Source organism: Coptis chinensis, chromosome 3, assembly GCF_015680905.1.
Source record: "Coptis chinensis isolate HL-2020 chromosome 3, ASM1568090v1, whole genome shotgun sequence".
NCBI classification, from domain to species: Eukaryota; Viridiplantae; Streptophyta; class Magnoliopsida; order Ranunculales; family Ranunculaceae; genus Coptis; species Coptis chinensis.
Window position 1 is genome coordinate 15,520,002 of NC_141458.1, and position 70,149 is coordinate 15,590,150.

General features: G+C 35.3%; 8 protein-coding genes and 1 long non-coding RNA gene across 27 annotated transcripts; 4 read left to right on the top strand and 5 right to left on the bottom strand.

Moving 5' to 3' along the window:
• Nucleotides 1-8,910: 8,910 nt before the first annotated feature.
• Nucleotides 8,911-10,283, bottom strand: LOC147508180 (putative receptor-like serine/threonine-protein kinase At5g57670). The gene is made up of 4 exons (XM_086600742.1): nt 9,935-10,283; nt 9,452-9,706; nt 9,212-9,369; nt 8,911-9,132 (listed from the first exon to the last, which is right to left on the bottom strand). The coding sequence occupies exons 1-4, from the start codon at nt 10,131-10,133 to the stop codon at nt 8,911-8,913; spliced, it is 834 nt and encodes a 277-aa protein (XP_086456868.1). The 5' UTR covers nt 10,134-10,283.
• Nucleotides 10,284-10,353: 70 nt separating this feature from the next.
• On the bottom strand, nt 10,354-15,717 carry LOC147508181 (short-chain dehydrogenase TIC 32, chloroplastic-like). 12 transcript variants are annotated; one of them, XM_086600751.1, is made up of 8 exons: nt 15,240-15,717; nt 14,001-14,059; nt 13,551-13,625; nt 13,188-13,444; nt 12,906-13,006; nt 12,654-12,762; nt 10,462-10,583; nt 10,354-10,385 (listed from the first exon to the last, which is right to left on the bottom strand). In XM_086600751.1, the coding sequence occupies exons 1-3, from the start codon at nt 15,404-15,406 to the stop codon at nt 13,612-13,614; spliced, it is 240 nt and encodes a 79-aa protein (XP_086456877.1). In that variant the 5' UTR covers nt 15,407-15,717; the 3' UTR covers nt 10,354-10,385; nt 10,462-10,583; nt 12,654-12,762; nt 12,906-13,006; nt 13,188-13,444; nt 13,551-13,611. The 12 variants fall into 12 exon arrangements, 8 of the variants coding, with proteins under 8 accessions (XP_086456877.1, XP_086456875.1, XP_086456874.1 ...); XM_086600749.1 differs by lacking the exon at nt 15,240-15,717 and adding an exon at nt 14,138-14,595 and having other exon boundaries at nt 12,906-13,030; XM_086600748.1 differs by lacking the exon at nt 15,240-15,717 and adding an exon at nt 14,138-14,593 and having other exon boundaries at nt 10,462-10,580; nt 12,654-12,697.
• A 2,865-nt stretch (nt 15,718-18,582) lies between these two features.
• On the top strand, nt 18,583-24,379 carry LOC147508182 (glycerophosphodiester phosphodiesterase GDPDL6-like). The gene is made up of 8 exons (XM_086600752.1): nt 18,583-18,998; nt 19,253-19,362; nt 19,465-19,966; nt 20,071-20,109; nt 20,192-20,470; nt 20,876-21,012; nt 21,300-21,786; nt 22,580-24,379. The coding sequence occupies exons 1-8, from the start codon at nt 18,890-18,892 to the stop codon at nt 22,882-22,884; spliced, it is 1,968 nt and encodes a 655-aa protein (XP_086456878.1). The 5' UTR covers nt 18,583-18,889; the 3' UTR covers nt 22,885-24,379.
• LOC147508183 (uncharacterized) lies at nt 19,391-24,369 on the bottom strand. 2 transcript variants are annotated; one of them, XR_015217952.1, is made up of 3 exons: nt 23,608-24,369; nt 20,168-20,401; nt 20,045-20,070 (listed from the first exon to the last, which is right to left on the bottom strand). XR_015217952.1 is itself a non-coding variant. In XM_086600753.1 (2 exons), exon 1 carries the CDS (start codon nt 24,367-24,369, stop codon nt 23,623-23,625), a length of 747 nt encoding a protein of 248 aa, XP_086456879.1. In that variant the 3' UTR covers nt 19,391-20,401; nt 23,608-23,622. The 2 variants fall into 2 exon arrangements, 1 of the variants encoding a protein (XP_086456879.1); XM_086600753.1 differs by having other exon boundaries at nt 19,391-20,401.
• A 5,458-nt stretch (nt 24,380-29,837) lies between the features above and the next one.
• LOC147508184 (uncharacterized) lies at nt 29,838-31,064 on the top strand. Its single transcript, XR_015216322.1, has 4 exons — nt 29,838-30,119; nt 30,226-30,334; nt 30,722-30,813; nt 30,946-31,064. It is a non-coding gene; the product is annotated as an uncharacterized LOC147508184 (long non-coding RNA).
• A 3,465-nt stretch (nt 31,065-34,529) lies between these two features.
• On the top strand, nt 34,530-42,383 carry LOC147508185 (uncharacterized). 6 transcript variants are annotated; one of them, XM_086600755.1, is made up of 5 exons: nt 34,584-37,962; nt 39,229-39,322; nt 39,841-39,938; nt 40,480-40,558; nt 41,812-42,383. In XM_086600755.1, the coding sequence occupies exon 1, from the start codon at nt 34,671-34,673 to the stop codon at nt 37,185-37,187; it is 2,517 nt and encodes an 838-aa protein (XP_086456881.1). In that variant the 5' UTR covers nt 34,584-34,670; the 3' UTR covers nt 37,188-37,962; nt 39,229-39,322; nt 39,841-39,938; nt 40,480-40,558; nt 41,812-42,383. The 6 variants fall into 6 exon arrangements, 5 of the variants coding, with proteins under 5 accessions (XP_086456885.1, XP_086456881.1, XP_086456882.1 ...); XM_086600759.1 differs by lacking the exon at nt 39,841-39,938 and having other exon boundaries at nt 34,530-37,962; XM_086600756.1 differs by lacking the exon at nt 39,229-39,322.
• A 266-nt stretch (nt 42,384-42,649) lies between these two features.
• Nucleotides 42,650-47,339, bottom strand: LOC147508186 (uncharacterized). 2 transcript variants are annotated; one of them, XM_086600761.1, is made up of 4 exons: nt 46,915-47,339; nt 44,021-44,101; nt 43,313-43,636; nt 42,650-43,197 (listed from the first exon to the last, which is right to left on the bottom strand). In XM_086600761.1, exons 1-3 carry the CDS (start codon nt 47,071-47,073, stop codon nt 43,328-43,330), a joined length of 549 nt encoding a protein of 182 aa, XP_086456887.1. In that variant the 5' UTR covers nt 47,074-47,339; the 3' UTR covers nt 42,650-43,197; nt 43,313-43,327. The 2 variants fall into 2 exon arrangements, with proteins under 2 accessions (XP_086456887.1, XP_086456886.1); XM_086600760.1 differs by lacking the exon at nt 42,650-43,197 and having other exon boundaries at nt 43,297-43,636.
• A 248-nt stretch (nt 47,340-47,587) lies between these two features.
• Nucleotides 47,588-49,504, top strand: LOC147508187 (putative H/ACA ribonucleoprotein complex subunit 1-like protein 1). Its single transcript, XM_086600764.1, has 5 exons — nt 47,588-47,831; nt 48,095-48,243; nt 48,331-48,446; nt 48,624; nt 49,196-49,504. The coding sequence occupies exons 1-5, from the start codon at nt 47,657-47,659 to the stop codon at nt 49,367-49,369; spliced, it is 615 nt and encodes a 204-aa protein (XP_086456890.1). The 5' UTR covers nt 47,588-47,656; the 3' UTR covers nt 49,370-49,504.
• A 667-nt stretch (nt 49,505-50,171) lies between these two features.
• Nucleotides 50,172-56,068, bottom strand: LOC147508188 (glutamate dehydrogenase 1, mitochondrial-like). The gene is given in 13 exon segments (XM_086600763.1): nt 50,172-50,465; nt 50,467-50,583; nt 50,742-50,828; nt 50,936-51,011; nt 51,099-51,349; nt 51,591-51,707; nt 51,815-51,889; nt 52,069-52,290; nt 52,528-52,641; nt 53,060-53,182; nt 53,298-53,352; nt 55,653-55,726; nt 55,830-56,068. Coding segments are annotated over 10 exon segments (1,236 nt in total). The 5' UTR covers nt 53,168-53,182; nt 53,298-53,352; nt 55,653-55,726; nt 55,830-56,068; the 3' UTR covers nt 50,172-50,396.
• Between the last annotated feature and the right edge of the window lie 14,081 nt (nt 56,069-70,149).

The following is a 70,149-nucleotide window of genomic DNA, read 5'->3' on the forward strand; positions in this document are numbered from 1 at the left end:
GTATATTGTTTATGAAAAAAAAAACTAGATTAACTTAGATGGGTGTTTATTTTTTGTATTCCTTCTTGTGGGCGTTTTGTTACCTTTGATATTTTTCTGGTTTATTAATGTATAGATCTTATGGGCATTGGTGATGGGTTTGTTAGCGGGAATGGTTGCGGAAAGGTAAAGTGGATTTTGTTTTGGTTAATTTTGACTTTGACTAAAAACTTTCACTATTGAGTTATATCCCGGTTGTGGATAATGTGTTCCTTAAGTTTTCATTGTGGGATTGTGTATGACATTAGTGTAATCCAATGGTTAATTTGTAAAGAACATGTTATGGCTTTTGCTATGTCTTATGGCTTTTGTAATCAATAGTTTTTCTTTGTAACTTGACAAATGATAATAAGAAACTCCATTTTTCATTTTTTTTGGATGCTTGTAACCAGACTCTCTAAGACTAGAGGTTAGGCATCCACGCCCTATTACGTAAAATATACATCTCGAACTCTCAAAGTACCAAATTATGGAAATCATTTATAAAATTTGATATCACCCCTCCACGGCTGCTTTCGTTGTCGTTTGGTACTCCTTCTTTCGGCTATCCACCAATTCTTCAAACAAACCAAAGCTTCTAAGGTACTTGGAAGTAATTGTGACTGCATTTCGGACATAATTTTTCCACCTGCACTAAAAGCAGACTCGGAAGGAACTATAGACACAGGAACACATAATAGATCACGCGCAATTACCGAAAGAACTGGAAAAGTCCCGGCGTAAGTCCTCCAATAATCCAATACATTAAATTTCTCGTCATTGTAAACAGGAATAGGATCAGAGTCTAAATATTTCTCCAACTCATTCATTTCCCTTTGATTGGTAGTGGGCAATTGCAATTGTCCTCTTGACATAAACTTTGCTAATTTTGATGTAGATGTAGATGATGATGAGGCTATGTTGGCAGGTTCTCTGCCCAATTTCCTCTGGTATGATGCAAAAAGTGTATCCAACTTGTTCTGATATTCTTTCAATTTTGTTTCATAAGTAGAAGAATCATTAGCATACAAGAGATGCTTTAGCACTTCCATCTTATATCGCGGGTTCATAACAGATGCAAGTGCTAAAGGTAGAAAATCCATATTGTTCCAATATTTGTCATACTTTAAAAGCATTTTTTCACAAACTGGACTTTCAGGGTTATCATTGAGAAGATTTTTAAGAAGCCCAATTGTCAAACAGAAATCACTAGCAGTGACATATGATGAGCCGGAAAAAAGCTTTGTAGCATCATCAAATACACCAAAAAAATCTTCCAAGTTTTGAGCTGCTTCCCATACTTCTTCATTAGGCAAAAACCCAATATTCACCTCTTGCAACATGTGATTTATTGGTTTCTTATGCTTCATAATATGCTTCATCATTTCATATGTTGCATCCCAATGATGAGGCACATCTATTGGTATTTTATTTTTTTTCAAACCCATCCATCTCACAAAATTGACAATATCTTTGATATTTTCCAGGTGAATATCTCAACATTTTGACAAAGCTTCTAAATCCAGCAAGTAAAACAGAAAAATGCTTAAGCCCATCTTTAACAATGAGATTTAAAATGTAGGCACTACAACGCACATGGAACAAATTACCGTATATCTCTTCACTAAATAACTTAGGGATAAGTTCATCAACTACAGCACCATTATTGCTAGCATTATCCAAAGTTATAGTGCTAATTTTGCCAACAATCTCATACTCAATAAGTTTTTCCATCAAAGCTTTAGCAATATATATTCCATTATGTGGTTCTGGATGCTCAAAATAAGCAATAATTCTTTTGTTAATTTTCCAATAATTGTCAATCCAAAGATCAAGTAAGAGAAATCTTTCGGGAGCACTTTTCAACAATGAAATAATATCCAATTTTTGGACTTGTACATTTTTGAATATCTCTACCAAAGCGTTTGTCTAGAAATATTTTCGAAATTTGGAAAGTAACCACCCTTAATAAATTCCAAATAATATTTATCTTCAACCATTAAGAAAGGAAGTTCTCTCATTACAAAAAACTTGATTGTGTGATAGCGTTCTTGTGTTGAATTATATGACCAGGTTACAACTTCACCCGTACTACTTCTAGACAAATTAGTTTGGTTAGCATTGGGTGCAATATTTTGTAAACATCTTTCCACTTGCATTCTAAGAGCAGTAGTTCCATTTGATGCAGAATAAGCTAATGGTTTTTGACAATAGCAACAAACTGCTTTTAATTCCATAACTCCAAGTTTATTATTAACTTCCATCTTAGTAAAATGTTCCCAAACACCTGACCTTACCCTTTTAGCCTTAGTATTATGACTATTATCAGTTGATGGGGGAGCACCCATATTATTTGAATCACTTTCATATCCCAACTCTGTGGGATCATTATCATCATCCATTTTTTTTTCTAAAAAATATAAATAAATAAAAAGCACTACAACCAAATTATATATAATACTTAATAACAAGAGAGTGGGGTTTGTGGAGAGAGTAATAAGTACCTAATTATATAATGAAAAATTAAATTGTGAAAGAAGTATTACCCGAATTAGCTTTGGAGAAGTTCTTGAAGTATATTTAAATCACTTGTTAATCTCAATCTTCATTCTTTATCCTTGAATTAGCACTTGCTTGTAGTTGTAGAGAGAATATGATAACTAAGTTTATGATTAGAATTGGAGAGTTTGAGGTGTAGAGAATTGTATTTATAGATTTTGTTATTCACAAAAGTCATTTTCACCCTCAAAATAGAGTTGTTAGGATCCCAACAATCATAAATTAGGGACAAATATGTAACCTTGTATTAATTGATTTTGTTATTCACAAAAGTCATTTTCACCCTCAAAATAGAGTTGTTAGGAGCCCAACAATCATAAATTAGGGACAAATATGTAACCTTGTATTAATAGATTTTGTTATTTACAAAAATCATTTTCACCCTCAAAATAGAGTTGTTAGGAGCCCAACAATCATAAATTAGGGACAAATATGTAACCTTGTATTAATATATTTTGTTATTCACAAAAGTCATTTTCACCCTCAAAATAGAATTGTTAGGAGCCCATCAATCATAAAATAGGGACAAATATGTAAAATCTCAAACAAAAGTAAATATTCCCTTATAGATACAAGTCTCCACGTGGGTATCAGCACTTGTAAAGTTGTAAATAGTAATCAGCCCAAAAGTCAAAAGTTCAAAATAGTCAAATAGATAATAAATGAAAATAGAGTTGTTGGGAATTATGGGTCTGGTTCAGGTTCGGGTTTTGGTCGGGCATTTTTACCCTCTCTAACCGAGTTTTGGGTTCAGGTTTTGGTTGGGCATTTTTACCCTCTCTAACTGGGTTTCGGGTTCGAGTTCGGTTCGGATATGGTTTCGGGCGTTTTAACCCTTTTAACGGGTTTAGGGCCAAATTATCGGGTCGGTCCGGGTTTAGATAGTGTGACCAAACCCGACCCTATATATTTCTGTCTGGGTTCGGGTTCGGGTTTTGTCGGGTTCGGGCAGGGTTTGGTGTGGGGTTTTTTTCGAGTTTCGGGCGAGTTTTGGGCATAATGGACATCCCTAGGTGTAACAGCCAACTACATAGCAGAAACAATGGCAATCATCCATATATACAATTCAAAAAGCAGTGGAGTTGGGATGGATGAGAATCTGGATAGAAATTCCAGTGGTGGCTGAGGCGTTCCAAGGAAACAAGCTAGGTGCATTGGGGGTCTCGGGCAGCATGGTTATCACTTAAGTTGAGAGCCACTTGGATCAATGTCACTAGAACATGGAGAGAAGTCAATAGAGGGGCAAACAAGTGTGCTAGAATGGTGCCAATATGGGAAATGGAGTGAGTGTGTGATGGGATGCAAGACCAAGATTTCTGGCCAAAATCATATCGAAAATCAGCATATGTAGCACCTATTCTAGTTGTTTTGCTAAATGATGCATAAGGCTAGTCAGTCTAAACTATTTTTTTTTCCTGTAATTCATTTTCATTCTTGTTAGGGTTAGTTAGGAATGAAGAGAAAGATAAGGGTTTTCATAAAGGCACCACTTATTTTACCAAGGGTGTCTACACCCAAAACAAAACCAAACGAATCCTAAGACCAAATAGGCACCACTTAAAAATTAAATAGACACCATTTAAATTTTTTATGTTTATATATATAGTTTGGTTTTATCTTATGTTCCATTGAATCAACGTGCCTTCTCAATGTTGACAAATTAAAAATTTTAATCATTTTCCATAAAGTTAAACGAATGGGTATATTCAAATGTGCAATTGAATTATTTCATTAAATTATTTGCTTTGATTTCAACTATAATAATGTGGAGAAAAAAATTATGGATTTGATTTGTAAATTATTATGCGACTTATTTGTTTTCATGTTAATTGGGGTTCCTCCAAACTTTGATAAGTTTTATAATTCAACCATTTAAAAAAAAATAAAATCAATGAGTATTTTCAATTAGTAATTAATTTTATAAACCTTTCTAGTTTGATTTTGAATATTAGAAAATTTCATAAAAGAAAAATTGTGTTTTGATTATAAATAAACTATTTTATAAGATTATTTTTTCCAGTCCTAATTCTAGAACCCGTTTGTTTTGTAGTTAGTGCGTGGTGCCCATCGTAAAATCAGTGGTTCTTATATAAAAACCCAAAGATAATTATTGGATGATTTATTCTTCTCTTTTAGACGTATATACACAAGTCATGCAATATATAAATGGAAATAAATCACAATAACAAAATACAACATTAGATACACATATTATTCCACTAGAAAGTAAACTCGTGCATACATATCGACTCTTTTGAAAACTTGATTAACAATCATGGCTATATACAAAAAAATTCTAACAAATCGTGACTTCTGTTTTTCGTCGTTATCCCGTTTTAATTTCCTTATAAATTGTTTTAATCAAGTCTTAAAAACCCATTTTAATTTCTCAACAAATTATTTTAATTAATTTTTAAAAATCCATTTTTTAATTAGGAGAGGGATCTCGCTTTAATTAGAAATATTATATTTTTCTTTTTCAGTAAGGGAGGAAAGTAAGGGAGGAATTCACAATGTTATCAGACCCGACCTGGCCTGCGGGTTGACCTGTTAAACTGGTGACCCTGTCCCCACACTGGGTTGGGTCATTAAGTGGATCATTTGGGTCAATAAGTCGTCGAAGTATAGGCTCACCAACGTGCCAATTCATTCACTGTTATTCGAACCGAGGACCTCCAAAATCATTAATAGACAACATTCCACTAGGCTACAATATTAACTATTGCTATAGAAATTAAATAAATACGTTTTATATATATTTATGGCGGACCAAGCAATGACCCACTGGTTGAACCACTAACCCAGTGACCCAGTCCTTTCATCGGGTTGATTTCCGAGCTAGGTCTGATAACATTGGGAATTCACATTATAATAGAAGAATAATTCTCGTTTTAATTAGAAGTGCTAGAATTTCATTTTTCAATAAGAGATGATGATGTGGAATTTTAATAGAGTTCGAAAATTACCCTTTGTGTATCCTTAACAAAGGATACCCTTCTCCTCCCCCGCGCGCAAGTTGCAAGATCCAACGACTATGAGATGATTTTTTTTTTCCACATGATGAATGGAGGGGTATCCCTAATTATAATTACAACTAGTACTAGGGTGGGGATATAGTGATATACTTAAAGTTACTAGCCATTTGGCCCGGCCTATGGCCGGACTTGCTACATAGATAGCTAATGACTCAAAAGCCTAAAGTTCACTTAAATAAATAATATATATATATATATTGATAGCTAATGATTCATTGCACACTTTGTTTGAAGAGTTTATGTTTTTATATTTTTTTTTAAGAGATTGCAAGCTATCAAGCCATGATCTAGTACGTGTAATGCATTTACATTTTTCTCGGCTGATGCATCGCCATAACAAAAAAGACAAATCGATGTCAATTTCAAATCTAGATAAATATCATGATATAGGTGACAATAAATGTTTGTTTGTACACTATATTGCACAATTTGCAATATTGAAGTATCGAGACAAATAATAGTTATCACAAAAAAAATGTAATTTCTTTAGATTTTCAAGTCAATCTGATCATTCAGGTTACCTGTTTTGGAGATTGACATTTGCTTCGTCAATTTCTTGTACTTAGGACTACTTCAGGAAACTGTTATACATGATAGCTGAATTCTATAGTCTTTCGAAGTAGATACAACTTTAAGAGCTTGTCTTTGAGGCAGTTATTTTCGAGACCAGGTTGGGCTATGATAAGTCACATTTGCACCACACAAATATTTGCCATCTGAATGTAATTGTAGTTGTGATATTATTCTCTAGTCACTTGGAAGGGTATGTTGTTATGAATACCGTCTCATTTATCTATAGTCGTGTTAGAAAATTAGAGTCAGAAGCCGTTTGAGTTTTTAGCCTCTGAATGCAATGTGTTTCTCATTTATCTATGAAATTGTCCGAATTTAGAGTTAAGGACCGGTTTGGTTTTTTTTAGCTTTTGAATGCTGAAATTTGAATGTGCCCTCTCCTACCTCCGAAAGCCTTTGAATGCAAAGCTCTGAATGTTGTAAACATGTTTGTTTTGTTTATGAAAAAAAATGGTCGGGCAGATGGTGATTATTTGAAGTGTAAATTTTCACAAGTTGTGAACTTGTGATGCGTTTGGCATATTTCCAATGTTTCTAAAATCTTTATATCAACAGCCTATTGTATATCAATCATCTTTATGGGTTTTGAGTGCGGTTAATTTAGGAAAATGTATAACATTTTTGCATCCTCAAAACATGTACATCGTCAAGTCTCATTAAACTAAAGCATATTGACTTAACAATACAGGAAGCTTCAATAATTCTCAATCAATATGAGGAGGCCTACTGCCTGCAAGTCGACTTGCAACCCTTTGTCATCAATATAATAACGAATCCACTTCTTCTGCCACATAATTTTTCAGAACGAAGACCATTAGTTTCGAAAGTAATGAACTCTAATCCTCACTTAAATGCATGTTACGTAATACTTATGTCATTACGTATCTGCTTTTATCTGAACTCTGAAGTGAAACACATTAAGCTATTGAGAATAACATATCCGACAGTCTCTGGTGCTTGCATCACCTTGTTGTGGCATATAATTAAGTCTTAATCCATAGTTGAACTTAGAGTACGTTACCAAACAACCTTTATCATGAGTTGTTCCGTCTAGAAACACGCATGAGTACATGCAGTCAAAATTCCTAGATGGAAAAGAAAGTACTATCTACTATCTTATAGAATACCCTAATCGCTGCTAATCAACGCACTTAAGGGCTGCGGTAGTGCATCAGTAAACAAATCAAGGTTGCTCATATGAAATATAAAAACAGAAACATGTATCAACTTTAGTGACTTCACAGCACTAATATCCGATCAAATTCAATGAAAAAGACCATCTTATGGTACATCTCTACCATGGGATGTGCTGCAAAGGTGTGAGTGTGACAGGCAGGCCAAAAAATGGGTAAAACTACAGGTTTTCTTATTACAACTATATTGAGCATATCCCCATTAATACGTGAAAAAAATCTAGAAGACAAACCAAAACTGTAATGTAGGTAGGAAGTTGAAGACATCGATGGAATTCAATGTGATATTGACTGCATTTGCATGTATGTGATGAAAGATTGAAATCAAGGAGAGACCCTTTCTTAATGATGACAACTCCGAATCTTGTTCATCGTTCTCCATCGGTTTCTGCTTGTCGAAGATGTTGTTTGTTGGAGCCCAAGCAGCGCCGTAATTTGGAACCCCATATTTCTGGCTACATGCTGAATCTTCCCCATTCTTTTTCTTTGCCATACTCTGATCCCTTTCAAACTGATATCCTCCACTTTTGTATGTTTCTGAACAGGCAAGTTACAAATTAGAATTGATCCCGTTGAAAATAAATAGTTACCTAAGAATTGATATACTTTTTAAGTTTTAAACTTATAAGAAGTGGCAATACTTGCAAATACATATACATGCATATTCACCTATAAATATACTTTTGTCAGAATAAACATAATGTTAATGAAGTCAAAGGAATAACCATCTCCATCTTTTTGTAGTGTATCATTTGTCACATAATACCTATAACTATTAACATAGATATTCTTCTTCACATTTCAGGAACCTAAGAACCACTCTAAATCATTGCCTCATAGATAAAAGGTATAATCATGCCTCCTATCTTCTTTGAAGAACAAAATATAGACTTAATTACCCCACACTAAGTAACATCTAGTACTCGATCTGGTTTAAAGACAACGCTGGAAATGGTTTCAATAACTGAGCCTAAAGGCTACAACTAAAGTATCATTACTGATTTTTCACTTACCAAATGTGTATCAGCAATCAGCAAGCATGTATCTCCAATCAAAACAGATTGAACATACCTCACCACCAACAGCAAGTGCAAAACCATCAGTGCTAAAAGTCATTGCTAACTGTTGTCCAACATCTTCCAACTGGGTCAACATCTTCTCAGAAGACTTTAGGTCCACTTGATGTTTTTCAGAGGACTCTGGGACGCCCCACTCAAACCATCTACATGAAAATCACATAATAAAAGTGTTGAAAAACCTTGGTCAAAGTAAAGAATCATTGTATGAAAAAAAAATCATTCACCTCATTCATTGATGGGCGCCATAATGAGGATTGCCTTATACAGTATGAAGCTGTTAGGACCAGTCACGATCTCATCCGTCATTATTAGTTACTTTCAAGTTTTGAATCTGCTAAGCCTCAATGTTTACAGACTCAATAAGAGGTTTTGCCTAAATAAACATTGTATACTTCAAGTTTAGTTACTAATGAAGTTAGCTGAAACATATTTAAGAGTTAGTTGTTGGCGTGTTCATACCCAAAACATAAGACTTTGCTTTGACATGTCTATAGGCCTTCTCCCAGTTATTATCTCTAGTAGAAGAACACCAAATGCGAAAACATCTTTTTTCTCATCCACAATACCATGCATGAAATACTCCGGTGCCAAGTAACCAAATGTACCCTCAATAGGAATTACAGAGTGGTGAGTCCATTGCTTAGGAAGCCATTTTGCAAGTCCAAAATCTGTAATCTGCACAGGGCATAACAGTGTAAAGATGAAGTAGTAGTTTATAATAGATCATGAAGCAGTTTCTTTTTGGCTATTTCACCTGTGGTTCGAAATCTGGCCCAAGAAGCACATTGGACGCCTTTATATCCCGATGAATTATCCTGCGTTTGCAACATTTATGAAGATAATGCAAACCCCTGGCAATTCCAATGACAATCTTGTATCTAACTGGCCATTCCAGCATATTGCAGTCTTTGCCTAAAAGGGGCCAAATAAGGATCAATATTACAAAATAGAGGAATATCTTAAATTAAGGGAAAAATAGTCGAGAGATCCTCACCATGTAATGCTGATGACAAGTTTCCATTTGGAGAAAATTCGAAAATCAAATGAAGCCCATTCTCAAGGCAGCAGCCAATTAAGCATGCTGTATTAGGATGGCAAACATGGCCTAATACACCCACTTCCATTAGAAATTCCTTCTGCTTATTTTCATCAGTGTTGTCCTTTTCCAGTCTCTTAACCGCTATTGTTCTCCCATCACATAAATCACCTCTGTATACCACTGCATATCCTCCTTGTCCCACGATATTATCTGCAAAAGCAATTGCTGGACATAAGAATGAAAAAGAACTTAAATAAGAGTTGTGTCTTTGACATATCTCTCTTTCACTAAGAATCATATATTGTTCATGATAACTGGTACCAACAGAAATATAGAAAAATAATTATCATTATTTGGATAAACCCATAGTAGTGGTGAAATTTTGAAAGATTTAGACTGGTTAAGACCAAAAGCAAAAATTGCACGATGATTGTTCACCTTGGTGAAAGTGATTTGTAGCATTTGAGATCTCCTCATAGCTGAAGCAACTCCAAGAAGGTTGCCTGTTTTCTTTGTCAGAGAAACTCTGACTTCTGTCCCTTACTCTTCCATCAAATGTGGAACGGAAAGGAAATAAAAGCCTCATTGGTGATAAATGCTTCCATATATTGGAGCGACCTTGTTCTTTTAACTGCATCTTAGGGGATTCTGCAATGCTAGATTCTTCATGACTTAAGTAGCCTTCCTCTATGCCGTGTGGTCCATCTAGAACAGCTCTAGGTGAAGGCTTGTCATTGCTGCTCTGGGTAGGGGAACGTTGTTGATTCTTCTTCTTCCTGAATGATTGCTCCCCTTATATTTAAATCAAAGAACTTGTACAGTGGTATATCGTTTCCAACCCGAAAGCATCCTTGTTCGGGCCGTATTGAACTTATTTGACAAGATGATGCTGTCATGAAGGTTAAACGTTAGTAAGCAGCTAAAATATCATAAGAATTTCTCAAAACAATATTAATTAGTCTAACCTTCTAAGGGTGAACATTCCGAGTCCAAATGTTGTTGGGATTGCCTACTAATTCCAACTGTAACCACTGAACAATAATCTGGTGCATGCTCAAAGCAATACTTCATGATTCCAAGTGAACTTCTATTTCAAAATATAATATAGATAATGTTATCTCAGAATTCAACTGTAGTAAAACCGATTCACATAAATATCCTAAGTTCAGGATTACATATTCAACAAAGTATTTCATATAAACTGTCCTAACTTCACTTATGAGTTTTGCAAATAAGTATTGTATTTGCCTGATTTTGCAATGCTGAAAACTTGCTGAGTGGACAGAGTAAATGTTCAACACCTATTCCACTGAACCAATTCTCGTTTAGGTATAAGCTCTCTAGATACTTATTCTTGAATGACCCAGCTGCGACGTATATGACTCCTTTGTTTTTAGGCAAGTCGTGGATAGGTTCACCTCTCTGAGGCTTTGATTCTGTTCTAAAACCCATCTGAATTCCTTTGCCCACTTGGACTTCAATCTGATTCCTGTCATATCTAGAGATCTAACAGTCGTATTCCACCCCAATGCACAGGCGACCCTGCAGCAACCCGAAAAGATCTAGTTTGTAAATGTGTAGTGCACTGTTGCTTGGTTCAAATTCCACAACTTTGGAGCTTTTTTCTCCATTCCCTCCACTCCAAACATGAATTTCCATGGTCCGGTTCCTTGCAAGTACTGTGGAGATGAGAGGGCCTACTGTGATCGAGTTTGAATCAAGAACTATTAACATCTTCAAAGTGGAGTTTACTTCAATCATTTTTTAGAGTTCCTCTGCCCCTCTCGAACCAATTGAGTCCTCCCATATCTGCAACTCTTCCAAACTCTCGTTTATCTTTAGAGCGGAAGCAAGGAGCCCAACTCCAAAAGACCCAATACGTGATTCAGAAAACATCATCTCTTTGATTCCATCATGTTTTTTCAGCATTTCTGAAAGCTCTGATAAAGCTTCCGAACTGAACTTGTTTCTCTGGAACACGACTTGCTTGACATTCATATTCTTCTCAAGCAGGGTGCAAAGATTGTGTAGTTGCTGCAAGTCCCATGAAACCTTTTGAAACTCAAAATTTTTTAAAGTTGTTCGAGCATTCTTTGCTTCTCCAATTGCTTTTAGAAGCTGTGAAAAGAACTGGAGGCTGTCTTTGTCTATGGAAATGTTTATGTTTAAAGAATTCGCTGTCTCTGTATAGCAGCAGGAAGTGGGTTGAGAAAGATAGAAGCTGATGATGTGCAGGTTTACACTTTCTGACTTGATTGCTTGAAGACCCCATTGGAGTTCCATGAGCTTCTGGTTATTAACTGCCATTAGTTTGTTAACACTGCAAGAGTTGGAACTTGGAAAGGTTACTGAGTTTCTAACTAACAGTGGAAGCTTATTTCATATTGTGGAATCAAGGTGGTATAGCAACACTGGAATTTTCTACGAATGCCCTTTGGTCTAATTATTGTGTATATTTCTGATGGCAAATTGTACCCATAGGCCATAACACAATGACAACATGTTCCTTTATGTACACAGAGATGCTTTGTTTGTTCTTCTGAAACTTCATGTGTACGCCTTTCTTAAAGTTTCTTTCTGTAAGTTATTCTTCTAGTACTGTTGAAAAAATAAGATACATATAAAAGGTCGGGTTGAAATTATAGGGGGGCGTTTCTTCATCAGTGAAGTGTTCCTTCTTCTGTCTATTATATATTGTATTAACCATTTGGACTTGGGATTCTTGGTAGATTTTCACTTTGTAGGATTTTGGTGTGTTGGTCATACTCATGCAGTCAAGCTGTGGATGACTTGGTGAAAAAGTGGGAAAACCAGCAAACCAAGAAACTGTCTCTCAATATTCCTAACTCACTTTTTAGCTTATATGCTAAACCAAACCATATGAAAGTTTTCCAATAGAGAAGGTTTGCCATAAGGTTTTCCATTTGCTGGACCACTTCTGAGACATTTTCTAAAAGTGGAACCTGATTTCGCCCAATCTATACAACTAAAACGGCAACCGAAGTTAACACATCATAAATGCAAAGTGAGATTAAAACGATTCCCCAATTCACCCAAACAGTAATACAAACCCTAGTTACGACATCGGGTTAAATTAATATAACTAAAAAAAGGAGACATCTGTAAATCTGGAATAGAGAGAGGAAAAAATTGTTACCTTTGAATCACTTGTTGGTTTTTTGGTGGTGGTGTCGTCCTTCTCTGTAGCGTAATCAGGTGGAGAGTAAATAAGTGCAGCTGCCATAGCCGCTAGAAGAAAAACGAACCTTGATAATATTGAAAGCGTTGTTACTAATAATTCTCCTCTCATAAATTTTACTTCCAAACTATATTGCACAGAAGAATATGGGAGAGAGAATTGGAATCGAAATTCAATTTTCAGCAACAATTCTAAACAAATATATTGTACCTTGATGTCACTTCCACGGAAGAGTATGTACTCATACACCTTGTCACTTGAAGGAACCTGTTGGCCATCCTTCTTTCGTCCTTCAGTTCCAAATGATTTTACTGTCAAAAGAAAAAAGAATCTTCCTGTCAAGATAAAAGAAAATTAAACCAACACGACTACATGTCAAAGCTTATAATAGCAAATTTGAGAGAGAGAGTAATAATTTAAATCAAGATTTGTAGTCATGTTGGTTTTAACCACTGGAAAGAAAAAATAATATGAGAAAGAAAGTGTTTGTACCTTAGCAGATAATCATATAGGAGTTGCGCTACATTAAGAATTAGCACATCGAAAAACCTATGGTCCCCAGACTTGGTGATGAATTGTGAACAAAGAAACCATTAACAACACCTTCAACGACAAAACCTAGCTCGTCTTCCAATAAAAAAACGGAGTTGATCCTGTAGACTCAGCTCCATTTCTAGGCGGTGTAAATACAGTGAGCAAGAACTCGTCAATGTGGCATGCAAACCATGAACAGTCAGTTTCTCCCTCCCCTACAATATCACCAATCATAAGTTCAAATTTTGTTCCAGAAAAAACACAGAGTTTTAAATCTAGGCGATGATTAATTAAGAAAAACTAAATGAAAAAGAAATTCACCTGAATCCTAGCATGTGTTATATTACAGACTTTACCAAATGTAGTAGTATCCCACTTGAACTTATGGTTGAAAACCTATATCAATCAATTAAGGTAAAAGAATGAACAGATTTTTTTAAACAAATGAGAGGATTCCAATACACCACAAAACATTCTTCATACAAAAATATAAATAAATATAACGTTAAATTTGTACTATCACAAAAGTTTAATGGATTTATTTGACGTATTAACATAATATAAAGTACTCTAAGGTAATGCATGTCGGATCAGGTTGTCTTTAATTGAGTGCTTCAAACAGGAAACAAACAACTGACCAATGGGATGCACCGACAAAAGAAACTTCGAGACAGTGAAGTCTAACTTACAAATCAATTATGGTTTCCTTTTCTTCCTATTCTTCCTAATTCTCCTAGTTATAAAATATGTGCAAATTGCAGCTAAGATTACCGCAACAATTGTTGGAACAACAATTGCAACAACGTTGATAGATTTGCCATGTCCAGTTCCTGCACAAACAACAATACTCAATTACAATCCATTCCCAATACCGTAATCCTACTAAGCAGGTCTTTTAATCATATTACCTGAATTCGATTGCGGTGGTGGTGGTGAACCTTGGACAGGCCGAGGAGGAGATGGTGTTGAGTTTTGAAAAAATGGAAAAAGCTCATATATCTGACTCATCCGACAACTCATCCGAATGCTCATTGTCGTCAGTTCTAATACCCGAACAATTACAGTCATTACACGACCCTAACTCTACCGACCTATCAACTACATCAGGGAGTTCAAAGCACTGCTCATGACCACTCGGAGAACTACTACACTCACCAGATAACTCACATTCAGGACTAACTCGACTATCCTCCTCAAACGTAATAACCGAAGTAGGAGAAACAACACAATCAGAACCTAAAATCATTTCCCTAGAAATTTTCTTTTCCTTAGTATCATGGTCAGCAAGCGGTTGAACGATGGGCAACGACAATTCATTGGAAAAATTATTCAATGACACCACAGAACCTAAAATCATTTCCTAGAAATTTTTTTTCCTTAGTATCATGGTCAGCAAGCGGTTGAACGATGGGCAACGACAATTCATTGGAAAAATTATTCAATGACACCACAGAAGCAATTGGAATACTTTCATATCAACTGGAATTGCTCGAGGTAACTCATAACTAAGAGGTGGACCATTATATTCAATAGCAAATGAATATTCCATTTCTTCTTCTTTATCCAGAAATTTTACGCCCACCGGTGTCAGTATAGAATTGTTCATCATCTTGAACAATTTCTTCTGAAGAACATCATAAAGATAAATTTGAAGTCTTGAGTTCTAATATCATAAAACAAAAATGAAATGTCTTCTTTTAGCACTAATGTCTTTTGATTATGATAAAATTTGTTTTTTAAGTAGGTTTTCCAGCTCTGGGTGTTGTTTTGATTGGTGTTATTTGGTGTGTTCTGCATTTTGGTTATATTGGGTTTGAATAAAAATTGATTCTTTAGCACTTTTGATGTGAGTGTTGTTTTGATTTGTTTGGTTTTGAGTGTTTCACAGTTTGTTCTGTAAGGTTAAAGTGTTTCTAGCATTAATGCCTCTTGATTTGATCAGTGCATTTGACTGGGAAGCAAAAAACAAAACGAAAGTTTAAAGAGTGGAAATAGTAATGACGTTCTTACATGAGAATGTTCAGTGGAAGAGCAGCAGAAGTATACTCAGACGCGAACTTCTTTACTGATGCCATTGAGCTGAGATCCAATTCCATTACATCAACTTTAGCACCCGGGTTTTCCTTGACTATAGCTTCTTTGACCTTGTTACCCGCATCTATATTTCTCACTGCCATGACTACATGGACTCCACGCAGAGAAAGAACACGTGTGGTTTCAGTGCCAATTCCACTTATGCTCCTTCATTGAAATAAAACCAACCAATCGCGTAATCACATCATTAGAGCTAGTATATATGAAAACAACAAACACAGAGCAAGTAATCCGAGTATTTCAGGTAAACTATAACGGACACTTGGGAAAATTTATATAGTCCTAGATTTTGTTGCATGAATCAAATTTACAATTTCTTACTTTAATTTTGGTAGAAGAGAAGAATAAGAGAGATGGTTTGAAGAGATGAATTTTTTTTTTCCGAGGAGTTGGGAGTGTTTTGTAGAATTTAAAAGAAAATATGGAAAGAGGTTTTTATCTTTTCATGTTTCTTTTTGTTTAAGAACGGAGATAAGATTTAAGAATGGAGATAAGATATAAGAAATAGGCTTTTATCTACTTATCTATTTTGGGTTTTTATGTTTTTTGGGCTACGAACAATTAAAATCATTAAAAAAGCGATATAATTCATTTTTTTTAGGTAAAATCTGATGTGTCGATTTAGAAAAAAAAAGTGGCGTGGGTCCTTTGGAAGCATTCTCAACTACTCAGTATTAATGGTCTTTGATATATTGCAAATTATTTTTCTTTGAAGTAGAAGCTGGTTTGAACGTTCTGCACACACGTTAATCACTTGCTAATTAAGTGGGGATAGAGTGATATACTTAAAGTTTCATAATTTGATGCAAAATGAACAAAAAAAACATGTATTAGTTAGATTTGATGAAGTACGACTTGGTCATGACCGTACAAACATTGAATTCCATACGAGCTACAATCCAAGCATGCAAGTGATCTTTTATGCATCAAAGCCAAGTGATTTTATCGAATTTTGATAGATGTAAAGGATCATAGGATACACTTTTTCATTTTCTCGATTTAAATTGGATTTACATCTTCTTTATTCCATCTATTTTATGTGAAACACAGGGTAACATGTTTAATGTTGAAAGTTGAAACACCCAATTAAATGATTAATAAGTTCGCGGTTCCAGACACCTTGGTTGGGTCTAAGGCACCTTTGAAATATTGTTATGTTTCAAAAAACTGTTAACCAGTTGAGGGTGAGCAATATATATTCATGAATCAAGGCGATTCGAAAAAAAAAGTTACAACAACTTGTCTATAGAAGAGAAAACAAACGCTTGTCCAATTATTACAGAGTCATAAGAGTTAATTATGAGCAGAAATTAATGAGGCAATTTGTGCTAGGAGTTAATTAAGTATTACGTCATTCTTTTTGAAACTCCATGCCTTTGGGAGTTTCTGTTTTTCTTCTTTTTTGTGGAACTTGATTAGGAATGCAACTCCTCTTCATCCACCAACTCCAGGGATTTTAAGTAAGTTTTCTTCATTTTTTTAGTTTTTATTCATTTCGGCAATCAGATAACATTGTTTAGTTTTTGTTATGTTTTATTGCAATCAATACATATCAAGATCATTGAAATGTTTATAGTTATATTCATAAATGTTGGATGAGGGATATTAGTAAAAAGTCGAATTTTGATTTTAACGGTAGTCGGTAGAGAAATATATATATATATATAGTCCGGCTCCTAAAAGGATATTAAATAAGTCTTAAATCTAAAAACCCAACACTGGCACCTAAAATGATTTAAACCCCTAATCTTTTTAAGATATGATCTACTAACTATAAAGAACATCTCTACAAAAAATCAACTCGTTTGATAATTTTTAAATTTGCAAAAGATGATTGCAAAAAACTAGACATTTACGGACCTTTATATATATATTTGAAAGTGGAAAACAATTTTATCTAAGTTAGAGGATATCAAACGAGTTGAATTTTTGTAAAGATGTTCTTTATGGTTAGTAGATCATATGCACAAAAGATTAGAGTTTAAATCATTTTGTAGGCAAAGTTGTGGGTGTTTTAGATTTAGTACTTATTTAAGGTCTTTTTAGGAGCCGGACTGTATATATATATATATATATATATATATATATAGGCTTGCTACGTCGACATACAAAATTGACATACGCAATCCTATATATCTACATAATGAACTAAAAACTGATTTTCTGAGGATGTGATCTCAACAACATGGAGATTATCTCTGTAAAAAATCAGCTCCTTTGAGCATTTCAAACCCTACCAAAAATTGAGTTCAAATTAGAAATTTATCTTACGGTCCAGAATTTTAACACTCTTTTGACACTTTTTTAACAAGACTAGACATATCCGATTGAAGTGATTTTTTGTGGAGATACTATCCATAATAGGTAAGTCATCTCTACCAAAAATCAGCCCTTAGTTCAATATGCAAATATGTTTTTGAAATACGTATCTCAATTTAGTATGTGGACATAGCGAGCCCGATATATATATATATATATATATATATATATATATATATATATATATATATATATATATATATATATATAAAATGTAATGAGATTCACCTAAGACATTGCTACTTTTGTTTAAAGAAAAAAAAAAAAGGAAAAATGTGTGTCGCGTGAACAATAATAACAAAACATTAATTTGAGGTCTGGCACTCGGGATGCCATTTGCATTATGTCAGTAAAATGCAATCTTATTACACATTTACACTGTTATGTCTTTTCATTTTGCATGTTAGTAATAGTGATTGATTTTTCTGTATGTTTCAGGACTAACAGAAAGTAATGGCTAGATACCTGTTTTTCGTACTCTTGTTTATGCATTCGGCACTAGCAAATTGGCAACAAGAAGTTTTTCCTCCTCCAGATGATCCTTCGGTGAAGTGGCTTACGCTTCATGGTAATTTTATTTTCATTTCTTATTTTCCTTTCATTTAATTCGTTCTCAGTAAATGTTTTTTGGTTACGTTTTCTTTATAATCTAAATGAGCCATTTAACGAGACAATGGAGCCATGCCTCGATACCCTTTTCAAATATTTTCTTCTTTTATATGTATATATAATCTAGCATTTGTCGAAACATCTATGGAAAAGATAGTTGACAATATTCATCGTAAATCTTAAACTATAACGACCTATTATGCATCTTGGAGCGCATTGACTGCTTGCGCGCCTTTTGGGTTAAAAATACTCCACAAAATAAAAACAGTGATTTAATCTGGTACTAAAAATCAAACAGTTCTAAAACACTGTACATTGTACATATTTAATTTTGTGGTGGAAGTGTGGAACACAGAGGACAAATCTTTTCTAAAATTGAATTGAAGTTAGCAAGTTTAATTATTTAACAGAAACTTTTATTAAGACGTATTGCATATGGTTTTGCAGGTAATAGACCTCTGGTAGTAGCGCACGGTGGATTTTCAGGACTTTTTCCAGATTCAAGCCAGCCTGCATATAATCTTGCTGTAACAACAGCCTTGCCTGATGTAGTTTTGTACTGTGAGCTACAGTTAACAAAAGAAGGTAAAGGTTTATGTAAAACTGATATAAGGCTCGACAACTCCACAAATATAGCAATGGTTTATCCCAAACGGGAGAAAACCTACGACGTAAACGGGCAACAAGTCCGTGGATGGTTTGCAGTAGACTTCACAGAGAAAGAATTATTTGAAAGTCAAGTATCATGTAAGTTGTTTACAGTTTCTCCAGTTTTGCGACTCCTAATCAGAAATTAGTTCTTGCAAGCTTGTTATGCTTAGACTCGCACCTAATCCAGTGCCTGAGTTTTGCATAGATTGTTTGGAACAGTGAACTGTACTTAATTTTTTGTTTCAAAACAAAATTTATTATATCATTACTACGTATTTCTGCTTTTATTCTTAGTGTTTCTGCTTTGTGTATTTCGAACTGAATTTGTTTCTCTTACATTTCTCCTACAGTGGTTCAACCATTTCTATCGCGTCCAGATATTTTTGATAATCTCTTGCCATTTATCACTGTTCAAGATATACGAGGACTTAAGCCCCCTTCCTTCTGGTTGAGTGTCCCGGTGAGTGTATGGGTCAACTGTATCTATCTTGAGTGAGTACCAGTTTTTCATTAAGACACACCATTCATCAGGACGCTAATGTTCCTTCTTTTTCCCTGTCAGTATAACATGTTTTATAAGCTACACAACGTGAATGTTGAAAAGTTTGTCCTGGAAACATCCAAGTCGGTGATTATAAACTACCTCTCCTCACCTGAGATCACCTTCCTGAAAAGCATTGGTGGTAAGATAAACAAAGTCAAGACAAAGCTCATCTTCCAGTTTCTCAAAGGAGATGCAGTTGAACCAACGACTAAACAAGAATACAGTGCAATACTGAAGGATCTGGCTTCAATCAAGACATTCGCTTCTGGAATACTTGTCCCCAAAGAATACATCTGGCCCACAAATGCCGATAAATATTTAGAGGCTCCTACTAGTCTTGTATCTGATGCTCATAAACTAGGGCTGGAAGTATTTGCCGCAGGTTTTGCAAATGATATGCCTGGAAGCTTTAACTACAGCTATGACCCCACGAAAGAGTATTTGCAGTTCGTCGATAATTCAGAGTTTGCTGTTGATGGAGTGCTTACAGACTTCCCTCCGACTGCATCTGAGGCTATTGGTGAGTTCTGTCTATTAAACTCTTTTATTGTTTTGTTCTTTATATTTCTTGTAGAAATACTCAGTAGAAGTCATCTGATGTTTACAACGTTTCCTGTCCTTCAGCTTGCATGGCACATAACCAGAAAATGTTGGCTGTAAGAGGTGACATACTTATTTTCAGCTCTTTTAGGAAACTAATTGAGTGGTTAAGGGAGCTCACTCTTATGTTTATATGATTTTGTAGACCCCTTGGTCATATCCCACAATGGAGCAAGTGGAGTCTATGCAGCTTCCAGCGATCTCGCTTATCAGCAAGCAATCCGAGATGGTGCTGATGCAATAGACTGCTCAGTCCAAATGTCAAAAGATGGAATTCCTTTCTGTTTGGCTTCAGTAGATCTCACGGGTGACACAACTGCAGTGACTACTTTCATGGCCCGAGCTTCTTTGGTCCCTGAAATCCAATCAAAGACAGGGATATTTTCATTTGACCTAACAGCAAGCGAAATTCAAAGTTTAAAGCGTAAGTTCATCCTCATCAATGGTATTTCGTAGTTGAATGTATATATGTATAGGATATGTATATCTCATCCAAACTTGTGTTTGATGCTTATACCTGTCTAGAATTATTTAAGATGTCAAAACGTAATTACTGGTGCTTGAGAAAATATCGTCAATGAAACGAAAAGTTGATGCTGATGGAAAATGTCTTATCTTTTTTCCCAATCTGAAAATCATTATGAGCTTCACATAAATAAGCACTCCAACCTAAATATATCACGCACCTGTTTATGTAACTAAAATGAGAAAGATTATAACTAACCAAATACACATAATATGATCATAGATCACCTTCACGAACTCCTCCTGCCATTAATCTTTTTGAGGAGGAATGTTCTCACACTCATTTTGGTATTTGTTTTTCCAGCACAAATAGCAGTACCGGATGAAACTCTCTTGCCAAGAAACCCAGCAAACAAGAACAATGGCAAACTCCTTACACTCACTGAGTTCCTGGACCTTGCCAAAGCCTCCAAGTCGGTTGGAATTCTTATCAACATAGAGGTGCATTCCTTCTATCTGTTTTTTCACATGTCTACTATAAACATCTTTCAATTATAACTAGTACAGTGAGTAACCAGGAAAAACTAATAAAGACTTTAGAGGCACATGTGCTTCTACAGTCTTCTATGAAGCTTGCATGACACATGGGAGATCTTCAGACTGAAAACCAACCAATAGTTGATTCCTTAATATCTAAGACCCAAGGTTTCACAGACGAGATACACATACTCATTCTGTATCTACGAACTAGTGCAGTATCCGTAACGATTATTAATCTTCTTTCTCAGAATGCCCCCTACCTTGCATCCAAGAAGGGCCTTAGCGTAGTTGATGCCGTTTCCAAAGCATTGGCCAATGCCTCATATGACGTAATAGTCACTCAGGAAGTGTACATTCAGTCAGATGATACTTCAGTGCTTTCCAGCTTCAAAAATGTCACTAATTACAAAAAGATCCTCACCATCAGAGAGGAAATCGGCGATGTACCCAAGCAATCTTTGGATGAAATCAAGAAGTTCGCTGACACCGTTGAGCTTCGCAGACCCTCCCTCATCAAAAGTACTACTGATGGATTTGTCCTTAATTTTACCAATGTTGTAGAGAAGATGCACTCTGCCAATATTTCCGTATTTGTGGCAGTCCTCAGAAATGAATACACAGTTATTGCTTTTGACTTCTTTCTCGATCCAATCATCGAGATAGCTACTTATGTCCAACAACTTAAAGTCGACGGGATCGTAACTGAATTCCCTGCCACTGCAACTTCATACAAGAGTAAGTTTCCAAAGTTATTATATTATCCTTGTGGTATATATGTAGGCAGAAAAGGCTTTTGCATTATCCAAAACTGCAAAAGTACAACAATATATCAAGCTTGAGAATGACTACTGATAAGTACTAATTTTGGCTAACTTTACCATTGATTATAGAGAACGCAAAGTGATAACTTAAGGCCTGTTTTGTAGCAAAGTAACATAGATATAGCTGTACAAGCAAGTATGTGACTATATTTTGGAAAGTAAGACTAGGACAAGTGTTACACAATGTCCATTAAATACAAGTGAAACAAAATTATCACTTCATTGGAAGTAGGATTTTTTAGAAGGATTTTTTTTTTCAAACAAATAATACTTGTCTTAGGTATATCTGTACATGGTCTTTCCATCTAACTCAAACCAATTGGTTATAAGTGGAGCATCCCAGGATTCTATAACTGTTGATTCAAAACTTTCCACCACCGAAAATATACCTCAATTCTCAACAAGCGCCCCTTCATGTGTGGTATAACTTGAGTTACACACGTGGAATAAGTTTAATGAGAGGTGTGGTACAGGTATGGTCCTAGTGGTGTGCAGATTTTTTTCTCAATTCCCTTGACAATTCTGCCCGTGCACCATTGGACTCAGCCTCAAAGTGGGACTATCTCCGACATGCACTGATGCACCTTTATATATATTACTGAAACATGGGATAAGTATACCAATACAAGTATACAACTTATAACTAAAATACTTGACATGGTAGTAAATTGTTTAGTACTATAACCATTTTGTTGTTTTAACCACAGGATGCCCATGCACCGATACTCCTTCTCAACAAGCCCCTTACAACATCTTACAGGTCAAACCTAATGAACTGCTCGAGTTTGCTGAAGTGGAACCTCCTGCTCAAGCCCCCGCACCAGCCCTTAAACCATCAGATGTCACTGATCCACCCCTACCCCCAGTATTACGAACTGCAACTAATCCGGCTGTTACAGAGCCTGCTAAAGCACCTGCCAGAAATGGTCAGACAGCAAATACTGCCAATCTAGGCCTGTCTCTATTCTTAATGATGGTCTTTAGTTTGCTCTCTCTGGGTTGTTACCATTGATTCATATGGACTGTAGTCATGTTGTTGGGGTTTATTGATTAGACTGGCACTGCCTACATATACCTTTTAAAGCTTATTGTCTACCTCATTTGAGTTTGTAAAATAGTGAAGTTTTAACCCAGTTGTGAAATTAGAATGGTTCTAGTGGTGTAATTTTCTTTTTTTCATCCACTGATCCTCAAAAATAATCTCATTATAATGCAACAGTAAAATTCAACTTTCAAGTTCCCAAAGAAAGAGATGAGGTGGTAACTCATATATACATTTATCACTATTACATTCAACAAACTGATCAGATGATTATCATAGTCACGACAAGTTATTACTGATACGTTTAACAAACCGATCAAATAATAATTGTCTATCCGAACACAAGCTTTACGTCATGACATTCTCAGACGCTTATTTATTGATTGAGATCAACACTTGTCTTCTAAGTTTTAAACATTTGTTTATGGGGATATATTTGATTGATATAACCTTTGGATTCAAGCAGACGAACTTTATGATAAATGGTCTTATTCTGTTCAACACTTAAGTGCTTTACAGGAAACTAAGAAAACTTGGTAACCAAGATCCCGGCAGAAGCTTAGTGCAGATTAATATCTTCAGATGGATGAGTAATCAAGAATGAAAAGCACAATATGGACAACTAAAGAAGACACACAACACAAATTTCATTTCAACATAAAATCATTTCTAGCACAAAATTCAGAGACTTACATAACAACAAAGAATTCAAACAAGTCCAACTGACTTCCGCTTCGGAAACTTCCTTCCAACTTCTTCAAGAAACTTCTCCGGGCACTCGACATACTCAACACAATCCTTCTTAACAACCTCAACAAGTTCCCCTTCACCAACTTTCTCAAGATTCCTAATCAATATAGTCAATGTCAACTTATCCGGAACACAACCACATTCCTTCATTGCATTATACATACCCATTGCCTTTCCTACATTACCAACTTGTAAAAATGCACCAATCATTTCAGTATAAGTTCTTGTATCAGGTACTAACCCTTGATTCTTCAACTCGAAGAAAAACTCTTGGGCCTTTTGAATCATATTATTCTTACCAAACAAATATATCATGTCACAATATAATGCTAAGTCTGGTTTATACCATATTTCATTCTTAACATAAACAAATACCTTGTAAGCCAACTCCCACTCATTTTGTCTCCTTAGTTCTGCTAGTGTATCAAGTATATCTGTCTTCAAAAGTCTAGTAAGTTTGTTACTGAAAACTTGTTCTAGTTTTGAGGTGTCTTTTGCTAACTTTAGTGATTGTACTACTTGTATTGCTTCTGTTGATAGTATTCTTGATCTCCATAATGGTTTTCTTGGCCCAACTCTTAAACCTGAATATATTCTTGTTTTTGAGACTGAGCCTGTTTTTTCCAATGGTGGGAATTGAGCCATTTGAGGAAACTGGATTTGGAGGGAACCCATTTTTGGGAATTGGATTTGGAGTGAACTCATTTTGTGTTTCAGATCAAAGCCTGAAATGGTGAATGTATCACAGTAACCCAAACTTCCGGTATATCGTCAGCTAAAGTGCCGATATTTTCGTATATTTCCGGTAGTTTTGTGATTTCGTTCACATTTTTCCAATGGCTTTGACCAAACTATAGCCGTTGAGTTTTTGGAATATTGGTCTGACATTTCGGATGATATCTTAATATCACCTCTCTCTATATCTTTATATATATATAATAGCAGTCCCTTTTGCTGCGCTATGAGGGTGTCCACGTTGGCTAATTTTAAGTACCCTATTTACTCACGAGAAATCAGGAGAGACAAAAATTACTCACGTAAAATAAAGAGTAAGGAGAGAAAAAAAAAGGAAATAAAGAGAGAAAAAAGAAATTATACGTTGAGTAACCACAAATAAGATTCTAAACCCCACCAGTCCCTCAAAACTCCTAGACCGAAAACTCTGAAAAATGAAAAAATTGAGATGGTCGCACGATTAAACCTTCTCACAGCAGCCTCTCTCACATCTCCACTGTGGTGCTTTTCTTTGATCATCAAACTGAGATGGTCGCAAGATACACTGATTTAAGAAGAGAAGTTGTTCTTTGGTTAGGCATGATATCTTTTCCAACTTCTCCGGTTGATTATAGGGTTATCCCAAGTTTTCTAAAATTGGTCCTTCAATTGTTAGCTGGGAGAGATTAATGGATGAAGAGATAAAGAGCAAGCAGAAGCTACACCGGTTCTCTCGCTCAATACTTGATTCGGTTTGTACCTTGACACCATCTATTGTCTATAGTGGAACGACAAGAGAATGGAGAATTGGACCATCTATTGGTCAACTTGACATCGGCATAAGTGATGACGCTTATTTTTACCGAGTCTCTTTCACCAAGGGTGGAGAAGGATGCATGTTAGTACGATTGTTATCCACTTATTTTTCTCCTCCACTTAATTATGCTTATTTTATTTTTATTTTTTCTAAGGAAGTTTATTCAATTCGTTTCTCCACGCCTTCACATCCCTGAATATATACGATATCATTACTTGATTTATATGTCCATATTATGGTTTCTTTTATTGTTAAGTTGACATGTACGTAATTTTTCTTATAGGTGGAAAGATCAATCTAAAGGGCTTCACAAAGACAGGTGAACAATTCGTACGTTCACGTCTCTTCAAGATGAAGACTAAGAGTTTAGCCCCTCGTGGGGAATTCACAATTTCATTTGATCTGCCTGGGCAGGTTGATCCCACATAATTCTTTTCTTCCCTTCTTATTCCTTAATCTATACAGAAAGATAGAACTCCAACTGCACCCAATAGCTGCATTAATGTTTACAGAGTACCTTCAAGCAGATTAACTAATCATATAATCCCGTACTCACAAAAATAATATTAATGCTAATTGAGTAACGATATGGATCGCCCTGTGATTTGATAGTTTACAGATTTTAATATAGGTTGATACTGAAAATTAATCTTTGTTAATTTTATTTTCAAGATCTTTAAGCGCAATTGGGCTACTAACATAGGTTTACAGAGTTAATTGCAGTTGATGCTTAGTCCTAAAACTGCTACCTTTGAACCTAAGGTCGAAAGTAGACCACATTCTTGCATCATTACAACGTAAGGTAAGTTGATTTTCTTACCTGTTATCTAAACTTTGCTCCAGTTGTAAATCAATAGTCATTGTTGTAGTTATCATAATTCTGCCAGCTAAATATTGAGATTAGGAGAATTGTGGATTTGCGTAATATATTATATTCACACAACTTGGACCAGCCCATCCTCTACCACCATTCCCAGAAGGCTATGTGCCTTCAACGTTTGAAGTAGAGAACAGCTCTGAAAAACAGCAAAGGACTAAGACACAATTACCTGTGGACCCTATCATTGACCAAGGTCCATCTAAGAGGTTAAAATATTAGACCCGATCTCCATGGTTACATAATCTTATGTCGCATAGGTGATCGAGATTCTGCAAACTTGATTGCTTAGATGAAAAGTGATTCATATACTTGCTAATGTTTAAAATTCGACTTTAGCACAGTGGAGAATATGAAAGCATACAATGAACCTATAGGGTTATACAGTACAAGAATTCTTTTCTAATATAGTGTTGCAATGAATCACGAGTTAATTATACTCTTTTCTTATATTAAGTTTGCTCCAAAATGGAAAAAAATTAGGCGTAGATACCTCTTTTCCGAACTCTCTCCCAAATTAGAAAGTTCACATAGAAAACCCAAACATGGGTTTTCACGACTAAAACTTTAATCTTTATCAATTCTCTTTTTCCCCTTATCTTATTTGGTCAATACCCATGAGCTACTTTATCATTAATACCAACAACATAACTTCCTCCAATGACGTTTCTCCATCAAGACGAAGGCACCAATGCGGTTCTAGGCAGTTCAACAACTAGGCATTTTTTTTTTCATAAGCATCAATTTCAGATGATGATGATGGTGCCACTCTAAGCTTATGTCTCCACTTTGTACTGCTAGGTTAAGATATCAGATCGTATACAAAGCTTCTTCCTGTGTTTGTGTCTTCGAAAAACTTATAGATGGTGAAACTTTCTAGAATCAAATTGTATTAAATTGCTCTCACCATACCCCATAAAAATCATTGGATACAATTTAGATTATGCTTTCTTCAAGAAAAGAGATCTATTCGTCATAATGGTTACAATCTTAGTTTCTTTGATATTCTTTTAGAGTTATACAAAGCTTGACAATGGTAATGGAACTATACCAGTAGCCTCGACCAATATACTAGATCAAGTGGAACATTCTATCCAAATGCCTATTTTATAAATTGATTGAAATATTATATTTTATGTGAATGTTGGCTAAAACATCGGGATTCATGCACACTTGATATGAACATGTCATACAAGTAAATTATATGAACCTTATTTACAATAAATTTACAAATTTGAGATGTTATTATCAAACTTTCTGATTTGGTCTTAGATATATGAATTGTTTGAATATGATCTTTTATGCAATTGTAGGGCTTCAATCTCATGATGATAAGTGATTATGAACGGTACCTCCATCTTTTGGGATTTCTACACAAGCCACAATCATTGATTTAAAATTCTCCAATTAATAAGGTATTTTCTTTTTCTTCTTTCCAAGTTTTTTCTAAATGTGTATATTTTGTTAGAATCACATACTTTGAATAAAGATGGTCAATGTTAAATGAATACCATTGGCCTATCTTGAAGAATTACTGAATATCAAATTCTACGCTCAATTCTTCAAATATGTATGCCCTATCATGTTAACAAATATATCTTTTTGATTATGTACTATGCAAAATTAGTAACTTTGACTTACTACAAAATCAATGCTTACAGGTTTATCTTCACTCAGATAGTTTAAAATGTTTTTGGATTAAAATATCATTTTAGACATTTTAAGTTTTAGAGCAGATTGGCTAAAGTAAAACCAAGGAAAACCACAATATACATATTTTTTAGTGTGTTGTCCAGATTTCACAATTTGTTTAATGAACTATTGACATGCACTATCGACATGCTTGAAAATTTTGATTGGCACATTCAAATCAATATAGACACATCAATATGCTTTTTAGTGTGGTTACCACATCAATAAGCTATTCAACACTGGGTTTGAAAAGTAGCATGTTTAGAAGAAATTAAATAACATACCTAGACTTTACTTTATTAGTATTTTTTGTTTGTAGAAAAGGTTTTTTGTTGGACTTGATCTATCTTATGGTTCTATGTATCCCGAAAGGATCTTTAGCTTAGTAGAAGAGTGCTTGAATGTGTTACTACATCTTAAGTGATTGTTAGAATGTCTCGCTGAGTTTGTTTTAAATACGTTATTTTGAAACTCTGTTTTGCTTTCAATTATCTACAGCCAAGTCCTTTGATGTGGTAAAACCAGAAAAAACCATTCAATCGTCGCTCTCGCAATTCTCAAGTTTGTTTCATCAATTCTTATATGACTTTTATTCCTTTCTCTTTCCTTTAGTGTTTCAGTATTATATAATTATTATTTTATTTTCTTTGGTTTCACTTTGTTTGAGTAATACAATAAATTGGATGCATGTTCAGTAGATGGGGTTCGTAAGGACTAAGGACTTTTGATTAGTATCAGAGTCTTTTCTGGGATGAAAGAGAGGAGGAAATCACCAGTAGATTGGTGAATATGAAAAGTTCTCAGGTTTTGGTTTGTTTCATTGCTCTTATTGTTTTCATGTTTTTTAACAGTTCCCTAAAGATAATGAAAGACACATCAAATTGAAGAAATCAAACCTGAGAGTCGATTCTCCTCAATCGATCCCATTCTCGGTATGACTAATATCCCATGATCTTTTCATTTTGTAATGTATATTATATTAGAGTACTTATATCTCTTATAGGAAATCGTTATATAGAAGTTGGTTTTTCCTTTTGGTAGGTTGCCATGAACATGAAAGTACTCAAGGATGTGTAGGAGTTGAAACGGGATGTCGAAAAGTTGAACATAACTAAGGATGTGGATGATGGGAGAGTAGCTAAGGCTAAGGGGAATCCAAGTCGGTCGGGGATATTGAAGAGTTAAAAATTAAGCTAAGAAAAGTGGAGCGAAGCTAAATAAGGTTTGTCGGTCATTTGTAGTTACATCTCATTTCCAAGTAAACTTATTAATGGGTGGCTTGAATTTGTTGGAGAGGTATAATATGAAATTACGTTTCAAAGAACAAAGTAGATTTATTCCACTTATGTTTTTGGACTCGTGGTCCTTCTCATCCTCAACATTTGCAGTTACAATGGGGATTGTTATCGATATAATCGCATATGAGACACCATCTCAATCAATATGTGCATTATATTAAGCATATCACCTATATGAATCACGACACTATCTTAAAAAGCCTTTTTGATTGATTGTTGAAAGTTGATTGTTGGGATTGTTACTCTAAGGTATTTTCCATCTGCGAATTATTTTTGATAAGCCTACCTTTCCCTAGGCAAACCGCCTCCATATTTTATCTTTATATATGCTGCGTTGCACAGTGTTGCAAAGTATTGGTCCCTGTTGGTGCATGTTGCAATAACATAACTCACTCAACAGTTTTGTATGTGAAAGTCATTGAGAAATGTGGATTGCATTTTGTAGGATGAAAGATAGTTACTGAGGAGCTAAAGAAGACAAAGCATAGTTGCTCTGAAAAGGCGGTTAATACCATAACTAGAAAGTTGACTTCTAGATATCATAGAATATTGTATTCCTAAAAATTGAGTTATAAATACGATTGCTTTTCCATGTTGATTGATGGTCTTATGCTCTGTTATCGGAGGAAGAAAAAATTGATATTAAACTGAATAGTCTGAAATGTTTCATATCAAATTATTGCATTAGTTGTTTTATCTATATGACTTTTTTCTTTTTCTGTAAGTAGAAATGCAATACTTTCTGATTACATATTGTCTTTCCCATTGCAGGCAATATTGGAAACACAGATTAGTCGAAAAAAAATTCAAGTGGATTTCCTCTTTCTGTTTGTTTGTGTGATGGCCCTCATTAGTCTGGAACTTGGATACCAATTATTATTAGGCTCATAGAAAGAACGTTGCTAGAAACAACTCAAGAATTTGGAAGGTCAACTTGCCTTATGAGTGGAGAGTTTTCCTATGGCAATGCATGTCTGGAGTTGTGTCTACAACAGACCGCTTTGCTTCTCATAGTTATTGTCGATAATGCTTGCTTTGCTACCGAGAAATTCAGAAGGTACATTCGTCATTTCAACCACTATTTATGGATATTGAAGAGATTTGTAGTCAATCAAGATAGTTAACATTACAGTGGTGGTATAGAGAGGCTGACAAGTTAGCAGTTCAATGACAGGATTTATCCGACTTCTTTTGCTTCTGCCTTGAATACCCTGATTCAATTCCCTTTCCCCATTTGCAACAGGCAGCAATACATTCAATGGCTTCAGTTTGGTGGGTAATCTCACCTGCATTTTTAGCTTAATGTATTTAGTATGATGTAATTGATTAAGTACTCACTATTTTATTCTAATCTCCTTCTTAAGCATCGTCTATTGTTCTGGCTTTGTTGATGATCGCAAAGTAACACTTTGCTCTGTCCTCCACTTCTCCCTAATACGCCATTTGGTTTTTGCTTTTTTCAAACACATCTTTTGTCTGTCCCTTCTTTTATTTTATGTGAAATGGTATGGGTTTTTCAGTCCCTAAGCCAGCCTTACCAAAAAAAAAAGAGAGGAAAAGAATGGACTATTCTCTATCATGGATGTTTAAATGTTTACAAGAAGACTATAAGATAGAGTATGAATGTATGATGAAAATTCTAATTTTGTTTTCACGAAGGTTTACATTGTGTATATGGGAGCTCTCACTAAGAGCGCATATTCATCTCTAGCACACCACCAGACCATTCTGGAACAAGTTCTTGAGAATAGGTACAATTATTGCGTATTAGTTAATTAATTCTTCACATTACTTGGGGATTTCTCTACTTTTTTGTATCCTGATTTAATCACCTGTGATTATTTTTTCTATAGTTTTTTTTTGATTTTCCAGTTCGCTTTCAGATTCCTTGGTTCATAGCTACAAAAGAAGTTTCAATGGATTTGCAGCCAAACTCACTGCTAGAGAGAGGAAAAAGCTTGACAATTAGTATAGTACTTAACTTCGATTTTAATAATTAAAGCATAGCATCTTGCATGCTATATTATTATTCAATGATATCTTTGACACATTTGCATTGGAGGGATTGTATCCATCTTTTGAGTAGAACAATAAGTCTTCACAAGACAAGATCATCAGATTTCATGGGGTTCGAGTACAGAATGTGGAAAAGAGTGGCTACGAGAGCAACGTCATAGTGGGTGTCATAGACATCGAATCTGGCTTGAGAAGTAGAAAGTTTTAACAATGAAGGCTTTGGTCCTCCACCGAAAAATGGAAGGGTAGTTGCGCGGCGGAGGCAAAAATATTACATGCAACAAGTATAATCCCATTTTTAATTGACGTAGAAGTCTATCAAGTATAAGTTACTTTTGTCCTAATATTATGTCATTCACGTTCTGCTAGGTATGAACCTAATATAGCAAAACATTTTCAACGTTGCCCACCTTAATTTGGTGTAGAAACTATTATATCATTTATTTAAGAGGGTTTCTAACATTGAATGAGAGCTTATTTCTAATAATTAAATATTTGAGGTTTTTCACGTTGATTCATTGTAAATATTATGTGCTTTGATTTTCAACTCTATAAAGGTTGAGATTGACCCAATAATTGATAGCGGAAAAAAAAACAGATATTGGCCCAATAATTTGACAAATATCTTGCTTTTATCGAACGATTTAAGTAATAGGATACTTGATGTTTAACAAAACGGATTATTTTGTTCAATATCATTATCTTTGGGGATATAGTTGTATGTGGCAGCAACAATATAGTATGGATCACAAAAGTGAGTAGTCGATGCTTTCATTTCCAATGCACTGGATTTGGGTAATGATTGGCGAATGAATGACACTACAAACCAAATGTTTTTACTCGAAGGAAGGATGGTTCTAACCCTAACTCCCCAACATGCCGCAGGCACCATTAGATTAGGCGGCGTGGGCTTTTTCGGCATTAAAGCGGGGAACCATGCAGCCATGCTACGTACCTGACAATGTAGTTGCACATGAATCCTATGCCTTCGATGCATATTATTACTAGATGGGAATGTAGTATTAGTAATTTAAATTAGAAATTGGAGTATCTTTGTTGATCCAATACAGTGAATCATTTATATTTTTTTTTTGGTGCCATGTTTGCAAAGACACTACAAAATGATCATTAGAAATTGGTATTACACACTATCTTAGATAATTAACGGGAAATCCAGTTTATCTTAGATAATTAACGAGAAATCAGAAACTGGATACAACTGCATTGATAAATTAACTTCAAAGAATAATTAACAAAAAATGGATACCTCATAGAATAATTAACGGGAATTCAAAAACTGAATGGATGCAATTTCACTGAATTGACCTCAAAGAATGATTAATAGGAAATCGTAAATTGGATGCAACTGCATTGAACAAGTCTTAAAGGATAATTAACTAGAAATCAGAAAGTGAATGCAAATACATTGAACTAACCTTAAAAAATAATTAATAGAAAATCAAAAATTGGACCTTAAAATGCATTGAACTAACCACAAAAAAAATAATTAACAAAAAATCGGAATGGGATGCAAATGCATTGAACTAACCCCAAATATTAATGGGAGAAATTGAAAAGCGGGGCGCATTTGCATTGAGCTAACCTCGGAGAATAATTAACAAAAATCGAAACTGGATGCAACCGTGATCGAAGAATGATTAAAAGGAAATCATAAACTAGATACAAATGAAAACTAAAAACTAGATGTAACCGCGATCGAACTAACTTGAAAAGAATAATTAATGAAAAATCGAAAAACTAGATGCAAATGCATTGAACTAACCTCAAAGAATAGTTAACGGGGGAATCAAACCACAAAGAATAATTAAATGGAAATCGGAAAAATGATACAAGTGCATTGAACTTGGGGTGTGCATGGGTACCCAATTACAAGAAATTGAACGAAATTGGAATCGTTTAAAATGTTAGACCCATTAAAAGTGGATTTTCAAGAAGAACGAAACCATTTGAAATTGAATAGTAAAAACCGATGGGTACCCGAACCAAAACCAAAACCGATTATTATGATTTTTATGGGTGGGTTTTTTCTTTTTATGGAGAGTAGAATTTTCACATTATAAGAAATTTGAACGAGCAATCAATATAATATAATATTCATATCTCACAATAGCAAATATTTTTCAGAATAATTTATATAACGACACCCGTTTGTAAGACGGGTTCAAAAACTAGTTGTAATATATATTTAGCAATATAATTAAAATGTTCCACCACTTTTACTCAACATAAACTCCAATAATCAAGATATATTGTTAACCAATTATATAACTGTCACAATTCACAAACATTTATCTTAGCTACTTTTCAAAAATTTGACCATGTTGGCTAGTGAGTTCATTAGAAATTGATCGTTTGAATTAGGTGAGTTAGGCTAGAGTATAGTATTTGACTCGCCCAACCATTAATCATTTTTTTCTCCAACACTTTTCTATCTCTTTTGTACTCATATCTATTTTAATTTAGAATATAGATTTGCAAACTATAGGGGAAAATAAGAATTAGAAGCAACACATCTATGTCTCTGTGTTAGTTTACTCTTTTGAATTGCCAAAAAAAAAAGTCCTTCATATACAAAAGTTTTAAAGCTTTTAAGAATGTCTTTCATAATCTACTCTTTTGTTCTTATTTATGTAGCTTCATGCTAATTTTTTTTTTTGATTGGCAAGCGAGGTTGTTAGAGAGGTCTCCTACCCTTTTTCATAAATAAAATAGTGAGTTACAATCTTATTTATGTAGTTTCATACTACTCATCCTCACAAAAATTTGGTTTTTTATTTTTATTATTATTATATGAGTATTTTTTAAATAAATTTTTGAATAATTCAGAAATTCATATTTTATACGTTTATATGAAAAAAATGTGAATTATTCCGAATTATTGAAAAATATTAAAATATTAAACATTTAAGCCTTCAAAAATTGAATTCGTGTATTATTTGCAAATTATTCGGAGAATTGCTAACAAAGGTCTCAGGTCGACCATCTAATTTTGCTTTTAAGTCTTGGAGTAGGGAAAAATTCGTGTTTGAGACTTTGAGATGGGGGAAATAAAATCTTTGAGATTTGTCTTATACATGACAGCTGAACTACTCCAGTGGTGGATTTGAAAGGTTCTTAAATTAAAATTCTTCGTGGCCATTGTTGGTGATGCATTTTTTTGTGGTGGATTCCCTGCACAGACAGGAAAGTCAAGAAATGCGGGCTGGTACATAGAAGTTAAAACTGAGGTCCCTTGCCTAGGTTGTTTTGCTTTAAACCCACCACATACGTTATCCTATGTGTAAGTGTGCAGCAGAGTGAGCTAGTGAAGTACCGAAAAAAGTGCGTAACAGAGCCAATGGTGGTTTTCCCCAGAAAGCAGAAACACAAAACCTATGTGCACTTTTCCATCCTATGAATGTGTAATCTGGGGTGCAATAATGTCCATCTCTGCAGTTTACACTGTGTGTGTGCCGAAAAACTTGAGTCTGACCAAATTTTTTAAAAGAAAATTCTAAAAAGCATAATGCTAAATTTCAACACATAACACCAAGTGTAGCATTGACTTGTAAGTAGAGGCATAGATCCCACCATGCACTTCAATAAATTTCTCTTTGAGCACTCAAGTTGTACTGCTCAAACTAACATGGCCAAACCAAGGCTAAATCTTGCTTCATTCATCAACATCTACTTCTTCGTTTCACTCTCATTTTACACTTCTCTCTGTTGCCCAAAGGAGCAGAAAGAAGCTCTCCTTCAATTTAAAGCCTCACTCATCAATGAAACCGATAGCAACTCATCATTAGAGACAGCTTTTGGTGGAATAGAGTCATGGAATTCAAGTTTAGATTGTTGTCAATGGGACTTGGTCACCTGCACCCCCCGCCGCTCACCTTCAAGAAATGTTGTCGCTCTTGATCTTTACTCATCTGTTACTTCACTGGCTCCAGAGGTTGTTGTAAACTCAGCAGTGTTAGCACCATTGTTTCGTATAACAAGCTTGACGAAGCTTGACATCTCCTCCAATTCTATACAAGGTCAACTCCCAGCAAACGGGATTGCCAACTTGACCAAGTTGCTTCACCTCGACTTGAGGGAAAATAGCTTCAATGGATCCATTCCTACTCAATTGTTCCGTCTACAAAGTCTACAATACCTTGATATGAGTAGTAATATGTTCAATGGAATCCTGAGTCAAGAAGTAGGCGCCCTTCGGAACTTGAGAGTACTGAACTTAGCTGAAAATTTCCTCTATGGAGAGATTCCTATGGAAATTGGAAATCTAACACAGCTGCGGCAATTGTCGCTTCGCCAGAATAGATTCTCTGGTGGGCTTTCAAATTCACTTTTGCATTTAACTGAGCTCCAAGTCTTGGATTTGCGCAACAACTCTCTATCAATGGAAATTCCTACCAACATTGGAACTATGTCCAATATTTCAACTCTAGCCTTAAGCAAGAACCAGTTGACTGGTGGAATCCCTTTGTCATTACAGAAATTGAGCAAGTTGGCGACACTTCAGTTAGACAGTAACTTGCTATCAGGTGACATTCCGATATGGTTACTGGATATCAAGGCGCTGAGGGTTTTGAACCTTGGAGGAAACAACCTTACTTGGAACAGCAATGCTAATGTAGCTCCGAAGTGCATGTTGTCTCAATTATCTTTGAGGTCATGTCGTGTTGCTGGACCAATTCCCAAATGGATCTCTACTCAAAAGAGTCTCGATTTCTTGGATCTAAGCGAGAATGAGCTTGGTGGAAACTTCCCTGAATGGCTTGCTGAACAGAATGTCGGAACTATAATTCTATCAGATAACAAGCTTACAGGTTCTCTGCCATCTCCTCTGTTTCAGTCTCTAAATTTGTCAGTACTTGCTTTGTCAAGAAATTATTTCTCTGGCGAATTGCCTAGAAACATGGGAGATACAACTTCCGTCATGATACTTATGTTGGCCAGCAACAACTTTTCAGGTCCCATCCCTAAGACGATCTCAAAAATTTATCGACTACTATTGTTAGACCTGTCACAAAACCAATTTTCTGGTAACACATTCCCAAGCTTTGGTCCAGGTGCTTTACTTGCTTATGTAGACGTCTCTTCCAACAGATTGTCTGGTGAGGTTCCAGTAAACTTTGCATTAGGAACAAAGATACTTGCATTAGGTCAAAATGAGTTTTCAGGTCCCTTACCTCAGAATCTTAGCAGCCTGAGAGAACTCGAGCACCTCGATCTCCATAACAACAACATAACTGGCGAATTGCCAGAGTTCCTCTACCAAATGTCTAGCCTTCAAGTTCTTAATCTTAGGAATAATTCTCTTCAAGGCCGGATCCCAAATGCTCTTTTCAATCTCAGTAGCCTTCGCATTCTTGACCTCTCCATCAATAATCTCACTGGAAGTATTCCCCCAAACGTTGGAGGCCTTGTAGGAATGATTGAAGACCCAAGTACCACTGTCACAACAATATCCGACATGTTCACCTTCTCTATTGAGTTTAGTGACTTGTTAGTGAACTGGAAGAAGTCCTTGCAAGGTCTATCCAGCCGGAACCTTGATATATACTGTTTCTTGGACTTGTCAAAAAACCAATTATCAGGAGAAATTCCAACTTCACTGGGAGGTTTAAAAAGTTTGAAGTTACTGAATATCTCTTACAACAAACTCTCAGGTAATATTCCTATGAGTTTTGGTGGATTAGAGAGTTTAGAGAGCTTGGACATGTCACGCAACAATCTTTCTGGAAAAATACCATTAACATTAGCAAATCTCCAACAACTTGGTACTTTAGATGTGAGTAACAACAAGCTCAAGGGTCAGATTCCGATGGGGAGCCAGATGGACAGGTTGAACGATCCAAATTCTTATGCGAACAATAGCGGATTGTGTGGTATGCAAATTCAACTGCCATGTCCAATGACACCACCACCAGAATATCTTCCAAGGACAGAGGATTCAAAGTTTGAGGCCGGGGATACATGGTTTTCATGGATTGGAGCGGGGATTGGATTTCCTTTAGGGTTCTTCTCGGCATTGGTAACCATCTACTTTTCGGGGTATCTTAACTTGGCACCAAGAAGCAGTCAGCATCGCTTACGATGGAGATAATTGACATGTTTCCTTCAGTTGTTTCAGGATTGCACTAATTCTCCAAGTTTATGAGTAGTAGTCAGACTTGGTACTTAGTGGGGGAAATATAGCTTACTTGGTATTTGCTGTTCTACAGAAAATAATACAAATGCAAAAAATTACTTTTCTTGCTGAAGTGTGCAAATAACATACTCATCTACAAATTGCTACCAATTTATTTAAAGATTTTTAAGCATCGTATACCTGCAAGATAAGTTTCTGTCATAAACTTCAAGAATCTTGAAGAGCATACATACATACATCCTCACTGAAAGACCCGCACTCTTTTTATTGGATCGAACACAATGTACTTGAGAGGAAAATTACCAAAGATAATGCAGCTCTAGCGAGGTGGTATGTGTATATGTATCATTTGTGATTTGTTTCTTAAAATTAGCATTTGCAGACAGTAAGATGATGAACTCAAGTTTATTTTCCACATAAAAATATTATCGGACAGTCACACCACTAAAAATAATAGTCCCACATTGCTCAATGTATCGGGCTTGACGGACTTCCACAAAATACCGTCCATTTGACTTTCTTACGTTGACCGTCCCTACAACCCATCTTACATCGTGATACGTAATGAAAGTTCGAGATGCGAGTTGTACATATCTCAACACACTTTTGACGGTCCATGTGCCCGGTTGTAGAAATTTGAGCCCTCTACCCGGTTATAAAGGTTTTCCTTGCACTTTGCAGAAGAAGAAGAAGAAGTGAACAGGAGTAGACGGGAAGTATAATAATTACGGTATCTCCCTCTCTTGTATGTATTTTAATGTCTTGGAGTTCAAGTCTATTTTTTCAGTTATATGACAAACTTCTTTTGTGTATCAATTGTCATGTAAATCGTGTAGAATGAATACTAGACGCAATCAATTGTTGTTGGTGTGGTAAATTTGCATTCTTTTGCACCACCTATCTTGTGAAACTACACTGTCAAGTACTACTTGTAACTCTATAAACATGAAGTTCTGCACTCCAGCCTATTACCTTAAGTAATGCAAGTCCCACAGCTCTAGAAAGCGATTAAATAGGAAATAAATTATGCCCAAAGCCTTGGCTCGATTTGAAATTGGAGTTTGGGGTTAACTGAGTATTGCCCTATGTTCATTGTCATGACAACACTAGCATAAGATCAACTGTTTAGACTTAGACCTGGGCCAATTTGATTTAGTTTACACCCTCGTGAACACACTGAGTGTTGGATGTGGTTTACATCAACTTCAAACTATGCCAATCCACTGGATTGACCTAAATTTCTGGTTATTTAAGGCAACCTATGATCCAAAGTTAGTTTGGAGGTTCGTCAATGTTTACGATATGCTAGAGGACTATATCTCAAGTACAAAGATAAATTTTTATTTCATCAGTCTAGAGTCATCGAACATTAGTGTAATTTTTCAAATCTGATAGTTTGAACTTAACTATTATGAATGAGAAGAATTTGCATCAGCAACTCATTTGTAATATACTAAACATGGCCCTTAGTTGGAATCGATACTTTAGTAAACATATCCTCAATGCCGAGTCTATTATATATGCTATGTGCTAAAAAATATTATGTTGAGCAAAATTCTGACAGCCCTTTAGAGTGTGAATAGGGAAACAAGAGTTACATTATCCTTTGCTCATATGTAAAGTAATTTATTATCTGATTTTGGTGAAACAAAGAAAATATAGTATAATTAGGAACTAGAAAGTGTGCTCCATAACTAAGCCCGGCGCCATGAACACACTGACACTTTTGTCAAGTTGAAACTGTTTGTTGCACAGTAATTGTTGATGCTTGCATGTCTTTCAACCTTTTAGGTAAATATAATGATAATCGAGAAAATCTGTAAAATTGTATATAGCTCGTTGAGTACGGATACTATTTTGGTGAGTGGATTTTGTAGTCCCACATCGGTAAAAATGTATAAGGTTCATTGAGTACGGATGCTATATTCGGTGAGTGGGTTTTTAGTCCCACATCGAGAAAAAAATTAACTTATTAATGAGACTGTAATGATATAAGGCGTTCCGGTGCATCGCTTAAGTTATGGTAACAACTATTATGGAGTACGGTCATCTGGAGTATCATCTCCTGCCATTTCGGTCGCTGGCTACAGGTATCGTTTTTCTCTTTGACTTCTCTTTAGTTTATGTACTTGGAATGATTTTTTTTTAAGAAGTTATTGGTCACTTGTTGTAGTGTTACTTTATCTGTGCCAAATAATTTGGTCCAGTAATTTCAATGTTTCTTTAGATTTGTATCGTTTTTATCTGTGGCTTCTATTCAGTTTGTTTATTATACTACTTATATTTACTTCTGCTAATTACCCATATATAATGTGTCGAATTAGTATTTCCTATACTAGATTCAATTGTACATACATTTTATTCACCTTTCTCAATTGTTTTGAGTTCAGAAAAAATGGTAATACCCTTGAGTACCAATTTTTATAAATGGCGATGCAAAGCAGGATATATATGAAATACGTAGGTCCCTTATGAATTGCCTCGTATCTCATTCTGAGTGTATGCATATAACTTACCTTGCGAAATATTTGATATAAAGTCCTGCAATGAAGAAATATGAACTCCTCTCTCGATCTGTACTGAAGGATGTTTCTGTACGCACATGCAGAGTGTCAGATGAATTCAATATACAATATTTTTCCGCAAGAAAAGACCCGGAGTCAGTGAGACTAAACCTTGGAGATTAGGTCACACGCTCTTTCGCAAGTACTTTTCAGCCTATATGTGTTTTCCTGTTTATATAACCTATAGAAGTTAGCTTGGTGTTTTACAATTACCCTGTGAGCCAACTTAATTTGCTGGTTTCCTTCACAAAAAATTCATTAGCTACACAAAGTTTTTTCTTATGGGATAGTTTCTCTCAAAATAATTTGTTGAACCATCAATCGTGAGGATTGAACATTACAAGTTGTCCTCCCTATATGTTCAAATTCAGACTAACTGTGAAAAAAAATATCAAAATTAATGAAATAAAAGACTAGAGTCTCTCACCAACCCAAGTCCCATTCAAGGCGTTCAATCGTGATATATTGAAAAATCTTCTGTGTTTTGATAGTTGTCATAGCACACAGTCTTTTGTTGTTTATCCACCTCCCCGTTTTAGTACATTTTGATATTCTATTGTTACTCGTAGTTGTCACTCTTTGAGCCACTTTGTCCATGTTACATTCTACTCACTTGTATGTGTATGCTTCTTAATATTGTTTGCACCTAGATGTTCACAATGATTTATCTACCTTCTTTGCAGAAATCAACCTCAATCATAGGGTTCAATCCATGGATGAACAAGGCAGGGCAGCAGTCATAAGATCATAGGTCTGATCCCGGTATGTGTAAAATACCCATTGATTCTTATTTGAATGAGAATGGAAATTTAGTTGTTGGATATACTTGAATCATATGCCTAGTTGAATGATAGTTGAGCTAAAATTAATAACCAAAACTCTTGGAAAAACACGGTATCAAGTTGATACAATACATACTGAAACAATGTCATCTGGAATTGTTGGTCAATTGTTAATCCATGTATTTTTGCTTCTTCTCGATTAACTGAGCGTGAGTATTGGTGGTTACTATTCTCATTGCTGATTGATTCCATCCCAATCAAGATATCACGCCCCCAAGACCTATTCAATTGCCTGATAAGAAAAAGGCTCGCTTGAGTGGAGAGAGCTGTGTGAGAATAAAACACAGCCCCTGAGAAACACTTTGTGAGTAGTTAATTAGGCCATAAATCTTTCCAGTCGCTGTTGTCACGGAGAAATCCTGCTTTGGGTTAGGGGGGGGGGGGGGACTAGTCTACATTTGCTTAGATTCAAGGACTGAAGAAAAACTTATTTCTCAACATGTTGAAGAACGATACATGATTGGATCTTGAATGTCTCCACCTAGGCTTGATCTGCCAAGGCAAGACATCTGCTACAGAAGCGCCAACTGCAGCAGCAGAGTCTAATTCCGTCAACAGTAAATGATAGTACCTAGGTGACTTGCAAGTTGCGGTGATATGTAATCAGCATGACTTGCAAGAAAACCTAGAATCAACTCGGAAGTAGTTGGTTTTCCATATCATTTAATCATCTCCCTTGAGTTTGTGGTTATGCGTGATTGCATCATCTTCACATCTACATTTATTTTCTTTAAGCACAGAGATCCACTAAGGATCTTCAGCAAAGGTACACCAACCAATCATTTGCAATTCATCAATATTCTAATAGATCATGAACTTTTACTGCATTGTTTGCTTTTGCAGTCTCCAAACTTAAATTTGCCTTCTTTAGAGATTGACAACTAATCTGAACTAAAGTTTTTTGGACTCCTATATATATTTCTACACCCTTTTTTGAACTGGAGTTTTCTGGGGAATGCTAGTCAAATGTTATTCTCCAATCTTTGGAAATAGAATTTCCATCACTGTTTCCCTTCAATTGAACACAAAATTGTTTGAATCGTAATGCTTTTCATACATCTATGCCTTTATGATTAGTCTATAGGCAGTCGCCACAAAGTGATCCATTTTCCGCTTCGGAATATGGACAATCAGAATGGTGATACTAACCAAAGTAGTTTGGCATATCGGTAGGTAAACCAACACAGGCCATGTCATTTTGGACCATAATCGGAGCTCAACTCTGGGAATGAAGCATCTGCGAGCACTGGACAAAATGTACAGTACTCTAACCTTTCCTCAAGAGCGTCTCATCAAACCCTTGGCATTCAAGGTTCAGCTGATAGCAGGATGGATGATTCTGTTCCACAAAGTGAATTGCTGTCCCATATGCACTAGGAGTAATCACCATTGATGATTCGCCAGAACGGAGTAATGGTCCATGAAGGATGTGCTTTGACATTCATGAGCCATACATGTCAGATAATCCCGAGTAAATTTCTGACTAGTCAAGGCCTCAAGGGACAGCATTGGCCATTTCAACAAGTTTCAAACTCATTTTCTAGAAAGAAAATGGAACTTGATTGGTTTACACTACCAGTACATTTTTTAAAAGTTTTGAGGGTATGTAACAGATATCCCAACTAGGGATTGTCAGCAATGTTTCAAGGGTATGTAACAGTTTGTTTTTTTTAATTTTAAAATGCTGTATAGTTGCATATTCAATGCATTTCTTTACACTCTTTACTAAAAGGGTTGACGAGTAATTCCAAGCTTTTACCAAAAAAAAAAGTAATTCCTAGCTAGACTACTCTCATATTGTAAATTCATGAATAATAGACCATATTTTATATTTGCAAATGATCCACGAGAAACGAGCAAGCAAGAAGCGCCAGAACTGTCCCATAATGGGCAGTTACCTCTGGGTTGCGAAATGAGACAGTGGTCATTTCTAGAGTGACAGTAATGAATATTCAGTTCAGCAATGTCAGCCAATTTTATTGCTTCTACTACTGAAAGCAACATGGATCGTTCTAGAGTCTACACTGATAAAATCTAATCTCCACCTTAATAACCATTAAGATAGTTCTGTCTTGTGTTTTCTGAAACAAGTTTAACCCGAGTTCTCACCAAACTGAGTAAATCAAAAATGGCTTCCACATCTTTGCTTCCGAATAATTGATTATTATATTCATTCTTCTGAGTGGCTTCCGCATTCTGCTATGTTGGTTAGAATTTACTTTCAAGGAGCAGATAGCAACTTAAGATACTTTAGGCTTGCTGATTAATGTACAATTGCAAGCAAAACATTTTCAGTTACCAGTGTTTATATATTTCTTCAGTCACAATTTCCCATACAGAAACTTCCTACCTTGCGTCCTTTGGCTACTTCCATTAACTTAAGAAATGAAATATCTGAAGTACCGAAGCACCATTGTATTCATGTATTGTCAGCACTGCGCAGACGAGTTTTTTGTTTTTTGGCGGTGAAGTTCAATATGTGAGTTTCTTCATGATCTGAGCACCTAACAGTGTCGGTATGCTTGTTTGCTGGTAAAAACATTCAGGCAAACTTGGTCGCTGGAACAGAGTACCCAAAAAATAATAAGATTAATAAAGACTTTAGTTGAATCAGCATTATAAGAATCTAATTTCAGCAATTCTTTTTTAACATTACAGGTACTTGAGGACGCACCAATGCATCCCTTGACTAGTCGGAGATGTACTCTGGACTATCAGGATTGTAAGGCTCATTGATATCAAAGTACATCCTTCTCCGACCATTAATCTGTTCTGGTGAATCTTCGATGTTGATTACTCCAGGAGGCTGCATTTCTTCTCGAGGTTGTTCATATCTTATGGGACTGAACAGACCACTTTGTGGTACTGAATCATCCATTGTTGTATCAGTTGATTCTTGAATACCAAGAGTTTCTCCAGATGCTCTTGGGCTATGGTTAGAGTAGTGTATAGGTTGTGCGTTACTTGTAGATGCTTCTTTCCCAGAATTAATCTCCATCTGCAAAATTCAATGTGAACTTATTTCATGGGTAAAATAGAGAGAAGGTAAAGAAAAATGACAAATTAAGTATTCTTAAAAGAATAATCTTCCTAGTCTAGCAAGGATATTCATGTATATATATGCAGCACTTCAAGACCACAATTTTCTAAATCAAGCTCGTTGAAGACACCAGGATCATCTTTTCTATTTGAAAACACTTTGTTTTATTGTCACAGTTTCAGCTTCAGTGAACGAAGCATCCAATGGATTAACATGATGAGAAGTATTAACCAACTACAGATACCTAGTCAAGCAGTACTAGCAATACATTTTGAAGAACTTTGTCAATCGTACATTACTTATTACTTATTTCTCAAAAATATTTAAGCAAGGGAAAAAAACCTGGAGATATCCATATATATCTTCTGCAGTTACCGATAGTCCTTCTTGCTGCCTCGTAAGCATCCATCTCTCAAGTTTTTCCTAAAGAAAACACAGCAGAGAACATACATAAATTACAATGATCCAAATAGGAATGTACAGATGAAAACCAATGCACGATGATTAGAATACACATAAAAAACTTTTACCAAAAAAAACCATGACATAACACTTCAATTCACTAATCTCAAATGAAAGGCGTTCACTATTTTAAGCTATATATTGCTCCTCTTAAGAGATTTCGTAGAACCTCTGCTGCCTCTTAAACCAACCTCAGAGAACTCAAGGCAGAAGCTTGGAACAATGGAGGAAGCTAAGACAGTTGAGCTAGATTAGACATTGTAAGTAATGCCCTGTTATAGACTGCAGACAAGTCTTGCATGCATGGAATTCTTATCTTCTTTTTTTCAATCATTGAAAGCTCTGTTGCATGGGTACGCCCTAATTTCCTCTGTATCGCGTACCCGTGTCGTGCGGACACGGATACGGACACGGACACCCGGACACAAGCAAAACAGTACCCTAATTCTCAGATCTCGCCGTGTCCAAATCGTTGTACCTGTGTCCAAACCAGACACTCCGTCCCGTACCCATGCAACACAGATTGAAAGTAATGCCCTGTTATATACTTAAGACAAGTCTTGCATGCCTGTATCGCTTAATAATATTTGATGTACATACATAGTTGAATTAGCATCCTCACTTAAAATCTGTTGAAGTTCCTGATCCAAAGGTTCTAAGAAGTACATAAAATATTTCACAGTTTTTACAGTTCTTAACAATTAATTTTCAAACCAGGGGAAATAGTTTGATAGCTGCAACAAATGGCAAGTTTTTCCAAAAAGTTGCTATATCATCTCCTAGTACAAGTCTTGTCAGTATCAGAAACAATTAATCAAGTAGAAACTGAAACACTACGCATTAACAATTAAGCTTTGTTCGAGACAATCCAATATTTATATCTTCATTACCTGAAATGACACCGATCAAAATATAGAAAGCAGTCCATTCTTACAAAAAGATTCGGGAGAAAATGTAAGCTCAAGAACTTCTAGATGAAGTACTACAACAAGGGATTGTTATAAAGAAATAAATAACAAAAACAAGAGACAAAGTAACAATCCAACCAAAGCATGTAGCTACAAAAGACCATCTAAGTAAGAATCCCGATAACACAATGTTAACTTTTCAAAACGAACAATGCTAACTAAAGAATATCATAGAATCTTACTGGGCTCTTTGATAGGCCGAACTAAGAAACGTTCAATTAATTGAAAACGTAAACCAGTCATTATTTTGTTTTGTTTGCAATGCGTGGTGGTGGTGGTAGGGGCAGGGAGAGGAGGGTTCACCAAAAGTCCAAAGGCTTTTATCTGAATGTGAGATGAGACAGTTCTGCACTTCTGCCTATATGTGAGAATAAATGTTAATTGGCAAAATAATTATACTCTGTTACGTGTTAATCCCAACCTGCATGCCTTCACTGAGCTTGGCAAAAACAGAACAAAGGAACAACTTTGGGTCCTGTCACACTCGTCATTGGAAGTATTGTTACCTTGTCTGCTAACTAATGAGAAAATGAAAACTAAAGGTGAGAGATTCACATATCTCATGATCGAACTCATATATATATATATATATCAAAGAAGGAAATCTAGCTACTACTAATGGATCCTTAAATCAACTCTCACTAAACCATCTCCCAGATCCCATGCGTCTAGTCCAACTTTAGGCCGGTGAGCTTTATGTACACAATTCAGCAAGCATTTCCTCATTTGGCTCTATAAAACAAGCAACAGGATGCATATTCATCTTCTATATATTCTACTAAACAATTTTTTTGAATAGGAAATTGGTTGGGACTTCATCGAGAAGGTAAGTGTTCCTCTCTTACTGACTTTTGAAACTCCCCTGCATGGAGAACAAATATTTTACGTACAAATTAGGTCATTATTGTTCTAGGATCTTTGAACAAATTATTACGGTATAACGCCTTTACGTGTCAGACTCTAATTAAGTTCAAGTACAGTAAAATAACCACTAATTCCAAATCTGCGCCAAGAACTTGGGGATTTAAATGTAACAACTAGCTAGGCCATTAAACGACAAAAGAGTGTAAATTTAATTCAATTGAAAACATTGGCGACAACGGTTATGAACTGATCATATCCATTTAACACAATCAAGCTACAAGTGTTCTGTTAATTACAGACAAAATCTAGCAGGAATCACATGTATCCACAACTATCTATAACAGTAAAAGACCGTGAAAGCAATTTGAATTACTTTCAATCAAAAGCATGCCTTAGGAGTCGGATAAACTAAGGCCACCACAACAAAATCAACCTAATAAAAAGAAAGCTCTCCATCTACATTGGACGTGCGCTACCGCCTACCGGCCAAGACAGGACAATAAGAAAAGATTTCTCTATCAATTAATAGCATTATAACAACTGATTGACTACAACAATTGATCGAAGACTAGCACAAATGAATCAACAAATAAATGAGAAATTCAGATTGACTTAATTAATCAACTCAATTATATAATGTCAAGCAAGCAAGATCAGATGTATAAATCTTTCATTTCAATATCTCATATAAAAACCATATTCAAAACCAAGCATTTTTCAATACAGGGCAATCAGACTAACTGAATCAAATCATACTCAAACAAACCTCTACCATGCAAGCACAGAAAGATACAACATAACCCCATTCATCCTATTATCAGAAAAGAAAACTTCAATACATCTAAATCAAGTTCACATGCAAGAAAAATCATAATTTGGATACATAACTAAAAGAGAAATCGAAATAAACAGAACTCCATTAGTTTTAAACTCATATATTACCAATGCATGTTTTTCTCCAGCTTCAAAGATGCATCTTTGCATACTAGTATATTGAGAGTAAAGTTGAGAAAGAGAATTTGCAGTAGTTCTGAATGTTGAATAAAGATCTCTGTCCATCTCTTCAGCAAAAGAAAGATCATTTCTTCTGTTACTATCCATAGCTTTTTTTCAAACTTTACTTGTTCTTTCTCTCTAAGTACTTTGCGACTGTGAAGTTGACTAAGATGAAGAGAATAAGAAGAAGAAGACATGGTTATTAACGTTTTTGTAGGAAAAAAAAAAAGCTAGAGCTGAAGTGGTTTGTTGTTATTGGACAAATGGCAAATTTGCCTAGGTGGATTGAAACGAATATGAGTATGTGACTAAAAAAATGTAATTATTCTTTTGCTGGGATTTCAGTGTTGAAACTGAAATCTTTACTGGGATTCTTTTTCTACTTTCTGTCAACTCTCTGTTGAAAAAAAAAAGTTGGCTCGGAACGCAAAAGAAGGGAGAAGACAAGTGGTTCGCAACTTCGCATGCAGTATATATATATCGACATTTCTAATTATCGTTGATATATCAAATTCATTCAAGGTGGATTTTGGACCAGCCCAATTACATCAGACGAGGCCCAATAACTAATGAGCGGCCAAGATCCATTACTAACTTCCAAAACCCTAAACCCTAACAAAGGTAAAACAAAACAAAGCCTCCACAACTCTCTCACAGTCAAAACCTTTTTTTCACAACAGAAACAACAATGAGACCTCCAAGGGGCAGAGGTGGTGGTGGTTTTGGGGGAAGAGATGGTGGTAGGTTCGGAGGTGGTGGAAGAGGTCGTGGTGGAGGTGGGTATGGTGGCCGTGGTGGAGGTGGGTATGGTGGACGTGGTGGTGGTGGGTTTCGTGACGAAGGCCCTCCTTCTGAAGTAGTTGGTACAATTTTTTCCAAACTCTCTCTATTTACTACTCTATTTGATTGCTTGCTTCCCTGGGAAACCATATAAAACTCTAAAAAATGTTTCTTTAAGTGGTAAAGCAATCTGAATGTAAGATAGGTCTGTTTACTTGTTGTTTAACAATCATGAGAAAGAAATGGGTTGTTTCTATACTTTAATGAGCTCAATGCGGACCCTTTGTTGTTTATTTAGCTGGACTGGAATTTGTATGCTTATATGAAGTTTGATTGTAAAATGCAGAGGTTGCTTCGTTCCTTCATGCTTGCGAAGGAGATGCTGTAATTAAACTCACACATGAAAAGATACCCTATTTCAATGCTCCAATCTATCTACAGAACAAGACACAGATTGGAAAGGTGGACGAAATTTTTGGTCCTATTAATGAATCTGTAAGTAGTCCCTTTTGTTGATGGATGGCAGTTTTACTAATGGTTGGAATTTATGTTATTGATAAGTGCATTTTTTTTTGGATGCAGTTGTTTTCAGTTAAAATGATGGAAGGAATTGTTGCAACTTCTTATGCATCTGGGGATAAGTTTTACATTGACCCGGCGAAGCTATTGCCTTTGGCAAGATTTCTCCCACAGCCAAAGTATGCCTAATCCCACCAGCTCCTAGTTCCTATTATAATTGAGTGATATAATTGAGTGACTATTCGACTTTATATTGGATGTTTTTCCTTTTTTCATATCATATCTATATTGTGATCAAAGTTCCAGTGCCTGCCATTGTCAAAGTCCAAGCATGGACAGACATGTATTTTGTCAAGAGTAGTCAACCTAAATCTATGCTACATTGACACAGACATGTGTGTCCGTATCCAACACGGATACAGTGTCTGACTCGGCGAAATCTAAAAAATTGAGGTATAGCACATACTATGTGTCTGTGTCCGTGTGACATAAACCTAAATGGGCCCGAAATCCTATTTTGACTGTGTTTTTATGTTTAATCACTTGTCTGTTTCTCTTTCTCATTTTCTTTTTCTACTGGTTCTGGACACGTTTCATGAACCAGACTAAAAATGCTTGTGTATGTTCATGTAGTCCTTTTTCCTTTTATGGCATTCTATGAGTTTCCTTCACCATTTACCTGCTTCGTCCTGGGTTTTCTCAACTTTTAGTAAACTACAGTGACTCGCCTGACCTTAGCATCTAGAACAAGGATACAAGTTGCATTTTCTTCTTTTCATTCCTCTTTTCTCAGTATTTAAATGGTTCTAACGTGCTTGAAGCCTCTAACAAATTATATGCCTATCCTTGACAGTTATGAAGCTTGAATTGCTTTTCTTTTTTCTTTTATATTAATTATAGTCTTTCTTTTTTCAATTTTTTTCTGCAGGGGCAATCACAAGGTGGAGGTAGAGGGTTCAGTCGTGGAGGAAGCAGAGGGTTCAGTCGTGGAGGAAGTAGAGGGTTCAGTCGTGGAGGAAGGGGTCCCCCGCGTGGTGGCAGAGGTCCTCCTAGAGGTGGCCGCAGTGGTGGTACTGGGTTCAGGGGTAGGGGGAGATATTAGAATGGTTTTTGCTTTTCCCAACATGACATTGTTTGAGCACTGATATTTGTTTTGTATGAGTTATGTTGCGTTTTGAACACATTATTACTATTGGAATGTCAAGTTGAACCACCTCAACATGGGAACTTCTTTATCTCTGTCAAATTGCACTAATATTTGTTTTGTAGAAGTTTTCTTGTGTTTTGAACACTTGGTACTATTGGAATGTCAAGTTGAATCACATACAACATGGGAACTTCTAATCTCTGCCAAATTGCATTATATATCTAGCAAATGGTCAATATTTCCTTGTTTCTAGTCTTTTAGGAAGTCTCTTTTCCTTAGAATCCGAGGTGCCCAGTGCTCATATGCATTTCCTCTTGGTTTTCCCCATATGCTCAGTCAACAGTCGGGGCTACCCCTTGAGAGTGGAACACATCGGTTTTAACAAGAAACAGCAGGGGCGTCCGGGCATTCAGACTAAGCAGTCTATACTAGAATGATTATGGAGCAAGAGGAAGAGAGCTTTGGACGCCAAAATAGAATTAGAGAAATCAGCATCAGCGGAAGAAGTTCAGAACAGGGAAGGCAGCATCCATCCAAGGGGACAAGATTTGGTGAGATCTCATCAACTTTGCTTGACTGATGGATGAATCAGATATCATATTATTATTATTCTCGCTTAGCATCTTGCTTGCTTACTCGGGCGTCCGTGGAACTTCGATGTTAAAAAAGAAAAGGATCTATTCATAATAACCATTCCCTGTTACTATATATATCCATTTTCTACTGCTCGTGGCTTATTGTGATAGTAAAAGAGAGAAACACATGAACACGGTAGCTTTTGGGAAAAATAACAAGACATAGTTGCACAAAATCCAACCCCTGATTTGGGATGAAAATGAGAAGAAAACGTTCTACTATAGTAATATGACTGCTCATGATCTTAAGGTGATTTATCATATCATATGACCGATGTGAATACCGAAAGAAAATGGTACTCCTTTATTTTCGCCAACATCAATTATCAGTATCAACCTCTGGGACCTTAGGCTTCCCAACCCCTAAGCATGGTTGCCCGAGCAACACGATTGACTCCGAGAGTGAATGCTCCCATTCAAGAGATCACATTCATGGGTCTTGCACATTTCCTTCACATCGTTGAAGCCATTGGTCATGTATCTCCTCAGCTCATTATTCACCTTTGGTTCATCCCACATAAAGCCTTGAATGTTCTACAAACAGGAAGACCAATATCAATTTCATGTATTTTTACTTTTCCAACTCAATAGAAAAATATGCAGATGACTAACTAGACTAAAAAAAATCTCAAAAAATTAAGCTAAATTTACTAGTAAATCTGGATATAGAGGAAAGCTGGGAAAGCCCCTACCTGAACCCATTCAAAGTAACTCACAGTGACGCCACCTGAATTGGCTAATATGTCAGGAAGTATCACAACACCTTTCTTTGACAAGATCTGCAGATGGAAGTAGCCAAGTTGGATAGTTTCTTTATGTTGTTTAGATGTAAGTACTAATTTACATTTCTTTTCTTCCACTTAGTTTATAAATTATAACAACTTACCTCGTCAGCCTCTGGATCAGCAGGATGGTTTGCTGCTTCAATAATGAACTTTGCTCTGATTTCGTTTGCATTATCCCTTAAGAGAAAGAATGCATCTTCATAAGTAGGCCAAAAGATTATGAAAAGCGTCAGTGTATTGATACTATTTAGTATGAAAAGGAACCTGTTGATTACACCACCAAGGGCTGCCGGAATGAGTACATCACAGTCCTCTACCAGAATTGATGCTGGGTCAATTGCATCTCCTCCGTGGAAACCTTTTACTCCACGATTCTCTTTGGAATGTTTGACTAGGCTAGGTATATCAATTCCATTACTGTTTTTTATTGCACCTGTGACATCACTAATTGCAACGATTTTCCCGCCTTTCTCACTTATGAGTTGGGCAGCCCAGGAGCCCACATTTCCAAAACCCTGAGAGATAGGAAAAAGAGTGATACTTATTATCAGACAATCAACTGACTAGAAAGCATGTAGGGTTAGTTAGGGATGACCACCCATTTTCAAAACTTTACTGAAGCATACTGAAAGTTTGAAACTATTCACTTCAGAAGCCAAGTATAGGAACTGCTAACTTAGATTATCTGTGAAAAGAAGTTATTACGGACGAGCAACATGCAGGGAGGTAAATAGATAAGGGAGTATGCAATGTAACCTGTATAACAAATCGTTGGCCAGAGATACTCTTTCCGTACTCTTGAAGAAGTGCCTCTGTTGCAAAGAGTACCCCTCTTCCAGTAGCTGCATCTCTTCCCAGGGATCCACCAAGGTCCTATTGTAGCAATTGATGTCATCAGCTTCAGAATATAGGATGCCCTAGTTCTCAAAGTGAGTTTTTGTTTAGATTTCAAAATTTTGTAAGTTTTGATAAATACTTACAACAGGTTTTCCAGTCACTACAGCAGGTGAATAGCCATGAAATTTTGAGTACTCATCCAATATCCATGCCATTGTCTGATTCACCATCCCAAAATGTAAATTAGTTAATTAGACACTAAATTTTGCTATATATTTTGAAGGTATTTCATTGCACAAAGACCTCAAAAACACGATAATTACCAGACCAAGCTGAAGGAGACTCTAATACGCCAAATCCAAAGAAGTAAGCAACATTTTAATTATGTTGGACTAACCTGTGGATTGGTTCCCATATCAGGTGCTGGAACATCAGTATGGACTCCAATTAAATCATGTATCTTCTGTGTAAAAACTCTGGTAAGTCGCTCAAGTTCAGAGATGCTTAGTTCCCCTGGATCACACCCAATACCTCCTTTAGCTCCACCATATGGAACATTTGCTACTGCTGTTTTCCATGTCATCAGTTGTGCTAGAGCATTCACCTCATCAGGGTCAACCTGCATAGTCACTTGAGTTGTTTATAACTGAAATCTGATGCAGCCAATATCTGGATGCCAACCAAACTTTCTTGAATTTTTTTTGGATGAAAGCGAAGATAAGTTTACCAAAAGAACTATTTATTTCCATGAGAAGTTCTTTGTGTGACTGATTTTTTTCCCTTTGGTAATGCCATTTTAACTATTAGAAATCGTTTTTGTTTATGTTATGAGAAGTAGGAATGAAGAATATCAAACCTCTGGATGGTATCTGATTCCTCCCTTCATGGGGCCTCTTGCATTGTCATGCTGAATCCTGAACCCAACAAAAGATGCCAAACTACCATCATCTTTGGGTATTGTGCATTCAACCTGAAATTGAGTTAAAAGGGCAGTAGTAGGAGCATAAGTAGAAGAATGTCACTGGCTAACAGAGGAAGCAAAAGAAAAATTATGAGTAAGATAAAGAGAGTAAAGAATAACTAGCTAGAGCCACAGAATTAGGAGTAAGCGTTCAAGTTTTCTGGGACTGACGCCTAAAAATTTCATTGTACCATGTCCTAAGTTGATTTTTATGTCAGTAAAGTGACTTATAATTTGATTCGTCGAGAAGATTTGAATTTTATTTTGATACAAGATTACAGAATTTTCTTCTTTGTTCTTTTCCTTATTAATAGATAAGATCAAATGCTCATTTAGCTCTCCCCAAGTTTATAGACCTTATTAACCTCCATCATTATTTCACATCCACTATATAAAATGGAAAAGGATCGGAACAGGATTTGTTCACCTTAATCTCCCTGAATGGAATGAGTAGACTCTTCTCTAGCTTTGAGTCTAGCCCCAAAAGTTGAGCTGCCCGCTTGAAATTCCTACTTGTTGCCACTAATGCATTCATGGTCGATCCTAAAAGCTACACAAACAACAAAGTTTTCTATTTCAATCCCAAACTGAAAACAAAGAGAACCAAAAGTAAATCAAAACTCATATTGAATCATATTTTCATACTGGGTATGAGGGTATCTCACCTGAAGCTATTGCTTGTTGGTATTGCAGAATAACAATAAGAAACTGATTTAAAACCTGTAAACCAAGCAAAGAAAGAAAGGGGATTATGTTTAAGTTGTGTTGCTGCAATCTATATATATATATATACATACAAAATGATCAAGAGCTAAATGAATATATTTATTAATGGTTGAAGTCAACATCAAACATTCAAGTGCGTAGTCGAATTTCTGCATCTCTAATATAGTAACATTAATTCAAGAGTTGAACACATGAGATAAACAAGGAAACATGAACTAATGAGTCCATGCTGACAGAGAAAATATATCCAACTTCGTCACGAATGACAGAAAGAACATGCATACATTGCCAAGAATACCCTTGTGGACACTAAGCAGTTATTTACACAGGTTGGAGACTGACTCAGATAGTTGTTGTGCGGATAATGTCCTTGGGTCAACTAAGTACAAAAGTTCCCAAAAGAGGGAAAGAATGATCCTCGAGTCCAAAGCCGCCATTTTCTCTACATAAAACTTTGCATTATTTTTGAGGGATGTTTTTGGGCCGAGATGGGTCTGGGCGACTGGCAACTATTAATCCAATTCCAACTTCCAAGTAACTTCGATATAATCTCTGAAAAATCAGTTCGGTTTATGCAATATGAGTCCACCATACATTTTCTCCAAATTTTGCCTTGATATGAAAATATTGCTCGGTCTTTCATACTCTAATGCATCTTTAGATAAAAATCGAAAATCAGGTCTATATCTGGTGCTGTTCACATTGTGGGGAATGTGGGCCTTGATAACAACGGAATTTTGGTCTTGACTATGTAACTACTTTTTTTTTTGTCGATAAACGATTATGTAACTACTAACAACCACTAAAAGTCACTTGAAGAACGAGAACGACAGGAAAAATAGATTAATCCTGTGACCATATAAACCTAACTTAATTTTTAATCACATTACCCTGTGTGACCTTTAAGGTCTGAGCTCTTGAGTGATAGAAAGACGCATAAAGAGTTCAATATCATCAGTGTACAAGTAAAGCTAAAACGTTTGCAACTTTTCTAAATTTTGGCTGAGCAGTTGAGCACCACTTTAGTTGGACTACCCATTTCCCCGGGCTGAAGTAACAGTGACTTTATCTGGATATGTATCGACCAGATCTATGATTGGTCTTTGCTAGTAGGGCTGTCAATGATCGGTTTGGGTCGGGTTCTGGAAAATCCGAACCTGAACTGATAAGAAAATTGGAAATCCAAAACCAAACTAATAATATTACATTTCATTGCAAACCGAACCGATAAGATATATTGCAAACCGAACCTGAACCGATCTAAATCGAAAACTATAAAATCAATTAAATCTTAAATTAAATTAATTAATTTCAATTACACAAATGATAAATATATATAAAATTAATCATAAATATTACTAAAATGCTATATTATCGGTTCGGTAGATGACAAACCCGAAACCAAACCAATATATTATCAATTCAGTTCGGTTTCGAGTCGGTGGAGGACAAACCAAATTACCAAAACCCAAATTGTTTTTTATCGGTTTGGTTCAGATCGATTATCAGGTTATCAAAACCCATTGACAACCCTATTTGCTAGTATGATACTATGATGTCGGTGTTATAACTTAAATATTTCACCCCTTTCTAGGCATTTCACAATTTTAGACGGGTTGAAATTTGGTAAATACTTCAATAAGACTAGTATAACGGAGATAAAAACCAACGAAACAACATTTTGGACCACATATCCAGAGCCGCTCCGCTCACTTGATAACACAACAGCCACAATTTAAAATTTCCGAAATGTCAACTCAAGAGGTTTGTGAAAGTCTACAAACCAGATATTAAATTTCTAAAATTTCGTCAGATTTATGAAATTTAGCAACATTTTATTCTGTGAGCCAGTGACAAACTATGCCAATACCAAAACGCTAAAATATTTTGCATACCAACTTTGAAACGTATCGCACTGTTCCTCAAATTTCAACAGAGATCACGAAATATCAGGACATTTCAAGTTAGCAAAAATAATATCTCCCGTTGACCGTTCAGCGAGTTGTGTGACTCAATAGAGTCAATAGTCTGACCCCGAGATTTTCTCCTACACAATTCCCGGAACAAATGAATCCCCAAAACTCAGTAGTACCCTGTTTGGTTGGTACCAACAGAAAGTTAATTTTTAACACTACACAACAAACCAGACAACCCCTCAGAATCTCAGTTCACAGTCTTCACACTTCATATAGTCATTCTAACACAACGATCATCAAACATGAATGCAAACAGAGTACAGAAAAAGTGCTTTATCAATCAATGAATTAAACAAGTAAAGAAACCATACCAAGTACCTGATCAACTCCAAGTTTGCAATATGAATCCAAAGCTTAAAAATATTACAGAAGTGAGCAACTAGATCTGGAACCTGTGAATAAATAGCAAAGTAAAGGAATCAAACATAACAAGAATATGATGCTATGATCATCCAATATATAGGACCATAGTAAAACGCGGCAGAATAACCAAACCTTATTTACGGTAAAACGAATATTAAGAGACGTGGAGGATTAGCACCCAATTATTATCGAATAAGCATATGTATCTGTGATTCCAACGCGAATCCCACTTCACAAATATGGAATGTTTGGTTTCTTGGCATTGAAGTTCCTCTTGGTTTGTTTCAACTCCTTCAGCTTTCTTTCTTTCTCTCAAGTGTTTCTTATTACTATCTTTGTTGGTTAAAGAGATTGAAACCTTTTCTGTTTATAGATTTTGTTTGCTCATGTTTTTCAAACTTTTATAGTGTGTGTGTTTTTTTTTCCTTCTTTTGGATTAAAAAGTGGACCTAATTGCCTTTAAAGCGGAAGTTATATAAAGCTTACCTTAAAAATGAGTAGGCATAGGCTAGGTAAAGTGTGGGGGCTGGTTGGGCGGGCGAGGGGGAGATCTCCTTTGGCTAATAAGCCCACACAAAAAAAATCCCAAAGATATCGTATCCGATATCTATAAGATTGCCGGACGATCCGCAGTCAAGCTAAATCTTTCAAACAGCGTATTTTTTTTCTCACCTTTTCTCATTATTTAGTAACACCTCCCTGGCTCCCTATATCCAATTGATTCACATTTCACAAACAGTTTTCCTTTGTATTATGTAGTAACACCTTCCTGTATCCAACTTATTCAAAAATAAATAAATACCAAATATTCAGTGGGGAGATCATTTTGCCCCACCTTACGCGCGTGTGCACAATATAATTTTTATGTAATATGGATTATTATATAGTAATAGGTGAAAGGTTCAAAGACTTTGAAAGAACATGGGCGTAGCCCATACTAACTAGTATAAACCAATATTGTGTTCATTTTGACAGGCGTTACCTTGATTTTGGAGGGATTTTGGATAGGGGTGGAACTTGGGTCGGGTTAGCCTAAGTCTGATGGACTAAAATTCGATTTTTGTTGGTTTTGGGCTAACATGTCATATACGTGGTTTGGGCTTGCTTTTGTAAAATCAAAACGCGACTCGGTTTTGGGTTGGGCTTGGGTTAGAATATAAAAAAACTGAAAAACTTGAACCCGTTTGCATATATATATCTATATCTTAATATTAAAGCTCCCACAAGAGCACAAGAGGTATTTTTCGAGTTCTATTAAAATTCTACGTCATCTCTTATTAAAACATAAATTTATTTTCTATTTGAAAAAGGAAATCCTTTTTTACAATGGGAATTCATTTTCAATTATAACGGGAATTATTTTCCTATTAAAACAAATTCTAGCACTTTTAATTAAAGTAGGAATCTTTCTCCTATCAAAACAGAATGTCTCTCCCAATTGAAAAAACGGGTTTTTAAAACTTAATTAAAAATAATTTGTTAGAAAATTAAAACGGATTAGCGACTAAAACAGTAGTCCCAATTTTTTTTAAAAAAATCTAAATGTTTTCAAAAGAGCCGGTGCGTATGCACGGGCATACAAGCTAGTATGTATGTATATCTTTCAATAATTCTATTTTTGTAAAAAATAAAGTTTAAAATCTCTATTTTAGAGAGAATAATGTAATCAACAAATGTATTTTTCCTTTCAAACAATTAAATATCTTTGATTTCATTAGAAGATTTTAATTTCGATGTTTTTTATCTCATAATTCCAAAAAATACTCCTGAGAAGTTTGACCAACCTGACATAATCCGACTCAACCCGAATTGGTCGGGCTAGGGCTTGAGCTGAAAATTTAAGGACTGACTAGGGCTTGGTCCTAGACTTGGGTTGAAACATTTGAAACTCAAATTGGACTCGGATTATGCCTAAACCTAGGGGTGTCTCTTTTTGCCGAATTTCCGATTTTTCCGAAATCCGACCCGAAATTGGTCTGGCTCTGGGTGTAGTTTTCATGGGCCGATTTTCCGATTTTCCGATTTCTGAAAATTCCGAAAAAAAATTGGATCGGATTTGGATATAATTCTAAAATCCGATCCGATCCGAAATTTCCGAAATTTCCGATATTATTGCCAATTTATTCCGAAAATATATACTTCTCTCACTATCCACTTGATTAGATCTCGACCGTTCATTCATTCATTTTCTAGTTTTTACTTCCAAAACAAAACAAAAACATAACCTAAATTCGCTACTTCCCACTTGAATTGGACCACTTCTACCGCCATTACACCGTCCGCCATAACAACAATGATATGAAAAAATGTCATTGAGTCATACAATGACTTCGGACCAATCCAAAAGCCAAATTCCAATAGATAGAATATTATGTAAAGCTACTTAGAGTCCAAGACCATAATCCATTATTTATCACGAGACACTTCACGCTTCAATTTCCACACCGAAAAAAGATTGAAACATTACAAATACCCAGACCTCAACAGAATGCAATGCTTGCTATTGGTGGCTGCAGGTTCTTTTTCTCATTTTTTCTTGGATCACTTGTTTGAATGAAAATAGGTTTTCTCAGTAAACAAGTGCGTATTGTTGTTGGTACATTGGTGTTGTGGACATAGTTTTCTCTCCCTACAATGAACATTGGCGTATAATATTCCAAAAATAATTGAAAGTAAAGAGATTTTTGAAAATTTACCAAGTATTCCGAAATTTCCGAGTTATTCCGAAATTTCCGAGAGTTCCGAAATTGGAAATATATTTTGAATCCGAAAAAAAATTGGATCGGATTTGGCTAGCATATTAGGTTCCGCGAAATTTTTTTGGAAAAATTCCGAAGGAGGTTAATCGGATCCGATCCGATCCGATCCGAAGTCACCCCTACCTAAACCCAATCCAACCCGTCCGAGTTCCACCCCTAATTTAATTTTAGATGAATTATATGGGTGTTCTCCCAACCTGATGGAATGCTGCAAAATAATATGATATTGATATCTACTATCTATATACTAAAGCAGAGACCTTTAAAGAAGTATTTTCTCTCTCCTATGTGGCACTCTAATATGAGAGTTAACTTTTTTTTTCTATCTTATGTGACACTCTAATATGAAAGATCTTTGAAGAGTTTGAGTGTATTTCCAATTCTTATATTTGGAGAGTTTGAGTGTATTTCCAATTCTTATATATTTGATCAAATAAAAAAAAAATACTAAAAAAGTAGGTGATTTGTACAAATACGAATCAAACACTTTTAGTGTTCCAATTCTTATATATTTGAAAAAAAATTGCTAAAAAATAGGTGATTAGTAAAAACTAATTTATATTTGATCAAATAAAAAAAAATTGCTAAAAAATAGGTGATTTGTATAAACTAATTTCCTATTACAAATCATACAATTTTAGTATCTATGATAAAATAATTTATTTGAATATATCCTTAACATGGCTTCAAAATATAGTTAAAAATAATTATACAAAATATATAATAGAAAATGAAAAAAAAAATAACGGCAAAGCAATAATGACAAATATTTTAAAATATATATAATATTGAATGAAATTAACGACAAAAAATAATTAATGGGGAACGGAAAACTGGATGCAAATGCATCGAACTAACCTCAAATAATATTTAACGGGAAATCGGAAACTGGATGCAAATGCAAGCATTAAACTAATCTTAAAAAGTAATTAATAGAAAATCAGAATATGGATACAACTGCATTAAACTAATCTCAAAGAATAATTAACAGAAAATCAAAACTTGGATACAAATACATCAAACTAACATCAAAAAAATAATTGTCGGAAAATCAGAAACTGGATGCAAATGCATTGAGCTAACCCTCAAAGATTAAATTAACGGGAAATCAAAAACTGGATGCAACTGTATTGAAATAACCTCAAAGAAAAATTAATTATAAATTGGGAACATAATGTAAATGCGTGGAACTAATCTTAAAAAATAATTAACGGAAAATTGAAAACCGGATGCAACTGCATTGAACTAATCTCAAAAAATATACTGGATGCAAAACCCCAAGAAATAATTAACGGGAAATCGGAAACTAGATGCAAACTCATTGAACTAACCTCAAACAATAAATAACGAGAAATCGGAAACTAGATGCAAATGCAACTTTATCAAATAATAAACACGAGAAATCGAAAACTTGATGCAAATACATTAAACTAATCTCACGTAATAATTAATGTGAAATCGAACTGGATACAAATGCATTGAATCGACCTCAAAAACAATTAATAGAAAATTGGGAATTTGATGCAAATGTATTGAACTAACCGAAAAGAATAATTAACGATCAATCAGAAACTGGATGCAACTGCATTGAACTGATCTCAAAAAATAAATAATGGGAATTGGAAATTGGATGCAACTGCATTGAACTAACTTCAAAATATAAATAACGAAAAATCAGAAATTAGATGCAAATGCATTAAACTAACTTCAAAACATAGTTGAGTTATATGTTGTGGAAATGTCTCGATAAGTATAGTTTTGCATTTAAAATGATGTTTATCTTATCTCTTTCCGTATGATTGGGAACTCCTTGCTATTCAAGTAGCTTCAATATATATGAACTTCGCCTTATTAGGCAATCTCACAAAAATTCAATCAAACTTCTATTATTAAACAAAAAAATGAAGTTGAAGAATTTTATCAAAGGTGAGTTTTTTTTTTTTTTTAATGGAGAGTGAGGTTTTCACGTTATAAGAAATTTGGTTGAGTGATCAATATGATATTAATATATAATAGTTATGCATATTTGCAAATATTTTTTAGAATAATTAATATAACAACACCCGTTCGTACGCGTAGATAATCTTTGAAGATTCCACATAGTGAGTCATGCATAATTTAAAGAATAATTAACGAGAAATCGGAAACTAGATAATCTTCGATGATCCTACATAGTAAATTAAGTATAATTTACTTTTTATGTCATGTTTTCAATGACACTACAGATGGATCAGTAGAAGTTGGTATTACACACCACATTGGATAATTATAAGGAAATTGGAAACTGGATTCAAATACATAACTGAGCTCAAGGAGTAATTAATGGAAAATCATAAACTTTATGCAAATTGCATTAAACTAATGACAGAGAGTAACTAACGGATAATTAGAAATTGAATGCAAATCCTTGAAAAATATTTATTGGAAAATCGAAAATGGTATGCAAATACATTAAACAAATCTCAAATAATAATTAATGGGAAACCGGAAACTGAATGCGAATGCATTGAACTTAACTCAAAAAATAATTAACATAAAATCAAAAACCAAATGCAACTGCATTGAACTAACCTCATAAAATAATTGGTGGGAAATTGAAAACTAAATGCAAATGCATTGAAATAACCTCAAAGAATAGTTAACGGAAAATAAAAAACTGGATATAATTATATCGAACTAACATCAAAGCATAAATAATCAGAAACTAGATGCAGATGTATTGAACTAACCTTAAAGAGTTATTAACAGGAAATCGGAAATTGGATCCAAATGCAATGAACTAATCTCAAAGACTAATTAATGAAACATTAAAAAATGGATGAAACTGCACTGAACTAACCTAAATGAATAATTAACGGAAAATTATAAATTTGATGTAACTGCATTGAACTAACCTCAAAAAATAATTAACCGGAAATCAGAAACTTGATGCAAATGCATTGAACTAACCTCAAATAACAATGAACATAAAATCTAAAATTATATGCAACTGCATTGAACTAACCTCAAAGAATAATTAATGGAAAACTAAAAACTGGATGCAACTGCATTTAACTAAAATCAGAGATTAACTAACGGGAAATCAAAAATTGGATGCAAATGCATTGAAATAACATAAAAAAATGGTTAACTAGAAATCGGAAGTCGGATGTAACTGCATCGCACTGACCTCAAAGCATAAATATCCACTTTTTTAGCATTCTCATATGAGTAATTACAAGTAATTATGAACCCAAAACGAAAGTGAGTTTATAAAAATAGACTCTTACATGTATGCAAACTGTATAGAAATTGTAAACTATCGAACTAACCTAGAAAAACAATTAATGGGAAATCAGAAACTGGATGCAAATATATTGAACTAACCTCAAAGAGTAATTAACGGGAGATTGGAACCTGGATGCAAATGCAATGAACTAATCTCAAAGACTAATTAACGAAACATCAAAAACTGGATGCATGCGTCTTGAATTAACTTTTAATGAATAACTAACGGAAATCATAAAGTGGATGTAATTGCCTTGACTACTAACCTCAAATAATAATTAACGGAAATCGAAAACTTGATGCAACTGCATTGTACTAACTTCAAAGAATAATTAATGAGAAATTAGAAACGGGATGCAACATACTATATTAAACTAACCTCAAAGAATAATTAATGGAAAATCATAAACTTGGTGCAAATGCATTGAACTAATAACCCTAAAACATATTTGTATTTTATGTAGGGGGAATAAATGTCTCGACAAATATAGTTTTGTATTTTAAGTATTGTTTATTATAATTCTTTTTATTGTGATTGGGAATACCTTGCTATTTAAGTATCTTCAATATTATCTTCGCCGTACTGGGCATTCTCACAAAACTTCAATTATTAAACCTAACAATAAAAAAAAAGTCGATTAGTTTTATCAAGATTTGGTGCTTCCTTTTTATAGAGAGTGGTACAAGAAATTTAAATGAGTAATTAATATAATTTTCATATCTCATAACTATGCATAGTTGCTAATATTTTTTAGAATAATTTAATATAACGACACCCGTTCGTAGGACACGTTTATATGATAAATCTTTTCAAGTGGGAGTAGTGTATTATTTGAGGATATGGAAACAATCAATCTGTTTTAGTGATTTGTACACATTAGTACGTAAGCCGAACGGTGATGATTTACCGCTAAATCACCATAAATCTAATAAAACTATTATACAAGCTAGATCGAGTTTAAAATAATTTTATTTGAAAATTACAGATTAATATTCTAAACCACAAAGTGAATAAACTATCTCAATTTGATCCCTTAGTTTCCAAGTACTTATGCACCATAATCGCTATTCATTAACGTATTTCGGTTTATTTTCAATAAAAATATATTCTGATTCAAAAATTTGCCGCTAAATCACCATAAATCTAAGAAAACTATTATACAAGCTAGATCGAGTTTAATATAATTCTATTTGAAAATTATGGATTAATATCCTAAACCACAAAGTGAATAAGCTATCTCAATTTGATCCCTTAGTTTCCAAGTACTTATGCATCATAATCGCTGCTCATTAACGTATTTCGGTTTATTTTTAATAAAAATATATTCTGATTCGAAAATTTGCCGCTAAATGACCATAAATATAATAAAACTATTATACAAGATAGATCGAGTTTAAGATAATTCCATTTGAAAATTACGGATTAATATCCTAAACCACAAAGTGATGAGGCTATCTCAATTTGATCTCTTAATTAGTTTTCAAGTACTTATGCACCATAATCGTTGGTCATTAATGTATTTCGGTTTATTTTCAATAAAAATATATTCTGATTCCAAAATGTGTGTGAGACATTTTGTAAAGCATTTTCAGCCCACAAAATATTTAATAGATCCCGGGCGTATGTCCGGGTCCAAAATCTAGTAAGCGATCTAAATTTCGAGATCAGCACTTTGAGTGATGCTTAAGGTTGCGGGCCACTTCCTAGTTAACAATTAACAATATCGTTCGACTGAAATGTGATAACCAAGTGTACCTAGACCACCCATACACCTGTTTGCTTTCTTGTGAAGTGCCGTGAAGTTTGATGCTTGATGCCTTGTATTAGATATATGTAAGTTCTTAGAGCATTTTTAGAAGAGAAACCAAAAAAACACCAACCAACTTCAGGAACAACATCAAATATTCGACATCAAATGACGCGATTTTAGATAAACCGTGCCATATAGTCTATGTGGCTTTCTCAAAATCGCGCCACTGAAGCCCATCTTAAAAGCCCAAGCCCATACAGTTTTCCAAAAACCGCGCGATGTACTTTTTTTTTTTCTTCTCAAATCTCGCGCGGTTTTGGCAAAACCGCGTGATTGAAGCCCAAGCCCATGCAGTTTTCCAAAAACCGTGTGATGTTTTTTTTTTTTTTTTTTTTTTTCTTCTCAAATCTCGCGCGGTTTTGGCAAAACCGCATGATTGAAGCCCAAGCCCATGCGGTGTTAGAAAAACCGCGCGGTGTTTCCAACACAGATTTGATACAGCACCAAAGCTGGAATTAAATTTTGGCCGATTTGGTGTTTTTTTTTGTGTTTTCATTAACATATGTCTCTCCTGAAGATGAAAAAACACTAAATTATTAGAAATTTAGTGTTTGATGCTAGGAAAATATCTCTCCAAAAAATGCTCTTAGATTTTCATTAATTCTTAGCACTCTGTAATTGGTATGGGACTATGGGCTCCTATTGGTACCCCAAATTAAAGTATGGGCAGAATGAACAATGAAGTAATGAAATATCAAAAATGAACTGAAAAGAACGAATTAAAAAATACTCACTGAGTCATTGCTAATTAATTTTGGTCAAATTGACTCTAGTTTGGAGAGAAGCCACTTTTACAGCAAATCAATTGGCAAAATATTCGTTCAGTTTGCAAGACAATGATCAAGTTATTTTTAGTGTAAAACCCCAATGAATAACCAAATGGGAGGTTCCAGAACATATTTATTATAGGTTTTGTTAAGCTCTTATAATGCTACTATGTGCGTAGACTGTAAGTAACTCTTCATGTACCCCAACCACTTTTCATCAATACAAATTTTTGTTGAGAAAAAAATAATAATAATAATTTTGGTATTTACATCTTATTCACTCTTATGTCACATTAGAAGAATGGTAGATTAATTAACGAAGGTTTTTCGCCGATATTAGTATGTTTTTTCTCTCTTCTTTAATCAAAACCATGGGTCGAATTGAATCCACCCTTGTGTCAAATCAGGCAAAGAATCTAAACACTGAATACCATTTGATCAACAGCACGTACAATTGGAATCTCTTTTATGATTCAATTCCCAAAAGTATTAGTTTGCATTTTCAAGTGTCACTCTTTAGTCTTACGTAACATGCACTCGCAAGAAATTCTATGTTGTTATCTTGATCTTTATTTTTTTTTATTTATTTAGACAAGGATCAATCATACCATCAAAGTGGTTCTTAGAATAACAAGTTGGACTCAAATTCTTTGCCATCTCGTGATTCTGCTCAACGAGATGAGGTCTCCTGTGGTTGAGTACCACTGGATTCCACTACTGCATTCCATCCCTTGTTGTCGTAAAAATGTTTGAGAGATAAAACTGAGAGGAAACCCACTTGACATCCCACTAAGGTCTATAAGACTATAACCAGGCCCTTTAATAAAGATTCGAATCTACCAATTAGAGAAGCTTCTATTGTGTGCCTCATGTGCTTCATGCCTAATATTCGAGAATTTGAAAATTCCAGGGGCAATTCCGCAATTGACATCAAGCCACCAACTGAAGTATGCCATCTGATAGACAGCCATTGAGTTTGTTGACTAAGACTCCGTGTGTTAGCTAGTCCATTGAGGTGAGAATATGCGACAGTGTAGTTTGGTACTTCTCTTCCATTACTTCCACCTCAGTGTAACAGACTAACAGGGTCGTCATCTGTGAAGATTCTTTCCATTTCTAACTCGAATACTGATGTAACACATGAATCTTTAGATTCCAATTTGATTTGAACAGAAAAATAAGCAAACTATACACAAAACAACAAATATAGTGCGTGCTATCTTTATGGTTACTGGTTACGTAATTATATGTTGTGCGCAACTGTGCATTACTTATCTTCTATTCACAATTTTGTCTTGGTGTTTAGGTATGGAATTATACTTTCAACCTGAGAAGTGGCTGCACTCTTCCTTTGGAAAAGAGTTGCCTACGTATCGAGTCTTTTGCTAGACTCGAATCAAACCAATCATAATTCCTTAGAGATTGAAGATTGACCTCCCTTGTGGAGAAGATGGAGCTTCCCTTTTAGAGGCGTCAAGTTGTCTCCTCTCTTTTTAGATGCGTATGTTATGAAGTAAAGTCCTGGAGACCGTTACAGAGTAAAGTCTCTCATTAATGCTGTTGTTGACTGTAGCACGCAGCGGTTACATTAGAGCGTAGTGCTTGTGGGTCGTGGTGCCGACCTGTGATTGGAATCTGGATACGTGGTTTGCCACGAGTGGTTGAGAGTGGAGGATACTGACACTTGGTGTCTAATTTCGCTTTGGTGCGGAGAAAAGAAGAGCCGACAATTTGTTTTGCTGCATATGTGATGATGATATTTGGCATGTTGTTAAAAAACTCGGGGCTTTGAAATCACATGAACCAGATGGGTTCCAAGGGGTCTTTTATCAACAATGTTGGGATGTGCTAGGAAATAGTATAAATGCTTGTGTTAAGGATTTTTTTACTAATGGTAAGATGAACCCCAGTTTAAATGAAACTTTCCTTACTCTCATTCCTAAGATCTCCAATCCTGACCATGTTTCTAAGTTTAGACTTATAAGCTTATGCAATTTTTGTTACAAGATTATATCTAAGATCCTTGCTATAAGGTTAAAAGGTCATATAAATAAAATTGTTTCTCCTTTTCAAGGGGTTTTTATTAAAGGTAGAAGTATATGAGATAATATAGGTTTGGCTTGTGAGATTTTTAATATTATGAAAAAGATGAAAACTAAAAAAGGGTTTGTTGCGTTAAAGATGGATATGTCAAAAGCCTATGACAGGGTGGAATGGTCTTTTATTGATAATTTTTTTTAAAAGTTGGGGTTTAATATGAAAAGTGGAGATTGCTTATCTCTCAATGTTTATCTACTGTTTCTTTTAAAGTTTTGCTTAATGGTGCCCCCTTAGAGTCTGTAATTCCTAGTAGAGGTCTCAGGCAGGGAGATCCTCTCTTCCCTTACTTGTTCATTCTTGTCTCTGAGGCCTTATCTAGGATTATAGCCTCTGCTGAACACTCTAAGGATTTGCATAGTATCAAGATTAGAAGGAATGCACCACCTATTACTCATTTACTTTACGATCTGATTCTGTTTACAAAAACTGATTTAGTAGAAAGTGGTAAGTTGAAAAAGGTTTTAGATGACTACTGTGATATCTCTGGTCAAATGATTAATTATGATAAGTCTAGTATTTTTTGTAGTAAAAATGTGCATAGTAGACATAAAAAGATTTTAAAAAAGTTTTGAAAAATGAGGTTTTTTTTATTATCATGAGAAATATCTAAGAGTACCTATAGTTTTATCTAGGAAAAAAAGTGATGATTTTGATTATTTGGTGGACAAAGTCCATAGAAAGATTAAAGGATGGAGGGCTAAAGTTTTGTCCCTTGCTAACAGAACTACTCTGATTCAGGTTGTAGTTCAAGCAACTCCTCGATCTCTTTGCTGTCTACATATCTCCTCCCAAGTTCCACTTGTGAGAAGATTGATAAGGCATGCAGGAACTTCTGGTGGCATGACACAAAAGATAGTAAAATCATCCACACTATTGGGTGGGATAACATATGCAAATCTAAAGCTAGTGGTGGCTTAGGCTTAAGAAAAGCACATGATATGAATCAGGCTATGCTAGCTAAGCTTTATTGGAAATCTCTCATAGATAAAAAGTCTATATGGGCCAGAACTTTCAGGACCATATATGGTAGGAACTGGTTTGATGTTAAAAAGAACCCTCCTCTATATGCGTCTTGGTTTTGGAAAGGGGTCTATAAAGTTGGTCAGAAAGTCTTGGAGGGTTGTATCTGGGGCATTGGAAAGGGTGAGGAAGTGCTGGTCATGAGCTATCCTTGGCTTAGTCTTAATAATCAACCTATCCTTATTAATAATCTCCTTCCTTTGAGACAAGACCTTCAAACTCTCAAAGTTAAAGGATATTATTTTGGCTGATGGTAGTGAATGGGACACAAATATGATTGATCACCTATTAGAAATCTTATAAAGCAAGTTATGATTAGATCTCTGTTTGCTGGGAAAGATAATATTAGATGTATGGATACTAGAAATGGTATTTTGTCTGTCAAATCTACCTATCAAAGAATGGTAGGGAATGGTGGCATGGAACATCCCTCTTCTTTCAACATTAATACCATCAAAGCTATATGGAAAGCTCTAGTCCCAGCCAACATACATTTGTTCCTATGGAAGTTGTATATGGGAATCCTTCCTACTGGGGATTTGCTAAGGAGAAGAGAGATTAAAGGAGAGTTCTCTTGTCCTCTGTGCTGGATGGAGCAAGAGGACCCTATATATATTTTCTTTAAGTGTGGATGGTCTAACTCTGTTTGGTTTGCCTTTAACTTGGGAACTAGACGAGCTGGGACACTACACTATAAGAGATTGGGTTGACCTACTTGTACAGTGGACTAAGGAGGCAGATCCAGGAATTGCTGAAAAAGGAAGTTTGGCTCTCCTTATACTACAAGGCATATGGGAGACAATGAACAAGGCAAAGTTCGAAGGCATAGCCAGCAACAGAGAGGGTCTGCTAAGAATAACAGCAGCCCTATGGACGAGATGTCTCAAAGCCTTCAGAGATAATCAGGGAGTAGGGAACAATAGTTCCCAAATAAGACAATCTAGGATTCATAACATTAGCCCTTATAATGAATTATTTCCTATTATTAAATTAGATACTATACTAATAAGGTTTGATGCTGCTTTTGATAGGGGGACAGGAATTGTGGCAGCTATAGCTCTGGCTTGGGATAACGAAGGCACCCTAAAAGGAGCAGCGATCATGAGGTTTAGAGCAGTAGATGTGGAGGAGGCTGAGATAGTGGCCTTGGAGATTGCCACGAAGCTTGCTCGAAGTACAGGAGAGAACTCTATTTTGTTTGAGGGAGATAGTTTGTTAACAACTCAAAATGTTATATCTCATTTGGAGCATAACTCTCATAGTTGGAAACTAGAACCTATTAAGTTTTTGATAGAGGATCTATGTAGGCCTCTTAACTTTTGTAAATTTAGTTGGATTAACAAGTGGTATAATAGAGAGGCTCATGATAGGGGTGGGAATTTGGCCCTAACGACCCTAACCCGGCCCTAACCGACCCGACCCTAAGCCCTATAAAGTCCTCACAGCTAAAGCCCTCACAAAATTTAGGGTAGGGCCGTCCCGACCCTAATGCCTTCTAGGGCAGGGCTAGGGCTAAGGTTCTAAAATATAGGCCCGACCCTAATTCAGCCCTCATTAGCCTGGCCCTAACCGGCCATGTTTCACACTTTCACTATAAATACACATATCATAATTGTTCAACTCTTTGTAAAATATTTTCAATTAAAATAACATTGTCCTTTGTAATTTATCACTTACACCCAAGGGTACTTCCAATAACTTGTCTAATATAACAAAAACTTGTCAACTTAGCAGCCATGAAGAACAATGAGCACTAGCCTAATAAAAAATAAGACTTTATTAATTTGATCATCAAGTCAAAGTCCAGAACTTATTATTCTTAATTTCTTTTTCCACTTACTTCTTATAAATTATATTTTTATTCACATCCAAGTCAAGTCTAGAACTAAAGGTTTCCTTCCACACCATTAAAGCGAAATACAGAGCAGACATTTGTAACATAGAAACCAAAAAACAACCTTTGTCAGAAAAATGACATTTGTAATCTCAAACATTTCTCCATCACTTGTTCAAAAACCAATATTTTCATTTCCACATACAAAGCTTGAATCACTTTTAAATTAGAAGAAAGGTAATATTATCTTTGTTTGAATCTATTATAGAAACAATTTATGATATTGGAAACAGTTTAACAACTTCCCTGACCCTTAACCAAAGCTATTATGTTTATTCTTTATATTTATTACTACTTCCTTTAAAATGATAATATAATTATTTGTCTATATATGTATTTCAATGTTAAATGTAATTTTAGTAAGGTTTAAGTACATTGAAGAACAAATTCTGAACTCTCGATGTACTTTAGTTCATTAGATTGTGGATGTGCATTTTAAATTGTTGGACTTATCCAGGATTATTACTAGATTGGTGGGACTTTGAGTTTGTAGATCATTGTATATTTTTGTAATATAAATGAGTTTTAAAACTGATGTAGTAAAAAGAAGAAAATATATAGGCCCGGCCCTAAAGCCTTTAAAAAGGGTTTAGGGTAGGGTAAGGGCTTGAGATTTAGACTTGTGACCCGGTCCGACCCGACCCTATCTACGACTTTTAGGCTTCGGCCAACCCAACTTCTTTAATATCCGAAGGGGCTTTAAATGTTTAGGATTGGGCTAGCCCAACCCGGCCCATTGCCACCCCTAGCTCATGACCTGGCTCAATGGGCATTCCATGGCCAGGATGTGAGTCTGCTACCACAATACCTACTGTACAGTAGTTCTTTCCTTGA

Coding starts and splice junctions, on each gene's coding strand:
- LOC147508185 (XM_086600759.1), top strand. CDS start 34,671: ATGCACTTCAATAAATTTCTCTTTGAGCACTCAAGTTGTACTGCTCAA.
- LOC147508187 (XM_086600764.1), top strand. CDS start 47,657: ATGAGACCTCCAAGGGGCAGAGGTGGTGGTGGTTTTGGGGGAAGAGAT. Junction 47,832..48,094: donor CCCTCCTTCTGAAGTAGTTG/GTACAATTTTTT, acceptor TGTAAAATGCAG/AGGTTGCTTCGTTCCTTCAT. Junction 48,244..48,330: donor TTGGTCCTATTAATGAATCT/GTAAGTAGTCCC, acceptor TTTTGGATGCAG/TTGTTTTCAGTTAAAATGAT.
- LOC147508180 (XM_086600742.1), bottom strand. CDS start 10,133: ATGCAGTTAAAAGAACAAGGTCGCTCCAATATATGGAAGCATTTATCA. Junction 9,370..9,451: donor CTTGTCATCAGCATTACATG/GTGAGGATCTCT, acceptor GGCCCCTTTTAG/GCAAAGACTGCAATATGCTG. Junction 9,133..9,211: donor GGCCAGATTTCGAACCACAG/GTGAAATAGCCA, acceptor TGCCCTGTGCAG/ATTACAGATTTTGGACTTGC.
- LOC147508182 (XM_086600752.1), top strand. CDS start 18,890: ATGGTTTATCCCAAACGGGAGAAAACCTACGACGTAAACGGGCAACAA. Junction 18,999..19,252: donor ATTTGAAAGTCAAGTATCAT/GTAAGTTGTTTA, acceptor TTTCTCCTACAG/TGGTTCAACCATTTCTATCG. Junction 20,110..20,191: donor GAAAATGTTGGCTGTAAGAG/GTGACATACTTA, acceptor ATGATTTTGTAG/ACCCCTTGGTCATATCCCAC.
- LOC147508183 (XM_086600753.1), bottom strand. CDS start 24,369: ATGAGTTCACTCCAAATCCAATTCCCAAAAATGGGTTCCCTCCAAATC.
- LOC147508181 (XM_086600749.1), bottom strand. CDS start 14,297: ATGACTGTAATTGTTCGGGTATTAGAACTGACGACAATGAGCATTCGG. Junction 14,060..14,137: donor ACCACCGCAATCGAATTCAG/GTAATATGATTA, acceptor TTGTTTGTGCAG/GAACTGGACATGGCAAATCT. Junction 13,445..13,550: donor TAACACATGCTAGGATTCAG/GTGAATTTCTTT, acceptor GTGATATTGTAG/GGGAGGGAGAAACTGACTGT.
- LOC147508186 (XM_086600761.1), bottom strand. CDS start 47,073: ATGGATAGTAACAGAAGAAATGATCTTTCTTTTGCTGAAGAGATGGAC. Junction 44,102..46,914: donor CTGGAGAAAAACATGCATTG/GTAATATATGAG, acceptor TGTTTTCTTTAG/GAAAAACTTGAGAGATGGAT. Junction 43,637..44,020: donor ATATATATGGATATCTCCAG/GTTTTTTTCCCT, acceptor TGAATTTTGCAG/ATGGAGATTAATTCTGGGAA.